The sequence below is a fragment of the Elephas maximus genome, chromosome 17 (assembly GCF_024166365.1).
Source record: "Elephas maximus indicus isolate mEleMax1 chromosome 17, mEleMax1 primary haplotype, whole genome shotgun sequence".
Classification (NCBI taxonomy): domain Eukaryota; kingdom Metazoa; phylum Chordata; class Mammalia; order Proboscidea; family Elephantidae; genus Elephas; species Elephas maximus.
In genome coordinates, this window is record NC_064835.1 from 15852457 (window position 1) to 15918423 (window position 65967).

At 39.4% G+C, this 65967-nt stretch overlaps 1 protein-coding gene and 1 pseudogene across 1 annotated transcript; both read left to right on the top strand.

The window, feature by feature from the left end:
* The first annotated feature begins 2576 nt into the window (after positions 1 to 2576).
* On the top strand, positions 2577 to 34698 carry CRTAM (cytotoxic and regulatory T cell molecule). The gene is made up of 10 exons (XM_049856929.1): positions 2577 to 2652; positions 13339 to 13548; positions 15791 to 15946; positions 17496 to 17636; positions 18862 to 19023; positions 23524 to 23604; positions 26375 to 26455; positions 28352 to 28498; positions 31489 to 31575; positions 34442 to 34698. Exons 1-10 carry the CDS (start codon positions 2604 to 2606, stop codon positions 34552 to 34554), a joined length of 1227 nt encoding a protein of 408 aa, XP_049712886.1. The 5' UTR covers positions 2577 to 2603; the 3' UTR covers positions 34555 to 34698.
* A 29425-nt stretch (positions 34699 to 64123) lies between these two features.
* The window catches only part of LOC126060963 (coilin-like), a 2204-nt pseudogene continuing 360 nt past the window's right edge, over positions 64124 to 65967 (top strand).

Consider the following 65967-nt stretch of genomic DNA (forward strand, 5'->3'; position numbering starts at 1 on the left):
TACGAATCATGGAGACATCATGTGGTACCAAATAGAACTGTTCCATAGAGTTTTCTTGTCTATATTGAAGCAGATTACTAGGCTTTTCTTTCGTGGCACCACTGGGTGCGTTTGAATCACCAACCTTTTGGTGAGTAGTCAAGTACAGGCTATTTGTGCCACCTAGGGATGTTCCATTTATATAAAACTCTAGAAAATGAAAACTAATCTATAGTGACAATAAGCAGACCAGTGGTTGCCTGAGGAGGGGAGTCCACGATGGGCAGGAGAGGGGATTATAAAGGGGCAGGAGGAAACAGTCGGGACTGATGAATATGTTCACTAATCTTGATTGTGATGATTTCACAGGTGTGTGCGGATGTCAAAATTTATCAAATTGTACACTTTAAATCCATGTAGTTCATTGTATGTCAGTTACATCTCAACGAGGCTGTTTTAAAAACAATTGTACCATGAAAGGTTCTGGGCCAGCCTTGGGAATACCCTGGAGAGCAAGAAACTCTTTTTTCAGGGAGCTCAGAGTATAGCAAGAAAGGCAGGTGCATATTCAACTGAAAGAGAATATAAACCGGAATAAAAACCACTGTGATAAAAAGAAACCATTACAGAAGCAAAGAAAAGTGGAGCGTTGACTTTTTTTCTGGGAGTATAAAGGATAAAAACAAACCCGTTGCCGCCAAGTCGATTCTAACTCATAGCAACCCTATCGGGCAGAGCAGAACTACCCCATAGGGTCTCCAAGTGGCTGGTAGATTTGAACTGCTGACCTTTTGGTTAACAGCCAAGCTCTTAAGCACTGCCCCACCAGGGCCCCAATAGAGGATAGTAACAGCTAACTCATACACAGTTGCATCCACTAAGTATGTTTACTCTTTTAATTCTCACAGCCACCGTATGAGTGGATGCTGTCATTATACCCATTTTATAGGTGAGGAAACTGAGGCTTTGAATCAAGATAGACTGGTTCCAGGACTCATGTTCTTAGTCTCTAGTTACTACTGCTTCCCTGAGAAGCGCCACTTTTGATCTGGGCCTTGGAAGGTCAATAGAATCTTTCCAGGAAGAGAAGGCCATTTTAGGCAGGAGAAGCTGTGTGAATCAAGCCACAGAGGCATGAAAATATACTGTGTATTTAAAAAAAATGACAAGCAGTTTTCTATGGGTATATTTTAGGGGGAATACCTGCATGGTACAAACAGTTAATGCGCTCAGCAGCTAACCGAAAGATTGGAGGTTCGAATCCACGCAGAGGTGTCTGGGAAGAAAGGTGGTGATCTACTTCCAAAATCAGCCATTGAAAACCCTATGGAGCACAGTTCTACTCTGACACACACAGGGTCTCCATGAGACTGTGAGGAGGCAGTCCTTTGGTCACGTCTTCCTCCCCCTGCTAGCATCTTAAGTCTTCAGAACAAACAACCTGCTACCCTCACCCCACCCCACCCCCTAGGCCTGATGTTTGTCAGCAAAGTTAAAGAGATACATTCCAGGCTGGTTCCAAGGTGTCTGACCATACCCACTCCTTGTATGGTCAGGTGGGAAAATCTACATTACACTCCATGTGGTAAGTCAGTAACTTAGGGAGAGACAATGGCTGAGGGAGGAACTTTGGAGGCCCTGCCTACAGCACCAGGTGGGAGCAAGCTTAGCAGTTTCCCAGTCGGCTTTAAGAAGGGCCTTGGAGACCCTCACCTAAGGCACAAAGTGGGACATGCACACAAGAGTTGTCATCTCCACCCAGACATCCTGTTGTGGCGTGCTGTGTGCTTCTTTTTGTAAGTAATGAAAGCTATGTTCCCTGTGCTAACGCTCTGGGAGCATCTCGTGTGTTCAGGCTCTGATATTCATGAAGGGATCATTATTAGCGATTGGCGTCCTCTTCCTAATGACAATTAAATATCATAACTGTTAATTTGCATAGTGTCTCTCCCACTAGGACCTACTGGTTGGATTATTTCCAGCCCAGAAAATCTCCTAGAAGGCAAAGAATTTACCATTCCTATTTTTTTTATCTAATCATATCATAGAACGGTTCATACCAGATCCCTGGATAGGTTGATGGATGGATGAATGGATAGATGGATAGGTGGAGAGATGGATTTTTTAAATGTGTAGATAAGTGAATGAATGAATTCTGCCCCTGGTAACCATGAAAAAATGTTGCCAGAATTATAAATATACTCACAAGAGTTAAGTCAAAATTATCTAGTAATTATAATTATCTAACAAACTAAAGACAAGTGAAAATAAGGTGAACATCACTCCATGGGGGCATTTTAAGGTATCTCCCATCCCTCCCTCCCAAAAAAAAGCCTTACAACTAGTTGACTTTACCAGTTCTACCCACATGTGTAGAATGGTTTTGCCACCAACACATCACTCACACCTCTCCACAATCGAGATGACACATGTGGTCTCCTGAATGTTCCAACTGGAGGTGTTGGAACAGCTAACTTAGAAGGGGGCTCTCAGAGAAGATGGGGGAGTTGATACCGATGATGTCACAGAGCTACTGCCTCTCACCCTTCAAAAGAAACCACTCTGCTCCATTTATGTCAGAATATAGAGGAAGTTGACGACCTGTCACAGCAGTACAGCCCAGTATGACTTGGTGGGCAGCGCTCAGCTTGCTGGCTTGGTTCCCCTTACAAGGTAAGCATTTAGAACTAATATTTTCTGTTTGTTTGCTTGCTTGCTTGTTTTGTTTTGCTTTTTCTAGCCCAACTAATGCTTTACCAAATCGACCTATCAGTCAGGCAACTTCACTGATGAAGAATGTCTTACAGAAGACAACCCAGATAAATGTGCTAAGACTTTGCAAGCCACACCAAAATCACACATCTGAGGGATGCTACTGCATTTAAGTTCATTTTCTTTTCAACCGCGAAAGAGCACAGAAAAGATCACTGTAGTATGTCTCTGTGTGATCTGTGTTAACACAAAACAGAACATGTTTATTAAGCTTCTTCATTTTGGGGGGATGTCAATTGAAGAAACATGGGTTTTGGATTGAAAAACACTTCCTAGCTCTGTCTTAGCCAAATAATTTCCCTGAAATTCAGTTTCCACATCTTGAAATGAAGAGAATAACAATGTTTGATTTACCAAACTCACTGGATTGTTATAAGGATCAAATTGAGTACAGTATATAAAATCCCTTTGAAAACGGTGAAGTGCTATACAACTATTAATTAGTTCAGAGGTAATTATGAGCCCAATGAAAACTTTCTGCTTACTTTTAAAGAGTCAGTTATACTTTATACTTTAATTATAATTTTCAAAATTTATTTGTTTTCATAATTCTAATGTAGCTTATGAAAATTTTAAAAATTCAGTAATCTTTTTAGCACAGGTCAAATTAATTAGTCTTACCCAAAAGTAATGGATGGGACTTGAGGGGTGGGAGAAGAGATGGGGAGTAGAGGGAATGGCTCCTCCTGTCCTCTTCTAACTCCCCATTGAGTCTCTTATTGCAAATTGTATCAGATTCATGCAAAAGAAACCATTCATAAATCCATTGCTTTCTTGGTGGGTGGGTGGGTGGGTAAGTGGCTGATTGGTTCTTTCTAAATACTGAATCTGTAGTTCTGTTTGACATAACGCACCTATCCTTCTAAATCTGAATTCACCATAGAACTACATCTGCAGGACACTATTTTTAAAAAAAGTGAATATCCTCTTTTACATAGTACTTCAATTTCCTATTTTATACACTTCAGTTAGTACCTTCTTTGGTCTCTGTACTGTGAGGCAATTAATGAGGATTCAATTTTTGTAATAAATAATATTAGTCTTCCTCAAGAATAGCTAATACATTCAGAAAGAGTACATTTAGACAGCTGAAATGAGAATGTTTTCAATTATCCCAAAGTTTAGAAGCCTTTAACTGACCCTAACTTTTTCAGAGTTTTAATTACTGAATCATAAAAATGAATACATTTTTAAATAAAAACGGATACATTTTTAAATAAAAACAGCAAAAGTTATAACATGTGATGACATACAGTAAACCTAAGACAAGTCTTTAGATACAGATTATTCACATACTGTTTATAGAGGAAACATATATTTATGGTGCCATGCATAGTGTTGAGTATTTTATGCTAATTACATTTAATCCTAGCAAAAATACTGTGGTAGGTATTAATAATACCCCACTTTACAGGCAAGAAAATTGAGGTTAAAAGCAGTTAGATAACCTGCCCAAGTTTTCACATCTAGTAAATGGCACCATAAATATCAGTCTGCAGAGCACATAGTAAATGTATTATCTCATGAAACTTTTAGTTAAATTGAGTCTGTGAGTTGGATTATGATAGAAAATGTGTTTCTTAATGTGGATCAGAGCTCTGGTGGCATAGTAGTTAAGGGCTTGACTGTTAACCAAAAGGTCAGCAGTTCAAATCCACCAGCCACTCCTTGGAAACCCTATAGGGCAGTTCTACTCTGTCCTATGGGGTCACTATGAGTCGGAATCGACTCGACAGCAACTGGTCAGGTTTAATGTGGATCAGAAGTTTGAAAGCCACTGATCTACACAATTTGGAAGATTCATTATTGAAAAATCCCAGCTTGAAAACTCATCCAAAGGGCCCCAGAGAAGGCATCTAGTTTCGCTCCACAGCTTTTGAGCACCGATTGCCCACCCCACCCTAGTCCTGTTAAGGCCCATCAGAGTCCCAGATAGGGTAGGAGCTGTCGATGTTGCTTTCTTGTCAGGAGAAAGGCAGCATTTAGCAAATCACCCGTGTTGGCAAAGCTATCAACTGTCACCTGCTTTTAGCAAATTGAGTAATGGGAAGATTGCTATACTTTCTTCTGAAGTACAGCTTCCATGGCTGCCAAGCATTTACAGATGTTTTTAAAAGTCCCACCATCTTGGAGCCTGCCCTCTTTTCAAGGCTACTACTGGAATTAATAGCCCTTAGACTAGGTAAAGAAATAAAATAAGAATGGCTAATTTTCCCAAATTCATTCTATTTACATACATCATGGATAATGAAAATGTCAAATCTACTAAATTTTTAACCCTTTAGTTTGGTTATTTAGCGGAGGGTAGGATCCAGAAACCACTAAAGAACAACTGAAAATTTAGTAGGGACCTGTTGGTCCTCCTTTTGACCAAGAAAGAGTCACTTGTTTTAAATGAGATACCTTTTTTAAAGCTATACTGGAAATAATTTGATTTCCACAAGTTTGAAATTTTCATACTTGTCATTTTCTCTACTGATTTGATCTTAAATTAATAACAACACCGTTTTGTAATGACCTGAATGGAAGCACATTTTGCTTAATACCTCATAATGGTTCTGTAAATAGGGCTCTAGCTTGAGAATTAATTCATTGTGTCTCTCTGGTTTCACCTTGGCTCTAGTCTTTATCATTCAGTATAACAAGTACATGACAGAGTTAGCATCTTATTAAAATATTTATTCCTGAATATACACATTTACTCATTTTTATCCATTAATTCAACCAATACTCAAAATCTTACTCTGTGCTAGCCCCTGGAAATATAAAATGGATGAATAGCAAACAACTTACCCATGAGGAGTTCATAATCTATCCAGAGACATGCTAATAACCAAATAATTATAAATTAATGTGCTAAGTGCCATAATGGAAATATATTGAAAGTCTTCGAGAATCTACAGGAAAGAGTAAGTCATTGTGAGGAAGAGGGAGACCAAAGGCTGGTTGGGAAGGCTTGACCAAAGTGATATAACTTGAGTCTTGAAGGATGATAACAAAGGCATTTTAGGCCAAGAGAACAGCATGGAAGAAGGCCACATGTCTTCTTAAGAGGGAATTTTTTTGAAAGAGCAAGTGGGCCACCTACATGGAATATCTGGAAGAGGGTACCAGCACAAGACACTGGAAGGTTACTTGGGAGTCAAGTCATCCAGAATTGTGGCCTGATTCCTACAGGAAATGGGAGCCACAGCAAACATTTTAATAAAGGGAGGGATGTGATCAAATTTATGTGTTTAAAATGTAATTCTAGAAGCAGTGACCATGATAAATTAGATGGAGGAGAAACTAGATGGTAGCTATTGCAATAGTCCAGAAAGAAAAGATGGAGCCCTCAACTAAGGCAGTGATAGCAGTAAAAAAAAGAGGAATAAATTGATTAAAGAGATGTTTTGGAGAGGAGGCTACAGTGCCTCTGGTTAGAAGGGGCTGGTGATGACATTAATTAACATGAGAAAATGCTGGGTTGGAGCAGGTGGCATCTCTGTGTTAGGTGTGCGTGGGGCATGGGGCACAGTAGAGATAATGAATGAGTTTCAACAGGACACGTCAAGTTTGGGGTCACTGCAGGACAGGTGTGCTCTGTTTTGGAGTTTTTGTTTGTTTTGATTTGGTTTTTCAGGGTTTTTTTTAATTGTGATAAATATATATATACCAAAACATTTGCCATTTCAACATGTACAATTCAGTGACATTAACTATGTTTATCACGTTGTTCAACCATCACTATTATTCATTTCCAAATTTTTCCAACATGCTCTGAAGTTTTTTAAATTTATTACATACTATAATTGGGCTATTCAGGCAAGAAAAAGAAAGACTATATTATTCTTTCTTCTGTCTGCCATGATGACCTCTAGTTAAAGTGTAGATCATACACTGTAACTCCCCAAATCTCGGAAACACCAAAGAACTGCACTGGTTTTTCATCTATTTGTGATTTGGTAGGTGGCTGTGGCTGCTGTTTGCCCTTCCGCTTGTGAGTCAGTCACATGTGCTTTGGCACGAACCCCTTCCACTGATGGGGCAATTAGTTCACGGGCCTGAGGTGGAGATGACGGTGAAGGTCACAGGTTCCATTTCCTTACACAGCCCTGGCTCAGCTGGCAGTCTTGTAACATACGGCCAAGTACAGATGAATGAATCCAGTCATGGAGCTAATGACCAAGCCCAGAAGTCAATAATCCAGGCAGTAAACATGACCTGTAGTCATAAGGGTTGTCCTCACCGGAGAAATACCACAGTCATTCGCTGTCAAGCTCTGTAGGACCAACTCTTACACAGCCATGGAGAGCTAATTTGCTAATTAGAACTCTGAAGCCTAGACAGGGAGAACTAGGAAAGAAGCACAGGGCCCTGGGGGTCTACCAGAAGGGCTAAGTGTGAATGCGATTATAGATGTATTTAGAGCCTAAAGGGAGGAAGTGGTGAGTCAAGAAGATATCCCCACCCCCTCCCTCTGACAAAAAAGGTGAAAGTTTGACTCCAAACTTATGAAAAAGAAAGGTAAAAGGATGAGTTCCAGCATAGCTCCCAATGGCAAGGAGAAGATCCTGGCAAACTTTGCCTGTGATGTTCCATGAAAGCTTAGGCACAGTTGTCCTCTTCCTCCACTCTTTAACAGTCAACATTTTTTTCCAACACTACAGCTTAGCAAAGCCTCAGCAAAATGGGTCTGTGGTTTCTCACTGAGGCTATTCTTCTTTTCTATGGTAATTTCCTGTCTCTAAATCAAACACGGGGCTACATGAAAATACTGCAAGGTAAATCGGGCTGTGAAGCCAAAAGCCATACATGGAGCAGAGTGAAGGAAACAAATAATATTCTACGACTCAAACTTGACCCTTTCCGCCTGAAACTATACCCATCTGTAGGTATAGTTTGTCTGGTCAGAAGCTTGATACTATATTCTCAAAAGGGAGAACAAAACACTAATCTTAAAAAACACAACTCTTTAGCCTATGCTAAGAAGCCATCCCATGTCTTCTCACAATTTTTAAGACATTGTAAGAATTAAGTGACACTATTCAATTCACAAACACGCATCCTGAAGAAAAGACAAACGATATATTAAAAAAAAAAATGATATACACATCTTTAAAATGGGAGACATTTATTCCTAAGCAGGCTGCAGATAAGTCTCACCATTCCCATCTTCCCAAATGTGGCTTCATGTCTAAATAATCATTTTACCAAAGGTATAAACACTGGAAGGAGCCCTTGGGGTGCAGTGGTTAAGCACCTGGTTGCTAAGAGAAAGATTGGCAGTTCAAACTCACCAGCAGCTCTGTGGGAGAAAGAGGTAGCAGTCTGCTTCTGTAAAGATGTACACTTGGAAACCCTATGGGGCAGTTCTACTCTGTCCTATAGGGTCACTATGAGTCTGAATCGACTCGGCAGCAATGGGTGTGAACACTGGAAAAACCCCTAAGTATTTCTGGCCCTGAAAGGTGAAATTAGGGCATGTTTCTTAATGCAGTCTAGGACTGAAAGATGCTAGTCTTTATTCTATCATTAATTCAACGTATAACTTTCTCCAAGTGACTTCTCTCTTGTATCTCAGCATTCTTATTAACAATAGGAGGGCAAGGCTATCTGTCCATTGCCTGCATAATATTCCATCCTGAGAACTGGCATTAAAACATTACTCTTCAGGCTCACACTGTGAAGTTTCTATAAGGAATGAATTTTAGAGAAACTTAAAACATAGTCGCTCCCCTCTAAAAACTTCAGTCTGTTTGTGAGAAGCAAGACAATGCACAAGAAACGAGAGTAAAGAAAGGATCATCACAATGCAATAGAAGTCAGACAGTTCAAGATTCAGATCATGGCTGGGAAGCTGCTTAACCTCTAAACCTTGGATTCCTCATCTGTAAACTGGGAGTAACAATAACTTCTTTACAGGGTTACTGGTTTTTGGCCTGAGTGGCTGGGTTTGCTGTTTGCTTCTGGTGAAGTTTAGGAAAACAATAGATTTGGGAGAGAAAATAAGGAGTTTGCTTTGTACTCAATAGGTTGGAAATACCTATTAGATATATCAATGGGGATATAGGATAGATGGTTAAACAAATGAGTCTGGAGTTCAGAGCCAGAGGTATCAGTCAGGATCACCAGCAAGATGAGATCATCTAGAAAGTGAGTGCAGACAGAGAAGAGAAGGGGCCGATGTCTGACCTCCATTGTATAGAGGACAGGTAGACGAGGAAAACCTAGGAGTCGAAGCTAAGAAGCAGCAGCAACCAGTGAGTTAGGAGGAGAATAAAAAGAGTGATATCTAGGAAACCAAGCAAAGACACTGTTTTAAGAAGCAGGAAGTGATCGAATGTGGCAAAAGTACCTAATAGGTTAGATAAGACAAGTGCTGAGAGTGGACCATTGGTTTTGGCAACTTGAAGGTCTTTGGTGACTTTGACAAAGAGCTGTTTCATGGAGTAAAACCTAACCCGTTGCCGTCGAGTTGATTCCAACTCACAGCGACCCTACAGGACAAAGCAGAGCTGCCCTATAGGGTTTCTAAGGCATGGCTGGTAGATTCAAACTGCTGAATTTTTAGTTAGCAGCCACAGATCTCAACCACCACACCACCAGGGATCCTTCAGTGGAGTAGTGAGGTTGAAAGCCTGATCAAGAGGAAGAGAGGAATAAACAAGTACAGATAAATCTTGAGAAGAATTTTGCAATAAAAGAAGGAAATAGGGCAGTAGCTGAAGGGGAATAGATCTTCCAGTTGTTTTTGTTTTTAATGTGGGAGAAATAATAGTATATTTGTATGCTGATGAGGATGATATAGTTAAAAGCAAAAAAGAAAAATTATGATACAGAGGCGAAATTGGGCAACACAGGAGGGAAATCCTTGAGTTTAAACAAAATGGGATTGAGTTCAGTGCCCCGGTGGGGAGACTGGCCTTAAATAATATGGCCAATCCATCCACAGTGATGGAAGTAAGGCAGATTATGCAGGGTCTAAAAGCAGGTAGATGAGATCTGGTGACAAGGGTAGGTTCCTTTTTTGAGCAGTACGTTTTGAAAGCAACATTGATATACACGTATGCAATTAAGTTAATGTTTCAATGGCAAACAACTTATTTGATAAAGAGAGGAGAGTAATTGAAGGGAATTTTATAATTCATCACATTATTTCTAACACACCTCTCCATTAAATAATGATACCCATTGCTGTCAAGTGGATTCCGGCTCATAGTGACGCTATAGGACAGAGTAGAACTGCCCCATCCAGTTTCCAAGGAGTAGCTGGTGGGTTTGAGCTGCCGACCTTCATGGTTAGCAGTCGTGGCCCTTAACCACTGTGCCACCAGGGCTCCTAAATAATGGTAGTGTGCCACAGACTGAGTGTGTGATGAACTCAACCCTTGGCACCTGAGGTCCAAAATAAAAAGCAGTCCTTATGCCTTAATTATCCCCTCCGTCTCTGATTCTCCTGGGCTGTCCCAATTACAAGTTCATTGTGACTGTCATTGCTTTGTCTATTAATGTTTAGTCACAATTTAGAATGTTAAATTACAAACACTCCTGTAACATTTGGGATGGAGATGTCTAAGAAAGAAGTGCTAGGCTTTGTCTTTTGACATTGACCCTTTCTATTTTTCTTAAAGCAGGAATCAGTTCAGCTCTTCAGGCAATTACTAGGCACTCTGTTGTTAGTTCGTTGCTCTATTACCAAGTAACAGTAGTTAATCGTGCTTACTATGCATTAAGTACTATTCTAGGTACTTCACGTGCTATTCAATCACCAGCCCAACCCTACGAAATGAGTATTATTATTTTTCATGTTTTTATGGTGAAAAAACTGAGACACACAAATTGCCCAAGTTCATGCTATTAGTAGTGGAGGAGCCAGGCATTTTGGCTGGAGGGGGTGCTTTAAACCCTGCATCACCCAGGGTCCAGGTTGACACAGGTGGAGGTTTCCTTATGCTCTGACCAGCTTGGATGACATCTGCGTCACCTGTTGCAGACGGGGAGTCATATTTTAAGAGGGACTTTAGTGACAGGTGTTGTAGTTGGGGAAGGATGAGGAAACAATAATAGAGCTAAAGATGTATCTTCTTTAATTATTTTACCATCATATGGAAAAGGCTTAGTCTATATCTTCAGAGGATGGAAAGATCAAAACGTAAAGTTATAGAAAGTTACAGGAAGGCAAATTTGACTCCTCCTTAACCCCATGCCCACCCCAAACACATGCCCTAACTTAAGGTATAGACTACTTCGAGATCCGGGTCTTGGCTCACTTTTTTGCTTGGTAGATTAGGAAGCCCCTGCTGAGGGGATACTCAGCCAAGCCAGGGACGCAAGCCATTGGATGCAGTTGGATGGTGGCAAGGCTTTCTCTGGAAGTCTTAGAAAATTAGATCGATGCTTACCCTCTCAATCCATGTGATTCTCACAGAAGCAGACTGATGTCCCTGAGAACCTACAGAATGCTAATTACTCATTGCACTGCAACTGGGTTTGGGGGAACAAAATGCTCTAAGCGTGGACCTGGGGGTCAGGAGAACTGTTGCTGGGGTCCTATCCCCAGGGAGTCTGATTTAATTAGTAATGGGTGCAGCCTGGGCATCTGAATTTTTTAAATCTCCCCCAGGTGATTCTAATGTACTGCCAAGGTTGAGAACAACTGCTTTCCCAACCTACCTAATGTAGACATCATGGGGTCACAGGAATAGGGACCAAATGGCTTCTTAAATCTTCATTATCAATAAAAAATCCCTTAGAAGAAACTCCCTTGCCATTTCGAAGCACCTCTATTAATATTAATCCTTATTAGTCAGGTATGGGTTGATGTTATAGATGAGAGTTTTCAGAAATGACCAGATTTAAGCAGAATTCCAGCCTTATGCCTCAGTGCTTTTTTGAAAACAAACTCTGCTTTTATTGACTCCCTGTGGTTCATTATACTATTGGCTGATGGTACGGGTATTTTTTCAAGGAAACTGCTTTTCCATGGAAGTCAATATGAATACAATACAATAATTCTGTGTTATTACTGCCAGAGGCTAGATTGAAATTGAACCTAGGAAGGGAACAAACAAAAATGTCTGCACCAATTAATTCCCAGAGCTCTCCAAAGCACTTCTCCTAACATTTGAAATTTATCGTGAGGAAATGTACTCTCTTCTTTTTTATTTTTTAAGGTTTAAGATGATGCAGTAAAATTCATTATGTTTGCTATTCATAATTTATAACCCCACAGTATTCTTGTGTTTCTGAAAGTGTTTTATATATTTGTTGATAAGAATTGTCCTCTGGGGGGAAAATTTTTTTTAATTTAAAGTTTGAAAAAGTACTAAACGACAGTAAAAAAAAAAAAAGAAAAAAAAAATTTTTTAAACGACAGTAGATACACCAAATCATTAGTAAAGCCAGTTTATTTTTCAATTGATTTTCTTTTGGAGGGGGATAGAATTGCAGGTGCTTAGAACCAATTATATATCATTCTCTGGGGGTTGTGATTCAGGGAAATTCGACTCTCGCATTTGCCTGGAGGAAGTGCTGCTATGGAATACTGGATTGGGAGAGATTTGAGAACATTCTCCCTCTGGTATAGAATCTCTTTTGCAGCCTCCTGACAGGTGGAGTTTAAATACTCCCCATGAAGGGCAGCTCTGTAATTCACAAAAGCACCGTGTGTTATAAAATTCTTTCTTAGATTCCAGAGTATTAACACTTGAAGGTACAAGTTACCCATTTTATAAGCCAAGGTCAGTAAGGCTGAGTTTTCTGGGGTTTGCTTGTTGTTGTTACGTGCCATCGAGTCAGTTCCAACTCACAGTGACCCTATAGGACAGAGGAGAGCTGCCCCATAGGGGTTTCCAAGGAGCAGCTGGTGGATTCAAATGGCCGGCCTCTTGGTTAGCAGCTGAGCTCTTAACCACTGCGCCACCAGGTGTTTGCTTAGGCAGGCCTATGTAGCTACATGAGCATGGACTTGAAGTCCATACACAGATCTGGGACAACTCCCAGCTCCATGACTTGTGTGACTGTAAAATGAGCAAAATAATTTTTCCTTTAGAAAATTAAATAAAATCTAGATAATATGGCCTGGCACAGTTCTGGCACATGTGATAGAGTAAGTGCCAAGGAAAATGTTAAAACAAACAAAAAAAAAATTGCCAGGGAGTCAATTCTGATTCATGGTGAACCCATGTGTGTCAGAGTATAACTGTGCTCCACTGGGTTTTCAATGGCTAATTCCAAGGCACCCTTAGGTGGACTTGGACAGCCAGTCTTTCAGTTAGCCCATCTTTCAGTTAGCAGCTGAATGGTTTACTCCACCAAAGGACCCAAATGCCCAACAGATGTTGTTAAACTTTTCCCTTTCTTTCTATCAAAACCTTCCCTCTTCATTCACACCAACTTCAAATGTCCGCTTTTTCAGGAACTGCCTTAACTGCTCCTACACACAGTGCTTGCTCCTTTCCTCACATATTTTGTATTGACTCATGTTTTGATTTATACAGAGAATGGGGATTAAATGACCAAATGAATGAATGAATGGTGTTGAGACTCAATCCCTGCCTCCTTACACTTGCCAGGCTGACCGTCTTCAATTCTCTTCCTATGCAGAGGTCTCTCTGAGTGACGTCACCAAAGCCTACACCAACCACAACAACAGCTTCATCATCAACCACACCAATGCCACGCTGATTGGCCAAACCGTTGTCCTGGAAGAAGGCCAGAGGCTTGTTCTAAGCTGTGTCGTTTCTCAGGCGAAGAACTACTCCCTCCAGTGGGTGGCCCCCTCAGGGTTTACCATTTTTTTTAATGACCATCCTGGTGAGTGAAAGGAAAATAAAATTGCACCACACCTCAACCTGAGGGATTTTCCAGACAGACAAGGTGGTGGGAGCCAGTGTGAGTCACCCAAAGGGTGGTCTCAGCCCACTTACTGTCACACACGCATCACATCCCGAAGGCTGCTGCTTTACACGTGGTTACTTTTTCTAACAGGAAGCCTGAAATGGAAACCCCACCAGAATGGTTTGTAAAAGGGGCTCATACGACAGAGAGCTCTTCCGTGCCTCTACCCTGTGTCCCACGTTCACTTTCTGACTGTGACCTTGAGACAACACAACGATTGGTGGCTGGGGTCGGGGGCAGGCTGACACCATCACCTCACATTTGGAGCCCGCTGCTTCATCTCTCATCTGAGCAACCCAAAGTCTCACCACAAAGCTCCGCTCCTTGACAGTCTTTCTCCTCCCGTAGGTCTTAACATGAAATCAAGATCACAGAGTAATAGGAATTGTCAGGATGCATTACTTTGGACAGAATCAGTCATTCCTCTCCTCACAAACACACATGAAATGAACCCTAGATGCCTGAGATGGGGGGAAAAAAAACCCTCACTGGTGTCAAGTAGATTCCGACCCATAGTGACCCTATAGGACACAGTAGAACTTCCCCACAGAGTTTCCAAGGAGCAACTGGTGGATTCAGACTGCTGACCTTTTGGTTAGCTGCCATAGCTCTTAACCACTGCACCACCAGGGTTTCCAAGGGACTCTTAAAAAGGCTATTGAGTTCATCTCTTTGTCTTCGGCAGCATTTTACTCCATTTATTATTCCAAACCCCCAAATACTTGGTAAAGTCGCCAGAACAGCAACTTTTGTCCTGTTTATAATGCAGACCTCTAAAGAATTTGACATTCTTTGAAAACATTATTAAATATTGATATTTTAAGTGTAAAATAACCAAATATATTATTTCGAGATAAATCTGCTATTATTTAATCCTAGGTTCCAGTAGAATAAGTAGAACTAATTGTTTAACAAAACTTCTGAGAAAAAAACATTAGTAGAGATGATCCTGTTTAATAAAGTTTTTGTTGTTTTGTTTTTGTTTTAGTAAACAGGAAAAAGCTGGCCATTCTCAGATTTCTGCAGCTGGGTGCCTTGATCTACTCAGTGGTCTCCACTGGGGGTGATTTTGCCCTCCAAGGGACATTTGGCAATGTCTGGAGATATTTTTGGTTGTTATAATGGGAATCTAGTGGGTAGAGGCCAGGGATGTCGCTACCAAAAAAACCAAACCCATTGCCGTCAAGTCAATTCCGACTCGTAGCGACCCTATAGGGCAGAGTAGAACTGCTCCATAGGGTTTCCAAGGAGCACCTGGTAGATTCGAACTGCCAACCTTCTGGTTAGCAGTTGAACTCTTAACCACTACGAAACATCCCTGAATGCGTAGTACAGCCCCCCACAACAAGGAACTGCCAGTTCAAAATGTCAACAGTGCCAAAGTTGAAACCCCTGAATTCTAGCTCACGTATATTACAGTGTCAAAGGCCTCAAAACCCTCGTTCCAGATAGGGAACAGCCTTCCTTAGTCAGCCACTCAAAGTAACTATTTCAGACTTGTTCATATTATGTACCTTAACAGTAAAAATAAAAACCACTCATTTCAGGAGCCTCTCATTTGCTAATTGATCTTCAACCTGAGAGAGAAATCTCATATATCATCAAGAGAAAGGTTTGTTGCTGGCTAGAACTTCCTGGGACTTTCCTCTTTGCCAAGCACCTAGAAGGATTAAGTCCTAATCTTTGGGAAATTTCAAATCATAACGAACTTTTTAAAATTAAAAAATAAAAGGCACCCAGCTGGAACAACGACTATCAGCCCGTTTGTCTCCCATTCATTGTGACAAGATGGCCTCAAATGAATCAGATTTTTCAGAAATAAATCTACTGGGGCATTTTTTAGAATATTAAAAAAAGTTATTCAAAATCCTCCTGCAACCTGAACCCCACACAAGTATAGTGTTCTTATTTACAAGCACAAATAACACAATCTGTTTATTTCACAGATCCCGGTATCAAAATTATTTCATTTCTTAAACTGACTTGGAACTCTTGAGAGTTCCAAGTCAGTTTAAGAAATGTCGCTCACACTCAAAATTTGAAGGCTGCTAAATCAAAGTGTGAAAATCAAGATATTCCTGTGAATACTAAATCCACTGAGAGTCTATATTCATCTGTATACCTTTCCTCATAACCTCTCTTTTTCCCTCTTGTACAGCTTTAAAAAACTCCAGATACCAACTTGTTCATCACTCAGCCAATGAGCTCTCCATCAGCTTGCCTAATATAACTGTGCAAGATGAAGGCACCTACAAGTGTTTGAGTTATAGCAACACTTCCGTGAAAACGATGGAAATAGAAGTGGCTGTGCTAGGTAAGTGTGGGGAAGCAAGTAAACCCAGTAAGGGAACGGTATAGTTATGGGCAGGATATATCATTTTTAAGCTTAACATTTTATGGAAAAAAAAAAAAATACTGCCAATAGCAAGGCATTTCCTAGCCCCCCTCTGCCATCTTTGGTTGAAAGGAAACAGCAGAGAACATTTGGAGTGTCATGCTTAGGACAAGTTCTGAAAAAAGCTTACAAAATTTTGTCTCTGGCATCAACTGACTTTCCTCAGGATAACTGAAAAAGAAGAGAGTTAGTATTTGATAAGCTTTGCCTCTGTGCTAGGCATCGTGCTATGCTCTAGGGAACCAAAGATGAATTAGGTACCATCTCTGACCATAAGGAAATCAAAACACGCCTGTAAATAAAATAAAACCCCATGACAGTAGGTATTAGGAGAGTATTCATTCAGATGTAAGGTGCCGGGTGATTTGCTCAGGCTCTCTGCCCAGCGGGAGTTCCTATCTTCTTTTGGGAGTGTATTGGTGTGGATAGGAAGTGACAGTCTCTTAATAGTCCGGGACTTACTCAGTCCTAGGAATGGTCAGTTGTGTCCGGTACAAGTTTCACTATCTTCACTTCCTTGTTTTTGTTTGTGTGTGTGTACAGATCAATTAAAATCCTTGTTTTTCATTAATCTGTAAATAACACAATCCCGCATATTACAAAAACGAATTTCTTAGACTTCTCTAGTTGAATTATGACAGCATGATACCTGCTGTAGTAAGGGCATGGTAGGAAAGTCACTGAGAAGGAGTGGCCTTCTGCGGGTTTTGAGAACCTATGGCGTTGCCTCCACCCACCCTTCCTGGCCATCCCAATGCTCAGCACACGGTCTTCTAATGAAGGGTTTAAGGGCTGAGTCCACCACTGGGCAATGAGCTCCTTGAAGGGCCATATTTTTTTCCTCTTTGTATTGCCGGCATCTAACACATCTAGTGCTTAGTTGGAGCTAGTGTCTATAGAATGGCTGGATGGCAGAATGGCTGAGTAAATAAACGTGGAAGAGTGTAGCTCGGGATCAAAGTGAGACGTTGAATGGGAAAGAAGGAAGCCTAACTAAAAAGATTTTCCAAGACAGGAGTAGGAAGAAGAAGGACCAACTGGCCCTTTGTAAGAGGGGACAAAAGTAATTCACATTGGGGTGAGTTACAGACTCATCAACATGTAAACCTGGAAGAGCCTTAGGGTTTATAAAGCACCTCTTTCTTGTCAGAAAAGGAAATTGATATACCCAGAAGTTAGGGGACTAACCCAAGTTCCTACAACTATTGGTGACAGAGGTGGGACTAGTTTTGGCCTTTTCAGGGACTAATCAAACCCTGAGTAACAAACATTTTGAATTCAGCCGAAAGAGCTTTGGGAGCACATAAAAGACCTTTAACACCACTGTATTCTAGAAAAAGCTCAAGTAAAAAACCTACCAGTGAATTAGACCATACCCGAGAAAAATCCTTAGAGATTATTAAGCTCCGTGCTTAGCTGAGATATGGAGACCAGGTAGTAAAACACTGAAAAATCCATTTTCTTCTAGCAACTCCTACCAAGGCGTTCATGGAAATCTCACTTTTCAAAGGTGAAAGTGAAAAACACGTTGTATTTAAATGCCACGCCAGGGGAAGTAAGCCCTCTTCGCAAATTACCTGGAGACTGAACAACGGCATGGAGTTCTCCAGTGAGTGCAGTAGTTCTTTGTTTTCCTTCCTACTTCCGTCTCCAAGGGATTTTCAAATGCTCTGGCGCCCTCTGGTGGCAGGATTGCCAGATGCCACCATTCAATGTTTCATCTGTTCTTTCCATCTATCTTTACAACCAATCCGTATTACGCCTTCATCTTGAAAGGCTGATAAAAAATCATTAGAAAAAAAAATTTCTTTTTGCTTAAAACAGGGTAGAAATTTAAAGTGGAATGTTGATTATGGCCTCTTAAAAATTGACAAAATTTCCTAAAACAAGAGGTACAATATAGCCTTCAGTCCTGAGCATAGTAACTTTTGAGCAGGCCTAAAGTTGAGAATACACTTAACATGATACGTGCAATTGGGACAGCCATGATCTTCCTTATATAGTGTACTGCTATATCATACTCCCAATTACAGATAAAAAATATTATGGTAACAAAGGATCTAGACGTGGAGCCATTTGATTGAAGCAGGATAACTATAATTAATTGTGATGTTTGGGAACTGTTTATAATTTGCTTACATTTCAATAGACATTCCATTTAATATTTATGTAATCATAGATACTTAGAGCTGGAAAGGACCCTTTACAGTTCAGAAAACTGAAGGCCAAGTGGAGTTTTACAGAAAAGACCTAAAACACAGAACCAATTTCCAGTCGAATGTCAATCTACTTCATTATAAAATCTCTCTGTTAATTTGCCTACATTCATGCAACCTAAATAATCTCTTGGGTCTTTGTGTCTCACAAAGCCATCAGGTTATCCTTCTTGCGTGACCACTATAAGCTCTGAATTTGTTTCCAGCAGCGAAGGGTTTGAAAGGAGCCCTGGTGGCACTGTGGTTAAGCTCTCAGCTACTAACCAAAAGGTCAGCAGTTCGAACCCACCAGCTGCTGTGCAGGAGAAAGATGTGGCAGTCTGTTTCCATAAAGATTACAGCCTTGGAAACCATATGGAGCAGTTCTACTCTGTCCTGTAGGGTCACTATGAGTCGGAATCAACTTTGGGTTTGGTAGTGAAGGGTTTGTAAACACCTGTTCACTCTCACTTGTCTGCTTCCCTATGTGGCCAGAGACAAACATACAAGGGAGGCTAGCTGATAGGAGAAGTGCAATGTTTGCCACCAAGTCAAAGCCACCGGTGTCTGAGAGAACCAGACTCTGCCAATAGCATTGCCTAATCACGACCTCATATACTTCTTTAAATTGATATATAGGTGGCAACTTATACAGTTTTGAACCTGATAGGAAGAAATCTGATACTACCAGCACCCTCGATGTATATACCTATGACGAAAACTCAACAGCGGACTGCCTTATCCGGCACCAAGGCCTACGAGGGAAGAAACTGATAATACCCTTCCGGTTTAAAGAGTTGGGTAAGAAGCAGTGACGTCATCAGGGGGCCAGGGTGGGGGGTTGCGTACCACACTGAGTGACACTGTCAGAGGGGGGTGACATAAAAATGACTGAGTATAAAATTTTTGTGCAGTGTTTCAGCAGAATTTTATGACTTTTTATAAAAATTTCCCCGTAGTTAGTTACAACAGCAAAAATATTTTTGTAAGCCGAGCTTACATGTGTCAATATACCTACGAGGCTAAAACTCGATTCCGATTTCCTTCTTGAAGCTTCTGACACCCTCTGTTCAAGGCTGTCATTATTATTCCCTTGCAAAAACACTTCCGATCACGTGGTTTCTTCTGCACCTGCTGCAACCATGTGCTGTTGTTTTTGTGGCTGCCAGTGTTTTTGTAGTAGCTGATTTTGTCCGTTTTTCTGGTGTTTTAGCTACAATATTGTGGCAATTAGTATTTGTGAAGGTATATCTATAACCTTTTTGAGAATGAAGTAGTCATTAATGAAAGAGAAGGAGTGAGACACAGGAATTACTGTTAATGAGTAACGTTGGGAAGAAAAACATTCTGTATGGTCCAGTAAGGGAGGAGGTCCATGGGGGGGTGACACCAACCCTAGTGACGTCAGTGGTAAGAAGAGGAAGGGATTCTTTAATCATTTATAATTTACCTGAATATTACACTATCAAACAAATTAAATTGAATGGGCAAAGTCCTTCAGAGTTAGATTACTATCAACCAAAATCTCCTTAATAGCAAATTGCTTTAATGATTGAAATTTTTCTCTCTGGGTCACAGGGTTGTAATTGTTCCAATGTTCCAAAGAAGCTCAGATACCCAGAAGGACCAGCCAAGCACCATATGTAAACCGTGTCGTGCTTGTTTTTTGATAATGGTATCTGGCATAACTTGACCTTAAATTGTTTTATTGTCGTCATATATTTGGAGAGACCAGATAAAGCATACTGCATCTTGGCACTTGACCCAAAAGGAGATAATGCTAAATTAAATCTAAACTTGTTCATATTATTTTATATTAATAGAAAATACTCATGCAGTCACTCAAGACATTACTCTTCATGGTTACTATTTAATTTTATAAGACTTATTTTTTTATGGCTGTTTTGAGGATTTTAATTTAACCATGTTAATAGTCTGAGCAGATCACCATTTAAAACATGAAATACTAAATGTGAAGAGAGCTCACCTCTATTTTCAGAATCTGTTCTATAACACCTTCTCCAAAAGTCCAAGAAAAAAGTTGTAAAACTGTATAAGACTCTTAGAGCCAAGGGTTTTCCTATAAAAAGTAGCAGAAATCATGAGTCATGTATTAGCACTTGGTAATTAGTAGGAGCTTTTCATGATTTTATAAGTTCTGCTCAGTGTTAAAAGAGATGCCTGAAGTACAAGGAATCACTCACATTAGGGAAGGAGAGAAATGTTGGATGATGACGCATTTACTGAGAAATCTCTTTTATTAAATGAAATAGCTGATAAGCCAGGGGTTCCAGTTGTTGACTGGCACGTCACGACTGGCACGTCACTGTCAGAAGGTTAATGCGCTCTGCCATGGGAGCTACTGCTGTGGTTATCCTGTCCTTCTCACTGCCACATGCTTTCCACAGGTCACTTTCTCATCAAACCAATAGTAAGTCTTGAGCAAGCTACATTAGAAGACTCAAGGACCCATAACCCACTGGACTGGGCTGTAATCTTACAAAAATATTCTTATCTCTTTATGATTCATTCCACCCCATCTGTGGAATGGGAGCGTAGGGCCTGTGGAGAGGATTACCAAAGGCAAAATAAGACTTTATCTATCAAATGTTTTCCAGAGACATTCAGATTCTTAAATAAGAGAACTAACAATGTGGAAAAAGTATATGTTTTGGCATTTCAGCCATTGTTCAAGTCATCTAAAAAATTACGACTGAGGGGAAAAATTGCAATTTCTCCTCATTTACAGCAATAGTTATACATGATTCACAATCACAGCTACAAAATGTTTCTAATAATACTAAGTTAAGACTTGACTTTCGTTTATGAGCTAGCCATAGATTATCTAGCATCCACAGTCAGATCACCAACAAGTATTCAAAGCAGAACTCCACTATCTGCTGTTGTTGGCTTCCATTTGTTTCTTCTTCTTATCCTTTGGTGAGCTACTACACTAACATACAGATCTTACAAAATACAGATGGAAAATATATTACAAAACTAATTTCCAATTAGTTTAAAAATCCCTGAGGATGCAAAAATTTAAAATGCTTTATAAATCCCTTAGAAGTAAACATTTCAAACACTTAAAAATACTTCTAAAACACCTTTACAAGTAAGGACTCTGACCCCTTCCATCTCCACACTCTCTGTGAGGCAGGACCTGGAGGAGATGAGGAGCGTATGAGCACCATGTCTGAGTACAGAGAAGAACCTTCTTTTAAAAACTGACAGTCTGTTGCTTGAAGGAGAATTGAACAACAGGAAGAGATTAGACGATCTTTAAAATGATTTATTTCATCTTTTTAGTATTACAAATGAGCAACCTAGTTTTCCTATTAATGATCTAGGAATGGAATAGAAAAAGGTTCGAGCAATAATAGTTCTCAAATGTTTTGGTTTCAGGAACTTTTACACTCAAGATAATTGAGGTCCTCAAATAACTTAGATTTATGTGTTTATATCTGTCAATACTTATCCACTAGAAATTAAAACTGAAAAAAAATTTAGATGTGTATTTATTAGTTAATTTAAAAATAATAAACCCATTGCACATTAATAAAAATCACATATTTTTGTGGGGGAAAAAAAGCATATTTTGCAACACCAAAAAAAATTAGTAAGAAAAATGGTATCGTTTTTACATTTTTGGAAATCCCTTTAATGTTTGGCTTAATAGAAAGCAGATGGGTTCTCATAACTTCTGCATTGTTTCTTGCAATGTGTTGCTTTGCTTGAAGTATATTTTAAAAATTCAACCTCACACAAATATACAGTTAGAAGGGATGAGTATTTCAATAGACTTTTCAGATAATTATGGATATCCTTCTTGGATACTACAGTACACCAAACTTGACAAGAAGTGGTTTCTTAAAGGTTGGTTGCACCATGGACTCTGAAGTTCTATCAAAATATTTTTCATGCATTAAAATCTATTGAGTTGCCTTGCCCTTCAAATGAATCTTTTACCCACGCGTGACTTTATAACATCACGCATTAGTCATTTGGAAAGTATTGGTTCACTGAGTTATGCAGATCTTTCAAATGTTGACACATCTTTATATCAAAAGCACATTCATGTTAACATCATCACCAATCTCATCAGACAAGTCTTAAATATTGGGAAGCTGTCAAGCGCAGGCTGGTGGTGGATACAAATTAGAAAATTCTAATTTTCCTATTGAGCACTTGAAATGTGGCTAGTGCAACTAAAGGGAAATATTTTTAATATTATTCATTTTTAATTAATTTAAATATTTAATACATGGCCTGTGGCTACTGTGTTGAACAGCACAGGTCTATGACATTCTGATAGAATAGGGAAGAAAATCATAACTCACCAGTATCCACCTAATCGAAACAACATTCATTCAAATTGCATCTATTTATCAGCTTGATTGAGAGGATAAATCAAAATAAGAACAAACTTTAGTTAAAAAAAAAAGTATATATATGTGTGTACATACACACACACTAGTTTTGTACATAAATATTAACTAGCTACATCAGCATAGTATACATTGTACTGAAAGATCTTAATTATTATTGATAAATTTGACTCTCTTTGTCTCCAGTACTTCCCTCATTACACTCTTCTTGTAATTTGCTCCCAGTACTTCTATTTAGCTAGCGTTTGAGCTTTTCCCTCTTTTCATTGTCGCTGCTTTCTTCTTTCCTCAATATTCCCTGGCATTTTTGTGGTCACAGAGCTCACTTTACCTTTATAGTCTGTATTACCGTTCCTCTAATGTTTCTGACTCATGTCAACCCCCTGTGTGTCCGAGTAGAACTGTGCTCCACAGGGTTTTCAATGGCTGATTTTTCAGAAGTAGATGGCCAGGACTTTCTTTCGAGGCACCTCTGGATGGGCTCCAACCTTTCAGTTAGCAGCTGAGCATGTTAAACATTGGCACCACCCAGGAATTCTTACTAATAAATAGGAAGGTAGATATGTGAAAGGGTAGACAGACAGACAGACAAATAGATGGATGGAGGAATGGACAAATGGATATAGATGGATACAGACAGACGTAGTGAATACCCTTTGCCTCCTGCCAAATGCCGCACACGTGAGGGTCCAGCATGCTGTACTCCTAAGCTAGGCAGGTTAGCAGATGGGCAATCAGCAGGCCACAGATTTCAAAACCAGAGCAAGAGCTGCAGAACGCACAGCTCTTAGGCTTCTGCAAAACCTCCACAAGCAGGTGACAGCCAGAGACATCCTTGAATCTGTTTTACGGAGCACAATGTGGGTAAAATTGCTGTCCGTAGTTGCAGAATTTTGCTTTTCTCCTTTCCTAGCTACCGATCAAGGGAACAGTGCAGATACTTGGGAGGCAAGTGCTCCACCCTCTCAATGCCCTCAGCGTTCCACTGGTACTGGTAAGTGTCTAAATCATCAATTTCTTTTGCTGTTAAAGCATGCCTCCTGGGGCAGGTCACTTTTCCAAATCTAATTTTTAAGAGTCTTTTATTTTATTTTATTTTAATTTTTATTAAAGACCACACAGGACCCCCTCCAACTGGCTCAAGCTTTATGGTGCTTGGAGGAGTGGTACATCAGGAATGGGGTAGGCTTCAGGATGACAGGATGCCTTTGCTCCTTAAAGGGGGAGAAAATATATATATATATATAAAATATACGTATTTAAAACATAATCTATATAAATATCTATAGATGCATATATATGTATATAGCTGTATGTTTACATAATAAATTTATATAAATATATATTCAATAAAAATACATATAAAGTCAAAGCCACGATAAGAAAAATACGTATTTTTTTTGCTGATTGTGACATTTGACCTTCCTTTGTAGTTTTAGTGTGGTAAAAATATATAGAACAAAACATTTCCAAGTCAACATTTTTTACACATACAATCCAGTGACAGTGATCACATTCTGACCATTTCCAGGGATGGGACTGAACTGTGAATGCAGGAAAACTTAGAAACCCACTAGATGATTAATTTGGGGCGATGATCATCTATTTATCTTTGTATTTTACTTAGCATGGTATCTGGCAATAGCAGGTGCTTAGAAATATGCAGAACAAATGAATGAACGAATGAAAAATGAATGAATTTGTTATGCTACTTTGAGCAAGACAGTTAGCCTCATGCAGAAAGGCATAAATTCCTGCACGCTCAGTTTCATAAGGTGTCTTTATAATAATTTCATTTGGCGGGATAAATCCTTTTCTGTCATCATCACGTTCATAGTTTTGAACCATATCCTATTTTTCATTTGATTTTGTATTCTGAACACTGGTGGTTTAGTGGTTCAGCACTTGGCTGCTAACTGGAAGGTCAGTGGTTTCAACCCACCAGCCCATGAAGATTACAACCTTGGAAATCCTATGGCACAGTTCTACTCTGCCCTATAGGATTGCAATGAGTCAAAATCAACTCGATGGCAATGGGTTTCGGTTTTTTTTTTTTTTTTTTGTAATATTTAAAAGTAAATGTTTGGGGTTTTTAAAACACTAATAAATACAATAAGTGCCATACAGTTGTTTGAATGGCAATGGAAATTGAAAATACTATGAAGTGGAACTGAATATCACTTGCTTGTAAAATCCAATTTTTTGAAAGGTGTTTAGAATCTAGTTGTCTTTAAATTGGTTTGGACTACTACTAAACAACTTAATTTTCTGCTCTGATTTTTCATATGTAGCATAAGATTTGAAAATACATGGTTTCTAAAATTCTTTCAGCTTTCCATTTCTATAGTTTTATTAATTACTGTTAATAATACCCATTTTCAGTAAAGAATGGGTGTTTTCATTCCCCTCGGGGGCCACATAGTGGCGCTGTGCAGCGGGCTATAAAGCCAGAGACGGCAGAGAAGGAAAAAAAAAGAGAAAATAGGGAAGATTAGCAACAAAAGAGCTATCTTATTTTTATTATTTTTCTTGTCTAGCAAAAATTTTATAGTATGTTCCACTTCTAAGGGAAGGCAACCATAGGCTTGAACAGCAACTGAGCCTATTTTTCAACACACAAATCATTGCTTTGTGCATTTCAGACCCAGGTTCTCTTGTCACAAATCCGGGAGGCCATTCCTCAATATTCAGTTGTTATCTTGAAGCATCCTTCCCCCTAGTAGGCCTGATTCAGGAAGGAAGTATAGGATACTTAGCATGATACAGTGGTTTAAAATTTGGGCTCTGGAGTCAAAAAAAAAAAAAACAAAAAAACTGAGTTTCAATATTGGCTGTGCCGCTGACTTGATGTTGGACTTCATGCAAATTACTAACTGTCCTAAGCCTCTGCTTTCTCAGAGCTGAGGTACAAGGCCTAGCCCAGAGTCAAAAAACAAACCAAACCCGTTGCCGTCGAGTGGATCCCGACGCATAGCAACCCTAGAGGACAGAGTAGAACTGCCCCATAGAGTTTCCAAGGAGCACCTGGTGGATTTGAACGTCCAACCTTTCGGTTAGCAGCCATAGCTCTCAACCACTAAGCCACCAGGGTTACTTAGCACAGAGTAAGTGTTCAATAAATGTTTACCTTAAAAAAAAAAAAAAGAGCAAAGCGAGTCTGGCCATTTGCAATTTTTTTGCTAAGAAATTATTTCAAAAATGACCTTGTCATTGTTTAAGGTGGGTCACTTTTTTTTATTTCTCAAGCTGCTTTGGGAAGACTGTAGAGATAGAGATGGAGAGAGAGAACCCCTGTGTAGTGGAAAGGATTAATCCCCAGGTTAGAGGCTGGAGGCCACCTAGAGTCATCTTGGAAGAAAGGTCTGGTGATCTACGTGCAAAAAATCAGCCGTTGAAAACCCTGTGGAGCACAGTTCTACTCTGACACACATGGCGCCACCATGAGTCAGAGTCGACCTGAGAGCAGCTGGGTTTTGGTGCATATGTATCCAAGCCGAAAAAACAAACCCATGGCAGCTGGTTTTTGGTATATATACATACACACACACACACATTGCCATCGAGTCGAATCTGACTCGTAGCAACCCTACAGGATAGGACAGAACTTCCCCATCGGGTTTCCAAGGCTGTAATCTCTACAGGAGCAGATTGCCACGTCTTTGTCCCACAATACAGCTCTACACCTATCTATGTGGGTACATATAATTACACTATATATATGTATGTATCCTGTATACATCATGTCTTGCTTTCTTTCACTTTAGTCACAATAACGCAAATTTTCGGTGTATCAGAGAATGACAAGAAAAAGGATGGAACCATTGAAGATCCTGACTTGATCACTAGTAAGTTCCACCCACTGCGTTTAGAATAAACACTTGACGTTCTAACCTCTTAATCAATAAACCCAATGGCCTTTTTCAGTCCTCATTTTTCTTGACCTTTCTGCCCGATAGACATGATTGGATAGGTAATCACTCCCTTGTCCCTTCTCGACTTAATCGCCTTCCTGGCTTCCTTGACATACTCTGCCTCGTCCAGTTCCTTTACTGCTAACCACTCCTTCTCTGTCTTTCAGCTGACTCCACGTCCTCCTCCTACTTCTTAAATGGAGATACACTTCTGAGTCTACTTCTCCATCATCTGTGCATTCCTCTCCTGAAGAGTTTATCTGTTCTTAAGATTGTCCCTGATGCCACTAAGCAGAATATTTTGTACTTGTATTTCTAGAACATTCTCCCGAGCATTGGTCCCTATTTCATTCCATTTTCTACATATCTCTAGCTGAATATTCTGCCATCTCCTCAAACTCAACATCACTAAAAATCAAATAACATCTTTTTCTTTTCTTCAAAAAATCAGCTTGTCCAAGGCATCCCACGGCCCAAAACCTTGGGGTCATCCTTCACTCTTTCCTCTCCAGGCAGTTTCCAAGGACTTTTGAGTCTTTTCTTTCAGGCATTTTGTTCATTATCTCTGCCACTACCCTAATCCGGACGCTCATCATAATTGGCATGAAGTAATGCATTTTCGGTTTCTTCTCATCTGGTCTGTTTTTGACACCCTGCTGTCAAACACCCCTTCACGTCTGTGTACAGAAAACTTCTATGGCTTCCCACAGTCCACAACACAGAGTCTGAACCCCAAAACTCTACCACCTACCCCTGCAGTCCCTCCACCACCTACCCCTGCAGTCCCTCCACCACCGACCCCTGAGACCCTCCGCTGCCTACCCCTACAGTCTTTGCACCACCTGCCCCTGCAGTCCCCGCACCACCTACTCCTGCAGTCCCTCCATGGCCACCTCCGCAGTCCCACCTCTAAGCAGTCCCTACACAGATTCACATTTTTCTCTGAAAACATCATCCTATTTCTATTGCATGGTTCTCATTTATCCTAACTGCCCTTGATGGAAGGAAAGACCGCATCACTCCTCTGCTTCTTCCTGCTCCCCTCTTCAAAGCCAACGTCTTCACTGAAAACCTTCTCCACCAGCTCAGCCCTCAGGGACCGTTTCTACCTCCAAGTACTTGAATGCATTATTATATAAACTACACAGATGGATCTAGCCTTTAGCCTATCTTACTTTTGTTTGCTTTCATTAGTTCATTTGTTTACATGTACAGAGAACTTCCCCCTAAAACAAGAATTATGTCTCATGTAGAATTCTACAACACAGCTGGCACTACTAAATTGCTTGTGGATGAAAAGAAGGAGCCAAGATTTTCAGCAAAACAACAATCCATAGAATCTAAGTTCAGAAAGACCCTTGAAAGTCCATCTAGTTTATCCCCAGATACCTTCATGGAGGACCACAGTTAACTTAGCCATAATAAATGAATTCTCATTTGACTTGGATAATATTCCAAGCTTCTTAACAATTTGTACTGTGACATAATTGCACTTGGCTAAGAAATCATTCCTTATGACTAATTTGAATCCCCCAACTGTAATTTAAGTCAACCTTCTTGCAAGCTTTCTCTAGAAATGAAAAATAACTCGCTCAATATCTATGTAACTTAAAGACCATTTTCAAAACATCCTACAGGATTGCTTTGTCTGTCTGTCTGTTTGCTTCTTTTTAGAGACTGAAAAATATGAGCCTCACTACCTTCACAGTCAAGCTCTCCCCTATCTCTTCATCTGAACTGCCCATCAGCCTAGACTGCATTTTCAAAGTAATGTATATATTTCTCAGTGACAAAAATAAACTGTCTAAAATCCTTTTGTTTCTCTTATAGAAGAGAATTCCAAGTCTCTAAGCTTGGCGAGTAAGAAAAGTGGCATAATCCTACTCAGCCTTGTGTCCTTCCTCCTTTTGGCCCTCTTCATCATCATTCAGCTCTTCATAATGAAGGTGTGGAAGTCACGTGCCGTATGGAAAAGAGGTGAGTGGGCAGAGAGCCTGATGGAGGCCACAGGATGCCAAAGCAGCTGTCAACTAAAGCTTGCCCATTAGAGCTTGCGCAGTCCATTTGCTAAGTGTTGTCACCCGAGGAACCAGTTATTTTCCAGGAAACTTGGAATCTGAATTTCCCAGGGCTCTAAAGAGGACCCCTGGTGGCACAGTGGTTAAGAGCTACAGCTACCAACCAAAAGGTCAGCAGTTCAAATCTACCAGCCGCTCCTTGGAAACCCTAGAGGGCAGTTCTACCCTGTCCTGTGCGGTTGCTATGAGTCAGAATCAACTCGATGGCTACGAGTTTCATTTTGTTGTTTTTGTTTTATAGTCAAAGAACGGAGCCCTGGTGGCACAGCGGTTAAAGTGCTCAGCTGCTAACCGAAAGGTCAGCAGTTCAAAACCAGCAGCGGCTCCCTGGGAGAAAGATGTGGCAGTCTGCTTCTGTAAAGAAAGCCTTGGAAACTCCATATAGCAGTTCTACTCTGTCCTATAGGTTGGCTATCAGTTGGAATTGACTCGATGGCAGTGAGTTTGATTTTTGGTTTATACTCAAAGAGTTTATGACCAAGAAAAACTAGAGTAGCTCTGGGAATCAGCATTAAGTCAGAAGCTTCTGTTCACAGATGGATATGAAGTAGAGAGCTCATTCGTTCATTTATTCAGTAAACATTTGTTGAGCACCTACTGTCTGCCAGCTACCATTACAAGCACTGTCAAGAGGACACGCCAGGTCTATGCTCTCAAGGGGTTCACATCCTAGGAATGACTGACAAAGGTTGACTATAACAGACCGTTTCCATTTCATTCCTACTTTCCAAGAATGCACTCAATCTTACTCTATCATAATAGTAAATTTTTTTCTAAACTTTATTTATTTTTTTGTTGTTGTTGAGAATACACGCAGCAAAACATACACCGGTTCGGCAGTCTCTACATGTACCATTTAGTAATATTGATTACATTCTTCGAGTCATGCAACCATGCTCACCCTCATTATCTGAGTTGTCCTCCCCCATTAACATAAACTCACTGCCCCCTGAGGTTCCTATCTAATCTTCCCAGGCGCTGTTGTCAGTTGGATCCCGTATCAATAGATCTTAAAAGAGTACAGTGCTCAAGGCAGACATTCTTTACTAGTTAAGCTAAACAATTATGTGGCTTTAAGAAGACTTCAGGGGATATTTTGGGCTTAAGGTTTAAAGATAATGTCAAGGCAGTAGCTTCAGGGGTTCATCCATCCGCCATGGCTCCAGAAAGTCTGGAGTCCATGAGAATTTGAAATTCTATTCTGCATTTTTCTCCATTTGATTGCAGTTAATAAGTTGTACACCTGTTAAAAGTTAAATTGGCAAAAGTTATATGACAGATATATTTATAACAATGACCCCCCCCCCCCAAAAAAAAGAGTGGCTGCTGAGGCTGCTTGTGTACAACCAAACACCTCAGGGGATTTGGTTCCTTGGTTTGGAGGTTTAGGGTCATGGTTTCATGTGGCATCCCAGTTAATTGACCTAATAATGTGTTTAGTGCTTCTGTTCTATCTCCTAGTTGATTGAGCAGTGCCTGGGGTCTTAAAAGCTTGAAAGCAGCCATCCAAGGCACAACAGTTGATTGGTCTGTATTCATCTGGAGCAACAGAAAAAAAAAGGAGAGTCAGGAATAGGAAGAGAATATGGAATGTGGGGCTAATTGCCTCCATGAATAACTGCCTCTTTGCCATGAGACCAGAAGAAATAGATGGTGCCCAGCTACTATAATAGTAATTTTTATCTGTGTTTTGATTAAAAAGTTATCATTGGAGACAAACAAAAAAATATATTATTTAGCTAGCATGGGGGATACCTATTAAAATGCATACACTCAACACATGTCCAAGCTGGAAGGGACCTTAGAAGTTATCCAGAATAACCATCTACTCAATTTATTCCATAAACATATGCCAGGATTAAATTCCTTTGTTAATTCTGAGTCATTATCCAGCCCTGTGCTATCCAATAAGTAACTACATTATGGCTATTGAGCGCTTGCAGTGTGGTTAGGCCCTACTGAGTTGCTCTGTAAGTGTAAAATACATACTGAATTTCAAACACTCCATATATACACACACAAACACACAAAGAGTGTTATCTATCTAATAATAAATCTTTTGGATCTACTGAGTTAAGTAAAACCTATTATAAATTTCACCTGCTTTTTTCCATTTTTACCACGGCTACTAAAAAAGTTTAAATTACACATGAGGCTCAGATCGTAGTGCTATTAGACAGTGCTGATCCTGCCACATGTGGCTTAGACACCTCCAGGAACAGAGAACTGATTGTGCCCCAAGGCAAAGCATCATGTCTTTTAGTAGCTCTGACCCTCTTGAACGTACCACTTCTCCTAGTTTACTATCAGTCACTCTAGATAGTCAGCATACACATCGTAAACAGACCCAGGGACAGGGTCTGACTTTTTAGCTGTACCTGCACAATAAGCAAATATAGTATTCTTTCAAAACCTCCCATTAATGCTTCACACCAGGAGTTCTTTAATGACTCCTTAAATTGCTCCTTCCTGGAGAACAATACTTGATTCTAATCTCCTATCATATTGACCTCCCACAACTCTTATACTGCCTAGCACAGTGCCTGAAGGAATCATAGTAAAGATTCCACAGCTATATTGTTAATGAAGCCGCAGAGTATGGAAGGAGGAGTGGTAAGCCTATTATTGTATAACAGAGGTGTCATCTGATCCAAACATACATTTCTACATATAGAAGATGTCTATACTCACTGCTGTCGAGTGGATTCCAACTCATAGTGACCCTATAGGATAGAGTAAAACTGCCCCAAAGGGTTTCCAAGGAGTGGCTGGTGGATTCAAACTGCCGACCCTTTGGTTAGCAGCCAAGTTCTTAGCCACTGGGCCACCAGGGCTGCAGATGATGTCTATGGGGTCAGAAATTAATAACTTGATTTTCTTTTCTTGTAGAAACTGAAATTCCAGGTCACATGATAGAAAGTAACAAATCTAGGTCAAATACTGAAGAAACCTCATCCCAAGACAAAAACAGCCAAAGTAAGTAAACTGTATGACCTGACATTTAAAACTAAGTTTCGCTCATTTGTTGCCTGTAAGAGGGAGGGTAAAACAGTTGCCTTCGAGCCAACTCGGACACATGGTAACCCCATGTGTGTGTGTCAGGGTAGAACTGTGCTCCACAGGTTTTCAATAGCTGATTTTTTTAGAAGTCAAATGCCAGGCTTTTTCTTCCAAGGCACTTCTGCATGTCCTCGAACCTCCAACTTTTCTTTTAGTAGCTGAATGTATTACAGCACCCAGGAACTCCAAAGGAATGCAAGGTTTAAATAATTCAAGCAAAAACATTGCAGGTCTTTTGGATGACTTCATTGTAATATCTCAAGGGAAATGAGGAAAGTTTAAATGGGGAGAAGATTGTGTGTGTGTGTTCTTGACAAAGGTCTAATAGGCAGAAATTAGAACTATAGTAAAACAGCCATCTTAAACCTTCCAACTATTTATTCCCTCGGTGCAAAATAACTTACTCCATCTGCTGAGAGTGGCAAGAAATGCTGGAGCTGTGTCCCTCCCTTCTATTCATTTTATTGAGGTTTGTGTAGGACGCCTGTCTTTTACAACTGCCTTTTTTTTTTTTTCCACCTGGTGGAGTGTGAGGGAAACCCTGGTGGCATAGTGGTTAAGTGCTACGGCAGCTAACCAAAAGGTTGGCAGTTTGAATCCACCAGGCGCTCCATGTAAACTCTGTGGGGCAGTTCTCCTTTGTCCAATAGGGTTACCACAAGTCGGGATTGACTTGACGGCAATGGGTTTTGGAGTAGAGTGTGAAATGGAAAGAACAGGTGTACCAGCAGGGAGAGGGACATGAGGGAGCTGACTGTAAAAACTGGAAGTGGGAGGGAAAGTGTAGGTAATTGATACACAATCTGTTCTGTTTTTATAACGTCATGTGTTTCTGTAACATCACTTGCCTCATAGTCGATCAACAAATAGGAGAACGATGTTAGCGTAATGGAATTTTTCCTAGGCAAGGGGAACCAAAACAGTAGAGGAAGAGTTACAGCCTTCAGTAAGAAAGGACAAAGCCCTGAGTTCAGCTGTTGAACAAGTTGAACGCCTTGTATTTCAATTTTTTTTTTTATTAAAATGAGTACCTGCACTCAGGCCTCCCACCCCCAGAAAGATACCCTGGGTGTGCAAACGGTTAACATGCTTGGCTGCTAACTAAAAAAATGGAAGCTCAAGTCCACCTATAGGTGTCTCAGAAGAAAGGGCTGGTGATCTGCTCCCGAAAAATCGGTCATCGAAAACCGTGCGGAACACAGTTCTACTCTGACACACGTTGGACTACCAAGAGTCCGGGCTGGCTTTACGGCAACTGGTAAGGGCTCGCCACGGCTCAGGAGAGGTTGCAATTCCTGCACTTCCATCCGCCTAGCCTCGGCGCTCTCAATCCAGCACTTCAACTCTGTTGTTTTTGCACATTTAGAAAATATCTTCTGGGGCTGCCTCCAGCTTCAGTTAGTGCTCTGTTTATAAAGTTGCATAGGTTTTGAGGGGTCTGCCCCTTTCCCCATTAATAAAAACACAAACAGTTGCCATACAGTCAATTCCTCTTAGCGACCCCGTCGGTATCAGAGTAGAACTGTCCTCCGTAGGATTTTCAGGGGCTGATTTTTCAGAAGTAGATCTCCAGGCCTTTCTTCCAGGCCTTTCTTCCACCTCTGAATGGCCTCAAACCTCCAACCTTTCAGTTAGCAACCAAGCATCCTAACCTTTGCACCACCCAGGGACTCCCTTTTTCCTGTAAGCCCTTTAAGGTGCAGTTTTGCTGAAGGTAATGTTGTTGTTTCTATCAGCAACACATGTTAGTTACTTTATAGCAGAACTGCCTGTATATTTTATTTCAGATTTGCTAGTATATTGTCTATGTAGCAAGACTTTAAGGAGCCCTGGTGGTGCAAAGATTAAGTGCTTGGCTGCTAACCGAAAGGTCAGTGGTTCGAACCCACCAGCCACTCCACAGGAGAAAAGACCTGATGATCTGCTCCTGTAAAGATTACAGCCTAGGAAACTGTATAGGGTAGTTCCACTCTTTTTTAGAGGGTCACTATGAGTCAGAATCAACTCGATAGCAAGACCTCTAAAAAATTAGAATACAGCAATGCATTCAGGCTATTTGTATGCATTGGCGAATTTTAGATTTGATTTTATAAGCCATTAATATAATGACCTGAAACTATATTGTCCAATAAAAATGTTTTGAGTAAATGGGTTCAACTTTGTTCAAAATAAATATTTACCTTCCAGAAAATAAATACTTTCTTTCAACTTCCCACCCTAAGAGCTACATGACCTACATCACAGAGTTATACACAGATGGAAAAACAAAGTGGAAGGGAAACGCACAAAGTTCACAATGAAAAGGCACACATACTCAGGTACTAGAGGATGTTGTGTAGTGCTTCCTGCCACTAAAAACTCAAAAAACTCAGCTCCCTGACACAGGAAATGTTATTGCAAGGCAGCCGCGTTGTCCCCTTAGTGGATCAGCCCATAGGAAGGAGCACAACTGCTGTGACACGATTAACATACGCTGAGTGCAATGCAAGGTGGTGTCCTCCAAAGAGAATCTGCTCCAGAGCCGGGGCAGCAAAATGAGAACTATACCACAGACAGCACGCCTCAGAGTTTAAAAAAACATAACCTATTATGCTTGCCGCTACTTCAGAGACTCTACTAGGCTGTGTGGATCAGGGTCAGAGTGACCAGCTAACATCTTGCTGTGAAGGGAACAGCACTTTTTAAATGATAGGTTCTAGTGAAATTACTTAAAAAAAAAAAAAAAAGCTTTTTTTTTAATCTGTTCTTCTTATCTCCAAATAAAAACTGATGGGATGAAAAGGACATAAAGAAGACTTTGACTCCAAGGAGGTTACTTTAAAGACTGACTTAATGAAGAGCAACAAGCACCTGCAACGTCAGGGAGAAACTGTGCATAATAATGAAGAGGTCTAAACAGTCGTTGAGCTTCATTGGTAAGGAGTGTCTGCTTAAGCACTGTGCTGTTTTAAAGAACTGTCTACAAGGGATCAAGCTGACAACAGCAACTCGAAAGATTAGATGAGAAGCTTAAGAGAGTAGTGAGTTTATGTTAATGGTGGAGGGATAATTTGGAAAAGGGTAGTGCGAATGCTTGCACAACTTGAAGAATGTAATCAGTGTGACTGAACTGTACATGAAGAAATTGTTGAGTTGGTGTATGTTTTGCTGTGTGTGTGTGTATATATATATATGTACATAATAATGAATGGGTCTGATGAACATGAACGTCCCAAGCTCCAAGGAGTTAGTTCAAGGTAAACTGAAAGATTATATTTTCTTAGATTTTCTTGCCAAATCACATGAGCTAACCTGATAAACCAGTGTTTACCTGGACACGTCATAAGAAAACATGAATTTAATTTATTGTCTATTAACCTAATGAATGCTTTTAAAAAAAGATAACTTTATTTAGTAAAGAGCAAAATCCATATTTGTCTTTCTAGTGGCTGTATTCCAAGTTGTACTTCCTGCTATCACTTTCACTGCTTTATAGCATGTCTCTTTTTTTTTTAATCATTTTATTTAAGGTACAGCAAACTCTGGTGTTTATGTGATTTCTTAAGAATCACAAAGTTACAGAAAGTTGTCAAGGTAGTACAAAGCATTTTTCCCCCTGAACCATTTGAAAGTAAGCTAGCATGGTGCTTCCTCATCTCCCAAATACTTTAGCATGTATTGCCTACCAACAGGGTCAGTCTCCTCTACAACCAAAATGTAGTCATCAAAATCAGGAAATCAGCATTGATATATTTCTACTAACAGTCTTCAGGTTCATTCAAGTTTCTCCAATTGTCCCAAAGGATCGAGTTCAGGATTATTTGTTTCATTTTAGCCTCCTTCAGTTTGGAACTTTCCTTACCTTTCATAACTAACATTTTTTTTAAAGATTACAGGCCAATTATTTTGTATGCTCTCCCTCATTTTGGGTTTGTCAGGTGTTTCCTTGCGATTAAATTCAAGTTATGCAATTTTGACAGTACTATCACAGAAGAGATGTTTATCTCATTGCAGCCTATAAGGTGGTACCTGATTTCAATTTATCCCATTTTATTGGTGATGTTCACTTTGATCACCTTATTAAAGTTGTATATACTAGACTTCTTCACTGTAAAATTACTCTATTTTTCTTTGTAAATTAATAACATTGGGGGGGAGATACTTTTTAAATATGCAAATGTGCTATTCCTTATCAAATTTTTAAGTTATTCATTTATTTATGTATATCCGTATAGACTCAAGGTTTCCTTTGTTATTTAATGTCTATATGTTTGCAATCTGTTACTGTCAAATAAACATATCACTAATTTGATCCACGAATTGTGGAAGGTGTCGTCTGCATCCTTTTGATATGTACCCATCAATCTTTGAGAACTTTCTCACTTTCTGGTGCAAGGTGTTCCAGGTTCTTCTTATATTTTCCTGCCCTGGTCTTGGAATCAGCCATTACTCCAAGAAGCTCTGGTTCCTTTTAGTGGAAAATGGTATTTAGAAGTCAAGATCCAGCTGCTACTGAAAAGAGAAATCGACAGTCCCACAATAATAGTAGACTTCAACACACCACTCTTAGTAAAGGACAGAACATCTAGAAAGAAACTCAACAAAGATACAGAAGACCTAAAGGCCACAATCAACCAACTTGGCCCCACAGACATGCATAGAACGCTCCACCCAAAGCAACAAAGTATATATTCTTTTCCAACACACATGGAACATTCTCCAGAAGAGATCACATCTTAGGCCACAAAGCAACCCTCACAAAATCCAAAACACTGAGATAATACAAAGTATCTTCTCTGATTACAGCACCATAAATGTAGAAATTAATAACAGGAAGAGCAAGGAAAAAATCAAATACATGTAAACTGAATAACACGTTGCTTAAAAACTACTAAGTAATAGAAGAAATCAAAAATAAAATGAAAAAAATTCCTAGAATCAAGCAAGAAATGAAAACACATCATACCAAAACCTTTGGGACACAGCAAAGGCAGTGCTAAGAGGTCAGTTTACAGCAACAGATGCACACATCAAAAAAGAAGAAAGGAACAAAATCAAAATGTTAGTTATACAACTCAAATGAACAGAAAGAGAACAGCAAAAGAAGTGCACAGCCATGAGAAGAAAGGAAACAATAAAGATAAGAGCAGAAATACATGAAATAGAAAAACTATAGAAAGAATCAACACCAAAAGTTGGTTCTTTGAAAGGATCAATAAAATCAATAAGTCGTGGGCCAAACTGACAAACAAAAAACAGGAGAGAATGCAAATAAGGAATGAAATGAGGGACATTACAATAGACTCAACTGAAATAAAAAGGATAATAACAGGGTACTATGAAAAACTACACTCCAACAAATTTGAAAACCTAGAGGAAACGGACAAATTTCAAGAAACACACTACCTACCTAAACTAGTACAAACTGAGGTTGAAAATCTGAACAGACCCATAACAAGAGAAAAGATTGAAAAGGTAAAAAAAAAAAACAAAAACTCCCCCCGCCAAAAAAAGTCCAGGCCCAGATGGCTTCACTGGAGAATTCTAGTAAACATTCAGAGAAGAGCTCACACTGGTACTACTCAAACTATTTCCGAACATAAAAAAGGAAAAGATACTTTCAAATTCATTCTATGAAGACAGCATAACCCTGATACCAAAACCAGGCAAAGACACCATAAAAAAGATAATTACAAACCAATATCTTTCATGAATATAGTTGCAAAAATTCTCAACAAAATTCTAGTCAATAGAATTCAGCATCGTATAAAAAAAATAATACACCCCACCAAGTGTGATTCATACCAGGTATGCAAGGATGATTCAATATTAGGAAATCAATCAAGGTAATCCACCACGTAAATAAAACAAAAGAATCACATGATCATCTCAATCAGAAAAGGCATTTGATAAAGTCCAACAATCCTGATAAAAACTCTCAATAAAATAGGAATAGAAGGGAAATTTCTCAACATAATAAAGGGGATCTATACAAAACCAACAACCAACATGAGTCTCAGTGGAGAGAGACTGAAAATATTCCTCCTGAGAATGGGAACAAGACAAGGATGCCCTTTATCACCACTCCTATTTAGCATTGTGCTGAAAGTCCTAGCTAGAGCAATAAGGCAAGAAAAAGAAATAAAAGGCATCCAAATTGGTAAGGAAGAAGTAAAACTATTCCTATTTGCAGATCATATCATCTGCAAGTAAAACTATTCCTATTTGCAGATCATATCATCTGCAAGTAAAACTATTCCTATTTGCAGATCATATCATCTGCAAGTAAAACTATTCCTATTTGCAGATCATATCATCTGCAAGTAAAACTATTCCTATTTGCAGATCATATCATCTGCAAGTAAAACTATTCCTATTTGCAGATCATATCATCTGCAAGTAAAACTATTCCTATTTGCAGATCATATCATCTGCAAATAGGAATAGTTTTACTTCTTCCTTACCAATTTGGATGCCTTTTATTTCTTTTTCTTGCCTTATTGCTCTAGCTCGGACTTTCAGCACAATGCTAAATAGGAGTGGTGATAAAGGGCATCCTTGTCTTGTTCCCATTCTTAGAACCCAAAGAACTCTGCAAGAAAACTCCTAGAAAAACAGAGATTCAGCAAAATAGCAGCAGGATACAAGATAAACATACAAAAATCATTTGGATTCCTATACACCAAAAAAGATGATGCCCTCCTCTTTCTGCTCAGACTCTGACTTCTCATTCCGCACTCCTCCCTACCCTGTGGCTGCTCTCCTCACCAAACCTGGGCTCTGACACTCATACTAGGTTGAGACACACACACACACACACACACACACACACACACTACTGCAGGGAAATCCCCCTCACCCATTCAGGGTCAGACACTGCATGCTGAGCACGCTCTGAGAGGTATTGCCTTCTTCGCAGGCTGGGGCGAGGCGCCTGTCAAAGGACACCCAGAGCTTCCCTCCAGCCCCGCTGCAGAGGCTTACATTGCTGTACCCCACCTAATGACTTTAGGACTGAACTGTTTAGGAAGAAATGAGAGGGAAGGAATAGGTGAAAGGAAAGGAGACAGGGGTCCTGATTTCTAAGAGAGTTTTAAAGTGTGAAAACATCAAGATTAGGCATGTCAATTATAGTTTTGTTAGTTTTGTAGCAGCCCTCAGACAGAAATCATTCACCAAGCCATTAACAGTCTGAAAACAATTCAGAGAGAACATTTTCACTTCAGAGATGTTGCTTGTCATGGATGATTAAACCTTGTTACTTTGAGTCTATATTTGCAAGTTAATCCTTCCAAAGGATGTTCAATGGGACTCAAGGAGTCAAAATAATGTGTCAGCATTAGAGTACCGTGCAAAGCAGAGGGAAGCAAACAGCCAATCGTCACAATCGCCTGACAGAATTTCATAAGACAGGTATCCCAGGTTTGTCCTCTGATAGTGCTTTCAGGAGACCTGAGGTGGAGCTTTGGAATTTACATTTTTTAAAAGCTCCCTGGGCAATTCCAACCCTTTGGGGAATCTTGATATAGCACAAACCAAAAGTTTCCAAAGCAGAACCGAATTAGAAGTATTTTCTTTCAGGGAGACTAATTTGTTCTGTAAATTTTACCTAAAACAGAATAAGAAAAGAAAAAAAGGAAGAGCTCAGTGTACTGCCTAAAACACAGAACATACGCTGTTCTTTTTTCATACGACTAAAAAACTATAAACCACCCCCTTACTCTGTGGTTCTTTAATGCGTTGCTTGAGCAACAACCGTCCACTTCACCCTAGACTAGCAGGTTGTACACTCACCTGTCCAGCTTCATATTCAGACTGCCCTGTTTTTATTTATATATTTTTTATTAACTTTTTTTTTTTACATACGTAATTGTACAGGTCAGCGGATTTTCACAAACTAAACACATTCCTTTAACCAGCTCCCAGATCAAGCAGCTCTCCAGAAGCCCTACCCTGACGTCTCCTTCCGCTCTCCTGAGTTCTAAGAGCATAGATTAGCTTTGCTTGTTTTTGAACTTGAGATGATTGGAATCATACAGTATGTACTCCCTTGTGTCTGGCTTCTTTTGTTCAATATTATGTTTTTAAGGTTAAAAATAATAATAGTAATCCAGGGATATATCTTCAGTGCTGTGAAATAGCATTTAAATCATCTTACATAGATAAATCCACTACCCGTCTGTCAGTTTGTCATACTGTGGTAACTCGTGTGTTGCTGTGATGCTGGAAGCTAGGCCACTGGTATTTCGAAAACCAGCAGGGTCCCCATGGCAGACTGGCTTCAGCGGAGCTTCCAGACCAAGATAGATTAGAAGGAAGGTCTGGTGACCTACTTTAAAAATTAGCCAATGGAAACACTGTGGATAACAACGGAATATTGTCTGATAGAGTGCTGGAAGATGAGCCCCCTAGGTTGGAAGGCACTCAAAATACACAGTGGCCTCAACAATGGACTCAGGCATAAGAATGATCTAGGAGTTGGTGCAGGACTGGGCAACGTTTTGTCCTGTTGTACATGGGGTCCCTATGAGTTGGAGCTAACTTGACAGCAACTAACTAACAACAGCATTTGTATTTGAATATTTGTCCTTATATTTAATCCCTAAGGAGGATTTCCTATCCTCCGAAACTTGTTTAGGACCTAGAAATCTTCCATCAGGAGATCTCTTTACATCCTTTAGTTTGTTTTTACTTTTAGTCCAATAATACTAAATGAGGTCACAGTCTCCTAGAAGCAGAAAGACCTCATGTGTTGTCTAGTCCTATCCAGTATACAGCTATACGCAGTCCAAAAACAATCTGTGGACAAAGGACATACAGTTTGCACAGTGTGCCGTGCCTGATCCATAATAGTTTCTCAATATTTATTTGGAAAATAGCAGAGGGAAGACAAGAAAAATAAAAAATAACATTTGTAGAACACCTACTATGAGTCAGACTCTGTTCAGGCATAATCTAACTTAATTACCATAACATTCTTGCAAGGTAGGTGTTATAATGCACATTTGACACATAGGCGATGTTTTAAACACTACAAAATGGCTTAAAGGAGACTACAAAACCAGTTAAAGGTACAGCCCATATTCGGGCCTGGCTCTGGCTTCAATGTTGTGTTCCTGGTGCTGTATTAACATGTCTCCAGGAGACATTTGAGATGAACTGAGATGTTGGGTGGAGCCCTGATAGCGCAGTGGTTAAGAGGTCAGCTGCTAACCAAAAGGTCAGCAGTTCAAATCCACCAACCACTCCTTGGAAACCCTATGAGGCAGTTCTACTCTGTCCTCTGGGGTCACTATGAGTTGGAATCCATAGCAATGGGTTTTGGTTTTTAAGTATCAACTGTACCATCTATCATTAGGTGAAAATAACAGAAAAGTTATAGCACCCCACAGACTGAACAGCCATCACAAAGTGAGGCTCATTGCATCATGTGGACCACATGAAGAAGATGGTTTGAACTGCAGACCGTTAACGAGTCCATTAATTTAACCGAACAACAGAATCTCCTATTACCTCCCCTGGTTGAAGTCATGGCAGTTTGCTTTATTTATAATGGGGTTTTGATCAAGATGAAATGTAGTTCTATTTTTACAATGTGTACCTTCTCAGAGAGAAGCCCTCTTCCTTCCTGTACTGCATTCATGTGCAAGTTTGTCTTCATTGCTCATTGCTCTAGACCTGTGGACATACGCTCATTTTTTCTATCTTTTCTGCTCTATCTCCTGCTTCCAGGTAGAAGCAAACCAAAACTGAAGCAGCAGAAGCATCTTATATTCCCACCAAGTGCCTCACTATTTATTAAAAAAGGATGACTTGTCTCATTCTCGGAAGCCTAACTTTGTGGGTGCACCCTTGTGATAGTTAAGGTTGTGCATCAGCTTGTCTGGGCCCTGATTCTCAGTGGTTTGGTAGTTGTATGATGCTGTGATCACTTCCATGATGAGATTTTAATATAATGTGATTGCCTCCATGACAGAATCTGCTGTGAGTAGCCAATCAGTTGAAAGGGAGTTTCCTTGACAGTGTGTCCTGCATCAAATACAAGTGGACATTCTGGCAAGGCTCATGGGCTTTTGCTCACTCTAGATTTTGCAGCTGGCTCCTGTTCTTCCGACCTCCAGCTTTTGGGACTTCAGCTAGCAGCTTACCTGCAGTCTTGCCTGCTGATCTTGGGATTCATTGATCTTCACAGCCTGTGAGCAAGAGCCCTGCTCTCTGACCTGCTGATCTTGGGCTTGCCAGCCTCTGTGGTTATGTGAATCTGGAGAAGCCTCTATCCTGATCCACGGACTTAAGTCGTTCCAGCCTCTACAACTGCATGAGCCATTTTCTTGATATAAATCCATCTATATGGACATTTATACACTTTACTGGTTTTGCTTCTCTAGAGCACCCACCTTAAGACAACTTTATATTGACATTTGAGAGGAGATAATAATTTTGCCAGGGCTATGCAACTCCATGAAACACTGTGACACAATTTTTAAACAAGACATGACACCTCTTGGAATTAGGTCCTGATTGCAAAACAAAAAGCGGGTCACTTTAGAAAAATATTACAGTCTTTTTGAGGGAGCTGGTAAGCTTCACTTATCCAGACCAAATTCTCAGATTGAGCTATCCCTTTTTGCAGGATAACTCAAACATAAAACAAATCAATAAATTAATAAATGTACTCTTTAAAATGAGGGTACGCTCTGTCTTGCTTCCCCCTAATGGCTTATTTCTGAATCCTGGCCAGCTGGTTTTATTCGTAGAGTAACCTCTTCTATCCTCAGTTTCCTTGTCTGTGAACTGGGGATAAGAATACTTACCATGCAGAGTAAGTGTGAAAATTAATTAAGGTAAGAAAATGTATGTAATATGTTTATAACAAATTTTAGTGCTTTTCTCCTCCACATTAGGTTGACTATTTTCTTCCTATGCTATTTTTAGACAGTGGCATGGTGACCACTGTGCCTCGATTTATTTCCTGAGAACACCCTGATACCTGAATATGCAGAATTTTAACTCTGAAGCTAACAGGGTATGGAAGTGACTGCTGTTGAAGATGTCACTCTAACATTCTGTGGGATTGAAACTTTGATGAACTTCATTACCTTTTTTAAATAATAATCTTAGTTACAATTCTAGGAATGTGTTTTAATATAACACTCTGAAATAACAATTTTGTATATTATAAAGATGACATCTAAAATCAGTGGGAAAAGATCAACTTTTTACCACAAAGTTTTTGAATAACTGGATAAAACCAAAAACCAAACCCATTGCTGTCAAGCCAATTCCGACTCTTAGCAACCCTATAGAACAGAGTAGAACTGCCCCATAGGGTTTCCAAGGAGCTCCTGGTGGATTCAAACTGCCAATCTTTTGGTTAGCAGCCATAGATCTTAACCACTATGCCACTACAGGTCCTTTGCAGCAGATTTGCCCAACGCAATGCGTCTTTCGATTTCTTCACTGCTGCTTCTGTGGATGTTAATTGTGCATACAAGTAAAATGAAATCCTTGAAAACTTCAATCTTTTCTCTGTTTATCATGGTGTGGCTTATTGGTCCAGTTGTGAGGATTTTTGTTTTCTTTATGTTGAGGTGTAATCCATACTGAAGCCTGTGGTCTTTAATCTTCATCAGTAAGTGCTTCAAGTCCTCTTCAGTTTCAGCAAGCAAGGTTGTGTCATCTGCATGAAGCAGGTTGGTAATGGGTCTTCTACCAATCCTGATGCCCATTCTTCTTCATATAGTCCAGCTTCTTGGATTATTTCCTCAGCATACAGATTGAATAAGTATGGTGAAATGATAAAACCTTGACACACAACTTTCCTGACTTTAAACCACTCAATATCCTCTTGTTCTGTCTGAACAACTGCCTCTTGGTCTATGTACAGGTTCCTAATGAACACAATTAAGTGTTCTGGAATTCCCATTATTCACAATGTCAAACATAATTTGTTATGATCTACACAGTTGAATACCTTTTCATAGTCAATAAAACACAGGTAAACATCCTTCTAGTATTCTCTGCTTTCAGCCAGGATCCATCTGACATCAGCAATGATATCCCTGGTTCCATGTCCTCTTCTGAATTGGGCCTGAATTTCTGGCAGTTCCCTGTCGATATACTGCTGCAGCCACTTTTGAATGATCTTCAGGAAAATTTTGCTTGCGTGTGATACTAATGATATTGTTCTATAATTTCCACATTCGGTTGGATCACTTTTCTTGGGAATAGGCATAAATATGGATCTCTTCCAGTCAGTTGGCCAGGAAGCTGTCTTCCATATTTCTTGGCATAGACAGGTGAGCACCTCCATGCTGCATCTGTTTGTTGAAACATCTCAATTGATATTCCCTCAATTTCTGGAGCCTTGTTTTCCATCAATGACTTCAGTGAAGCTTGGACTTCTGCCTTCAGTACCATCAGTTACTGATCACATGCTACCTCTTGAAACGGTTGAACATCGACTAATTCTTTTTGGTGTAATGACTCTGTGTATTCCTTCCATCTTCTTTTGATGCTTCCTACATTGTTCAATATTTTCCCCATAGAATCCTTCACTATTGCAACTCAAGGCTTCAATTTTTCCTTCAGTTCTTTCAGCTTGAGAAATGCCGAGAGTATTCTTCCCTTTTGGTTTTCTATCTCCAGCTCTTTGCACATGTCATTATAACACCATACTGAGTCTTCTCAAACCACCCTTTGAAATCTTCTGTTCAGTTCTTTTACTTCATCAATTCTTCCTTTTGCTTTAGCTGATCGATGTTCGAGACCAAGTTTCAGAGTCTTCTCTGACATCCATCTCTGTCTTTTCTTTCTTCCCTGTCTTTTCAATGACTCTTGCTTTCTTCACGTATGATGTTCTTGGTATCATTCCACAACTCATCTGGTCTTTGATCATTAGTGTTCAACGCCTCAAATCTATTCTTGAGATGGTCTCTAAATTCAGGTGGGATATACTCAAGGTCGTATTTTGGCTTTCGTGGACTTGCTTTGATTTTCTACAGTTTCAGCTTGAACTTGCATACGAGCAATTGATGGTCTGTTCCACAGTCAGCCCCTGGCCCTGTTCTGACTGATGATATTGAGCTTTTCCATTGTCTCATTCCACAGATGTAGTTGATTCGATTCCTGTGTGTTCCATCTGGTGAGGTCCATGCGTAGAGTCGCTGTTATGTTGTTGAAAAAAAGTATTTGCAATGAAGCAGTCATTGGCCTTGCAAAATTCTATCATTCAGTCTCTGGCATACATTCCAACTACTGATCTGTCTTCTTTGTTTCCAACTTTTGCATTCCAATAACCAGTAATTATCAATGCATCGTGATTGCATGTTCAATCAATTTCAGACTGCAGAAGGTGATAAAAAATCTTCAGTTTCTTCATCTTTAGCCTTAGTGGTTGGTGCATAAAGTTAAATAATAGTCGTGTTAACTCATCTTCCTCAGTATTATATATATTGGTATTTAGAAGCTTCTAAAAATGTGTCAATGATTCTAAACTGACTTCTGTACAAGGCACAGTACCCAAATTAACCAAGATTAATAAGTCTCTTAAGAAGGAAGCACAGATGGGTCTGTTCCTTTTGACCCCTCTGCTCCTTTCTATCTTTGTACCCTTTTCTCCCTTCATATCCTGGAAAGGATCCTAGCCTGTCTGAAATGCAAATGATGATCTGTCTCTTGCTCCTAAACATCCTCTGGTGTCTCATATGCCCTTTAAGATCAAACTAGTTGAAAAGTGAGAGAACAAACCATCTGAATTACTTTCTCTCCCTGATCTTTCAAGCAATAGCTAAGGAGTTTCCAAAATGTATAGAGGGCCCTCAAAAATTTAAAAAGGAATTTCATATTTTAATTCAAGCTTACCAACCTAGTCTGGCTGATCTGTAACACTTAATCCATACACTAGTTGGATCAGGAAAGGCACAAAATTGGATTAGTCTCACCAATTGGAAAGAAGTCAATAAATCAATTGATTTAAAAAATCACATCAATTCACTAGCACAACTAGATGGTCCCTGGCTACCACCACAACTGCTCTGACAGGGATCACAATAGAGGGTCCCAGAGACAGCTGGAGAAAAACGTAGAACAAAATTCTAAATCACAAAAAAAAGACTAGACTTACTGGTCTGACAGAGACTGGAGAAACCCTGAAAGTATGGCCCCTGGATACCCTTTTAACTCAGTACTTAAGTCACTCCCAAGGTTAACCCTTCAGCCAAAGATTAGGCAGGCCTATAAAACAAAACGAGACTGAATGGGCGCACCAACCCAGGGGCAAGGACAAGAAGGCTGGAGGGGACAGGAAAGCTGGTAAGGGGGAACCTAAGGTTGAGATGGGGTGACTGTTGATATGTCGTGGGGTTGGCAACCAGTGTCACAAAACAATATGTATTAATTGTTTAATAAGAAATTAATTTGCTCTATAAACCTTCATCTAAAGTACAAAAAAAAAAAAGTAAAAGAAAAAAATTGTATCAGTTCAGCAACCTACTATAATGAATCAAGGGATATTGCTAAAAAAAAAAAAAAAAAAAAACTACTAGATGCAATTCTGAAGGCTTTCCCCTATAAAATTGATTGGGGAAGAATTAAGGAATGCAAGCAAGAACCTGATGAATCTGTGTATAGCTTTAAAGAAAGACTTACCAAGGCTTTCTCTGGGCACTCCAGTCTAGAGCTTGCAAACGCCAGAATAGCTTTCAATTCTCTATCAATGGTCTCAAACCAGAACTGGCAACCTTCATAATGTGCCATTGACTGGACTGGGATACTGTTCCCATAACTGAACTTACTAACATAGCCGAAAAGATGGCCCACACACTTCAAACAGATAAATCTAAGAAATCAAACTGTACTATGACTGCAGCTCCAACAGCTGCAAACTTTTTTTAGAGGTGATAATCCTAGGCCAACCACTTCTGGAGTGTGTCATTCTTGTAAGATACCTGGACACTGGAAAATCACTGTCATGCATTCAACATATACCCTGATCTATTTTTTTTTTTTTTTATGTCAGTGTCAGGGTCCTTAGGACCCTTACTGGAAAGCCACTCCTTCCTTTTATGTGATACTATACCTGTCAATCTTTTCAGTTATGACTTAATTGAGTGGGACTGCTCTATAATCTTTGCTACAAAGGGGGAATAACCCCACAATTTCCAGAGAAACCCCAAATAGAATTCTTATGTGACTTAGAGGCTTTGAGAATGGATAAGGATAACTGCAGAGAAAGAGCACCTATTGTTATCCTCCGTGTCCCCAATCTTATGGGCTTCCTCCTCCACAGATGTGGGAAGAATACATAGTGCACAGCCAATTAAAGTTCAAATTGACCAATGAAACCACTTCCCAGGGCTAATAATACCTTGCAGTAACCCATGTAATACACCAATTCTTCCAGTTAAGAAACCTAACGGAAAGGGCTGGAGATTTGTTCAAGACTTTAGAGCCATCAATTGTCTGACAATTCCTTGATTTTCAGTAGTTCCAAATCCTCATCTTTTGTTGTCTCAAATACCTCCTGAGGCTAAAGTCTTTACTGTAGTGGACCTATGGTACCGCAGGCCACCCTGATAGTAAATGTTGATTTGTCTTCACTTGTAAAAAAAAATTGTAGCTGATGCCAATATGCCTGGACCATCATGTCTCAGAGCTTTACTGAATCTCACAGCTATTTCTCCCAAGTCTTAAAAGATGGCTTAGAGAACCTAATGTTTCCAAATAACTCTCTCCTCATTAAATATGTTGATTAGTTGCTACTTTGTTTTAAGAATTCCTCAGACTGTAAAGAAGATTCTATGTATCTGCTTAATTGCTTGGCTGCCAGAAGTCCCAAAGCCTGTAAAGATAAACTTTATTTTGTTAAAACCCAAGTTAAATATTAGGCCATATTTTAACTTCACATGGGATCCAATTATATGCACTAAGACTTCAAACCATTTGTAGCCATCCCTTGGTAATTTAAAAAACAACAACAACAAATACCTTAGACATTTTGGGGCCTTTGTGGCTACTGTTGCAACTGGATTCCAACCTCTTCTTTGATTGCTCAACCACTCTATGCTTTGCTTAAAACAGTGCCCAGAGCCTTTGCAATGGACTTCTGAACAAATAGAATGTTTCCATGAACTTAAGAGGACTCTAACCAATCCCCTGGCTTTAGGCTTACCTAGCTATGACAAATCTTTTTCATTACTTGTTCATGAAAAAAAATGGAAATGCCTTAGGAGTCATCACTCAATCACATGCAAATCAGCAGAGGCCTATTGGATATTATAGTCTCAAATTAGATCCTGTAGTCAGAACCTATCCACCTAGCTTGTGAGCAGTTGCAGCTACTGCCAAACTGGTTGAAGCCACTGCCAACTTTGTTATGGGAAATGATTTAGATGTGCTCACTTGACATTTGAGAGAATCCTTATTAAAATCAGCTTTTTCTCAGTATGTCTATGTTAGCTGACTCACTGCTTATGAAATTCTTCTTTTATCCCCTCCAGGTATTCATCCACATCACAGCAGACTGCTTAATCCTGCTACTCACTTACCTTTGCCTGATGACAAAACTGTTGACCACGGTTGCCTAGATTTGACTGAGCAACTGTTAGTCCCTAGGACTGATCTTAAAGATGTTCTTTTACATAATCCAGATCTTGTTTTATTTATTTATGGGTCTTATTTAAAGACTTCTAAGAGCTCAGCTGCTAACCAAAAGGTTGGCAGTTCGAACCCACCAGCTGGCCCTTGGAAGCCCTATGGGGCAGTTCTACTCTGTCCTATAGGGTTGCTATGAGTCAGGATCGACTCGGCGGCAATGAGTTTTTGTATGGTTTTTTGTTTTTAATTGTTCTTACTGAGATGGATATGTGTAACTACTTATACTAATACATTAGAAAGCTCCCCACTTTCCAAAGTACACTCCACTGAACAGGTGGAGAACTAAATAAAAGCCTTAACTTAATAGTAGTCATAACTCAAGTTTGTCATCTAGCTAAACATGAAACAGTCAATATTTTCATGGCTAGCATGACTTTGGAATGTTAAGGAAGCAGGCAGTGTTTTAAAATCTAATGACAATAACATAAAAAACGGACCCTAAATATGCCAGTTGTTAAATGCTGTACTCTTACCAAAGAAATTTCTGTATCAAGATGGAAGCACATATTAAAGGTAGTTCTCCTGAGGTTAAAGAAAACGCTTTTGCAAATCATGCTGCTAGAGCTGCTGCAAATGTAACTGCTCAGGCTGTACCTACGTATGAGTTGAATTAAGTCGCTGCCCCTAACATGTGAGTTCCACCCTATGCATTGGTCACTAAACAACCACAAGCACATAATGAGGAATGAAATGAATGGAAATCACAATGATGCAAATATGACAAAAATCTGAAGTTATGGATGGGGCCAAATCAAAAACCTACATTACCAGTAAAAGACTAAAGGTGCCTATGCTGCACACAACTCATTCTCTAGACCACTATGTAGTTGATAAAACGGACTAAATTACGAAAAAACATTGGTGTGGGAATTTTCACTATATAGCCAAAAAAGTATATGTGCAATGTCAAACATGTCAAAGGCACAAGCCAGGGAAGCCCTTGAAGGCATAACCAAGAGAATTAATTCTTTCTACCTCTGAGTCCAATGTTGGAATATCAGATAGATTTCATTCAACATTCTCCCTCTGTGGGACATAAATTAGTCTTAGTAATGATTTGTATGTCCTCTCATTGGGTAAGGAACCCCGGTGACACAGTGGTTAAAGCACTCAGCTGTTAACCAAAAGGTCAGCAGTTTGAACCCACCAGCCTCCCCACAGGAGAAATATGTGGCAGTCTGCTTCTGCAAAGATCACAGCCTTGAAAACCCTACGGGGAAGTTCTCCTCAGTCCTATAGGGCCGCTATGAGTCACAATCAACTTCACGGCAGTGGGTTTGGTTTTTGCTTTTTCTTATTGGGTTGATGCTTGTTCTACTTACCAAGTGACTGCCACCTTTGTTGCTAAGAAGGTCCTAGAAAATATCATACCGTCATGGGATGCCCTCATCACACTCCACAGTGAAAGAGGAATGCCATTTTGAACTTTCATTTTGGTGCTTCCCAATTTGCAAATCTTTGAATCTGAATAAAACTCTTGTTTTACAGAAACTCTGTTTCATTTTTAACAGTACAACTCAAATATTTTTAATAGAGGACTGGTTGGCCACATGGTAGAACATCATACAGCTATGAAAAGGAATGATGAGGAATTTCATATGTGTGTAGACGGACCTCCAGGGTATATTGTTGAGGGGAAAAAAAACAAGGTGCAGAAGAGATTGTATAGTACCAAAGAGAAAAATTAGTAAGAGACATCTTACTTTGATTTTAGGGTTTTTCTTACTCACAAAACCAAATATTTAACTGTAAAAATTCCTGACCAAATCCTGCCAGCAACTGTTTTCCCCCAAAGTTGCTAATTTTTTCTTTCCTGTTCACACCGAGGCTTGCTTAATTTAAATTTCAGAAGATATCTTGGCTGAACATGGTGGCGGGCCAGAGACCACTGTGTGACTTGATATCAGTTGATTTCAGTAAAAGAAGGAGGGTAAGGCTTAATCAACCATGTTAAGATTAGTCAATGGTTCATCTTCTATTCTTCTCCCTCCTCTTTTCTTTAATAGGCCTCGTTATAACTAGCCTACTTCAAGTCATTTTTTTTTTTTTTTGGAATCAGAATGATCTGTCTGTATGCATATGGAAAAACTGCTCAGAATAAACTTTGTTTCAATTGCTTCGAGTTTTGATTATTTTTAACAATAATATATATTCTTTAATCTGAGGAAAGGGGGATTTAAATATATACATATTGAATTATTAATTTAATTGAAGACAAAACCAAAACTAATAAAAAATTATTGCCTGTGTGAGCTGAGAGGGAACTTAGTAGAGGGGATAGTGATAGAAGACATTAAACTTCTCTGAATGTACAAAAATTGAATTAAAAAAAATCAGTTCTCCCCCAAAATAAGCAACACTGAGAAGATTACTTTAAGCTACTTTAAAACACAGATGTTTGACTGTATAGCCAGTAGAATATATCCTAAAGACAAAAAGTCTTAAACTGTTTTCACTATTCATTTTGTCACTCATGATATGGGTATAGATATTTTGAAAGTATGATATGTATCGTGAAGGATAAAGTATGTAAGTAATTATGTTAATACCAGCGAAACCAAGATTTTCAGCCTCGAAGGACGGAGATACAAATATAAAATCAAAGTAATTAAGTAAAAACTCGTATTTTCAAATTTGAATTGGAAATAAAATATGCACTCCTGATGTACTTTCTCTGGAGAAGAGAAACAAAAAAAGCATTTCTGAACTTTTTCCTCTGAAAAGACCAGGAGACAATAATCAACCCAGTAGCAATCAGCATGCTTAGTGCCCAGATTGCTATCTCTAAATATTATTACCACTAAAAGGACCCCAATGCTCCTTGGAGAAATGGCTAATTTCAGGTTGGTGCATAAAATGTGCAAAATAAGCCTGGAACATCATGCATAATAGCCCAAAATTTGAGGAAAACACTCAAATGTATGTAAGAGTCCATTATGTTATTCTCTCTTCTATAGTATGCATTTAATTTCTATTATAAACTGTTTTTATTATTTTTATGGAAGAAAACCAAGGAAACAAAAAAGAAAAAAATGCTACCATTGTTAATTTGTATCCTTAAGATACCAGCTTCAGGATCATCTCTTTCCAAAAGCCTTTCTCATCCCAGCCAAGCATAATGTCCCTCTCTTCTTCTGGGCTTTTTCAGCTCCTTCTTGGCTTGTTCTGGAATGGTGTTAGGGTTACTTGTGCTCAAAAAAAAAAAAATCAAATTGACATATAAGGTTTATCCTGAACAGTTATTATCTAAATATATAGGGAGACAATTCTGATTCTAAAAAGAAAAAGAAATGGCTAAAGGTGGGCTAGTTACAATGGAACTTATAAATAGGACAATTATAAAGTGAACTTTAAGGGAAAACCATTGGCTAATATTAACATGATTGATTGAACTCTGCCATCCCCTTTTTACTGAGACCTTTTGAAATTTAAATTAAGTAAGTAAGCCTTCTTCATTAAATCACAAGATAATCAAGTTGATTAGCAAACTTTGGTAAAAAAAAAAAAAATATAAGCAGGCCAGCTAAGGTGCAAGCAGGGTTACTTTTGAGTCAACAAATTTCAGATTCATGAATGAAAAAAGCCTCTTGAAATAAAAGTAAAATATTTTTTTTAATAAAAATTATTTTTCTGCTGAAGTGAGCTGTCTATATAAACACATGCAGACACATAAAAACAACCCCATTGCTGTCCAGTTGATTCCAACTTATAGCAACCCTATAGGACAAAGTAGAACTGCCCCATAAGGTTTCCAAGGAGCAGATGGTGGATTAAAACTGCCAAACTTTTAGTTAGTACCGTAGCTCTTAGCCACTATGCCACGAGGAATCACTGTAAATCCCAAAACAGAGACTATCTTAGATAATCTTGTCCCTACTACAAAAAACAATTAAAAGGATTTTTAGAACTCTGTGGTTACCATGGAAGTTTTCTTTTACTGGCTCAACTTCTTTACCATTATCTTAAGAATTCAAAGGCTGACACCTTTCAACTATTCGAGGATGGCCAAAAGCCATCACTCAACTCAAAGAAGCATCAGTTAACACTCCTACTTCTTTTTTGAGTGAGTTTTTACTCTAGGGTTTCTAAATTATAATTGAGATTTTTCACTTTTTGTCCACAGGACTTCTAAAATACTCTAGGAGTCCTCATTCAAAAACACAGAAGACAACAGAAACATATTTGTTATTACGGTACCCTGGTGAACCCTGTAGCAGGGGGCTACCCTTCTTGCCCTAGAGCAGTCACTACAACTGCTAGACTAATTAAAACCACAGCAGATACAGTTTTGAGTAATTTTATTAACATTTATGTTCCTCGGATGGTGTCAGCCATTCTAAATTCAATGTTAACTCTACATCTTTCGGGCCAGGAGGCTGACTTCATATGAAGTTCTCCTTTTGGCAGCTCCTAATATTTGGTTACATACTGTAACCTCTATGAATAAAGCTACATGGTTACCCTTACTTAATGATAATAACTGTCCACCCCATGATTGCTTCAATCTTACTAAACAACTTTTGTCACCTAGGCAAGATTTACAAGTAACCCTGTTATCAAATCCTGATTTAATCTTATTCGATGATGGGTGATACTTAAAGGATAAAGCTGCAAGCTCTCATTACCAGGGAAGATATATTGTGGCCACAACCACCAAGGTTCTTGAAACTGGCACCCTTTCTGATATCACTTCAGCTCAGGAAGCTGAACTGATCGCATTGACGAGAGCTTGCAAACTGGCTTCTCAATGGTCAGTAAATATTTACACAGATTGAGGTACGTTTTCTTTTTACGAAAATTACTCATGAATCTGGCATGGAGTGGAAACAAAGGGGGTTCCTAACTTCTTCTACGTCCCAAACTAAAAATAACCCTTTAGTAGCAGACTTCCTGGAAGCACTTCTGCTATAATTAAAATCCAGGCCCACCAACACAAAGGGGTTCCATAAAAACCAAAACCAAATCTGTTGCCATCCAGTCGATGCTGACTCATACTGACCCTATAGGACAGAGTAGAATACCCCATATGGTTTCCATGGAGTGGCTGGTGGATTAGAGCTACCAACCTTTTGTTTAGCAGCCTGAGCTCTTAACCACTGCACCACTAGGGCTTCAGAAGAAATTAAAGGAAACGACTTAGTTAAAGCACCTAAACAAGACACTTCCCAATCATTCTTTAAAGATGCTGCCCTCATTCATGACTATGAAAATTCCACTTTGTGGTCATGATGAAAAGGAGGGAATGGGTAATGAAAATATAGCAGTTAGAATGCCTGTAAATATGGCACCTGTAAAATGTTGCCTACTAAAATTTGACCTGAAGGAAATTTCAGAACCACTTTTTAAACATCAACAATTAACCCCTACAGATAAAATTATAGAATAAAAACAGACCTATTCATTGCACACGAATACCCATTTCATTTGGGAAGAAATAAGATCACAGAAAATTTTTTAAAATATTGATGAGGACATTTTTATGAAGCCACTGAACAAGTGGCTTCCCAATGTTCAATTTGCTGTCAATTTAATTTACGTAAACGCCACTGGGACCAATGCCTGAATGGCAGATTGATTTTATCCAACTCCCCCTCTTGAGTGGTTACAAGTTTTATTAGTAATGACTTGTAGATTTTCTCAAGTCTTCAAGTCACTGCCACTTTTGTGGCTAAGAAAATTCTTCAGAACATTATCCCCACTTGGGGAGTCCCAAGTGCCCTTTGTAGTGACGGAGACACTCATTTTACTGGGCAAATAATTACAAGAATATGCCAAATCTTCCTCATTTTTCAAAGACCTCATTTTCCCTACCCTCAATTGTCTGTTCTAGATGAAAGAACTAATGGTATAATGAAAACTCAACTAGCCAAACTTTCCAAGTCTTTACAATTGCCTTGGAATAAGGTGGTGCCTCTGGGCATTTTAAATATAAAAACTACTCCATTTGCACTTCACAAAATATCTTCTCATGAGATTATTATTGGACAGCCCATGGCCCTCCCCTGTTGGGCAACTTGCCCTGATTCATATTTGATTCAAACTGATTTGTTTCAAAATTACAAATCTTTAATTCAATATTCTAAGCTTTGAATAATCAAAGCAAGAAATGTCTAAATTACATAATATTCAACCTAGAGATTATGTTTACTAGAAAAGATACTAAATAAAGATTCTCTCAAACCTCATTAGAAGGAACCTTACCTGGTCCTTCCCACTAATCCTTATATCAATAAACCAGAGGCAGTTAAGGCTTGGATTCATTTATCCCAACTGAATAAAGCCCCAACTCCTGAATGAACCGTTGAGTCTCATGAAAGACTGAAATTAAAATTCAAACATCACGAAAAAAAAAAAAAAAGAAGCAGATGACAGCTAGGCACGCTGATATCCTAACCAGACGTGAAACTACCTATGCAGCCTGCAGTAAAATTTGGACTGTTTGCCTTTTTCTTTATCATTTTTGGTATCTTAGTATTTTCAGCTGTTATGCATGATTGCAGAATTATATCCTGGTAGTTTTTGTGGTTATATTATGTCAATTGTTACCTTTTGAAATACGTTCTTTGAAAGGGCTTTAACTCTTTTCGGATTTTTCTAAGTCATCAGGATCATAATTTTTAGTTGTAGGTATGTTGATGATTTAATGATCTAACTCATCTCTGGTGTGGCCTTCTAACAAGGATAGTCATTTTTTTCTTAAGTCAAATTTATAACTTGCCATTGCTTTGAAATAGCGTTTTCTTTCATAAACTCAAGCTTTTAGTATGTTAAAAAAAAAAAAAGAAAGAAAGAAAAGGTAGCTGTAGAGGTTCAGGAATTTGTTTTCTCATAATCCTAATCCTTTTTATTATCATTGAACTCTAACTGTGGAGTATTATTCCTTATTTTAATATATTGTTCTTCCCCTGAGAACTCAGACTCCTTTTTATAAACTGCACTTTTAAAGAATAGTTACATTTCTTACGACCTGCCTGGGACTGGAACACATATTATTTCTTTTGTTTTAAATTCTAGTTGCATTTTTTATAATTGTTACCAAGATTTATATTTTATTAACCTCTCACTCTTAATGCCAGACGCAGAGTGATTTAGTAAAACACAAGAATATTGAAATAACATTGTATCTTTTTATCATTAGCATTCTAATTATATTTGTCCTTTATTGTTAGTAGCCTTTTTATTCCCCTTTACATCTTTCACTGCAAAGTTTATTTTGTCATCACTCTGATTCGTATGCTAACAGCCCTTGTTTATTTCTTTTGAGCTGTTTTTCTCCATTGTGAAGCCCTTCTTAAACTTTCTGCCCATCCTACTTCTCATCGCAGCTCCCGTTCACTCTTGGCATGAGAATGCCTTTGTTGGGGTTGCACCTGGATTAACACCTCAGGACAGCAGGAACAAGATATTAAACTAATTCACCAGAAGGCTACCTAGCTCCACATATCTTTACCCTACAACTCCTCTTCAATAGATATTTTCAGCTAACTACCCTCAGGAGTTGGATCATGGATTGTCTATATTGTCAACAGAATAAATAATACTCATCATAATTGTAATAACTGTAGGGATTACTAAATGTTGTCTGAAACTTTTGACAGATGCCATTACCCAAAAAACTCATATAATCCCCATGAAAAGAATAATGTACATTGATAGTACTTACATTTCAGATGGACTCAAGCCCACTCCTAGGGTAAGCCATCAGATGTCAGGTTATTCCTCTAACGTGGCCTGCCCTGCACTTACTGTCAAATAATAAAACCACAGAAGCAAGAGGCATGGTGAAGACATCAGATAGTGCCTGGCTACCTTTTCTCAATATTCTATTGCTATTCCCAGTTTGATTTCATTTTTCTTCCATCCACAGTCTGTGCCCCTGGGAGCAGCAGTCAGGAAATCAAATGACATTGCTTTTGGAGGTGTCTGCTGCAAAGGACCTTCTTAAGATGTTGAAATGCAGAGATGTCACACTGAGGACTAAGGTGCACTTGACTCAAGTTATGGTATTTTCAACCACCCCATATACATGCTAAAGTTGGACAATGAATAAGGGAGATGGAGGAAGAATTCATGCCTTTGTATTAGGGTGTTGGAGGAGATTATTCAGTATACCATGGACTGCCAGGAGAATGAACAAGTTTGTCTTGGAAGAAGTACAACCAGAATGCTCCTTAGAAGGGAAGATGGTGCAGTATCAGGTAGACTTTTTTTCTGTTACGCAAGAAGTTGCTATGAGTAGGAGCTGACTTGACTGCACCTAACAACAATAACAACCTTTTCACTTGCATAGTTTCTGAGGTCTTAAAGACTTATTAAATGAACAGCCATCCGAAATGAAACATATTGTCATGGATTGAACTGTGCCCCCCAAAAATGTGTGTTCCCCAGAATTCTGTAGCTGTCCTCCATTTTGTGATTGTAATTTTATGTTAAAGGGGATTAGGGTAGGATTGAAACACCACCCTTACCCAGGTCTCATCTCTCAAGAGATAAAGGGAAAGGGAAGCAAGCAGAGAGTTGGAGACCTCATACCACCAAAAGCGAAGCACCAGGAGTGGAGCGTGTCCTTTGGACCTGAGGTCCCTGCGCCTGAGAAGCTCTTCGACCAAGGAGAGATGGAGGACAAGAAACTTCCCCCAGAGCCAACAGAGAGAATGCTTCCCCCTGGAGCTGGTGCCTTGAATTTAGACTTTAGCCTACTTTACTGTGAGGAAATAAATTTCTTTGGTAAAGCCATCCACTTGTGGTATTTCTGATATGGCAGCACTGGGTGACTAAGACACATATGCTCCAAATTCATGCAGAAAAAAAGCCTTCTTTCAGAATAGTGGTCAGTGAACTGATCAAATAATTTCTTTTGAAATTCTTGATCAAAAGGAAGAACTGTGTAAGGGAATTTTAAAATTTAAGGTACCCGAGAAGATATGAAGTGGCCCACTTGAGGTCTGAGTACAACTCCTCTGTGGCTAATTCCATTTCCACCCAAGTAATAGTCATTTTTCCATGCAGACATAATCATGCAACTTAGAACTGTTCAGCAATGATGATGTAACTATCTTGCACACACACCCCCGTCACATACCTTATGATCACCACTTCGTAACCAATCTAAGAAAGACATGTATATCCTTTTAAGCTCATTGCCTTATGAGCTTCTACTACAAGAAGTCCTGCCTTAAAATGATCTACTACCAGTCAAGTCTTAGGTGATCTAAACATGTAATTACCAACCAAGTAGTGCCTTTCAATGATCTAAGTTTGCGGATAACCAATCAAGCACTATACTCCATGTCCTTTGTTTTCACCTTATAAAACATCACTGCTAAGTTGCCATATTGGAGTACTGGGTTCCCTTTACTTTCAATGAATCTCTCAGTTTTACCTTAATCAGAGTGTGGATGGTTACTCTATGACAATATAATTTTTGGACTTGAAGGTGTATCCTTTATAATACAATTTCCTAATGTTTTAAATATTTTAGATGAAAATCTTTGTAAAATATATCATGTTTTTTACCTTTCTAGTTAGTATTAAACTGATCTCTATACTTGATGGCTCTGGTTTTAAAAAAATCTCTGTATTGGCTGTAATACTATGACTGTCAAGGAGGTACTCAACTACAAGGTTGGTTGTCCCCGACACCAAATGACTGTTCTCTTTTGTGATATTTCTTTCCCTTCATTTGATGGTGCTGTCCCACCCCTCTGCCCTCAGAGTGCCTTCCCCTGTCCATTTCTAGTTTTCTGCTTCTAACTTAAGAAAGGAAAAATACAACTAAACTTCTTAGAGTTATATATAGGATGAAGACACTTTCTGGCTACCCAGGATAATTTCAGTTTATACCCATTTTTCTGGTGTAATTATTAACAGTGTGATGGTTAAGATTGTGTGTCAACTTGGCTGGGCCATGATTTTCAGTGTTTTGGCAGTTGTATAATGTTATGATCACTTCCCTGTTGAAATTTGATATGTGATCACCCCTGATGGAATCTGCCGAGTGGTATTGGCAGGAGCGGGGCCTGTGGTGGCTCATTGCCCCCTAAGCCTTCATTTCCTTACTCTCCCCTGCCTCCTTCCTTCCTGCTCTCCTTGCCGGGGCTTTTGCTTGTTTCAGATCCTGCAGCTGGCTCCCATTCATTAGGCTGACCTCTGGTTCTTGGGACTTGGGCTAGCAGCTTGCCAGCAGTCTTGCCTGCCAATCATGAATCTTCACAGCCTGTGGAAGCAATGCTCTCCACCCTACCGATTTTGGCTTCACTAGCCCCTGTGGCTACGTGAATCAGGAGAATTCTCTTTCCTACCTTACGGACTTGGGACTTAACATCCTCTAAAAACCTGTGAGCCATTTCCTTGATATGAATCTCTCTTCATATATATAGGCTTTACTGGTTTCGCTTTTCTGGAGAACCCAGCCTAGCACAAATACCATCTTTTTTAATATTATTCAGTGTTTCCTGGACTTCATTAATAAATTATCTGATCATCCTAGTCACGTGCCTAATAAGATTACATTTCTATTGAAGGGTCTGAGGGGCTACTCTTATCAGCAAAGTGCTAAACTATAATAAGAGTATTGTAACTTTATTGAGCATCTATTAAGTGCCATACACAATGCTAGTCCTTGCTGTCTAAAAAACAGAAATATAAGCATGTAATTACAATGCAATCTTGCATATGCATACATAAAAAGATACAAGTATGCACTTGGGTACATTGGGACCACAGAGCAAGGGCCATGAGCTTAGCACAGGTTTCTCAGCCTCAGTACTATTGATATTTTGGACCAGACACATTTTTGTTGTTGTAGTAGGGGGCTGTCTTGCGCACTTCAGGCTGTTTAGCAGCATCCCTGCCCACTGCTTATGAGATACCAGTAGTACTCCTCCATGTTGTGACAACAAAACATGTTTCATGTCTCCATACATCGCCAAGTGTCTTCTGCGGGACAAAATTGCCCCAGTTTGAGAACCACCCTAGTCCCAAAGCCAGGACAGCCTTTGGGGATGATCCCAAAATTCTTTTTGGAAGAGATGCTGCTGAGCTAGGTCTTAGAGACTAAGTAGGAGTTAGTCACACCATGAGGGTAAATGGGGTAGAGAAAAGGGCTTTGCAAGCAGAACATGAATAACAGCACAGGAGAGTGAAAGAAGGAGGAGGAAGTTGATGGGATGGCTGAACTGGGGCTGGGGAAGGAGTAAAATCAGCTCGGCATTACTAACACATGCATTTTGATTGCTGTTCTCATTCTTCTTTGTGTTTTGGTTTGTTGAAGGTCAAGTTGACAGCTGAATTCTGAATAGATAACATATGCAAAAGGAAACTCTGTGAAGTGTTATTCACATGTAAATTATCGTTATTATTACCATAACAGGAGATAGAAGCAATGCACTTTACGGCTTTTTGTTTGTACAGACTCCATAATACTTAAGAATACTGAAGAACAGCATATTACTGTGCTGTTTAATAAACCCTTCTCTCAGCCTCAAACACACCATATATGCTGCTTTGTGATGTTGGGACAACCTTGTAAACCTCATTTCTCCTTTGCCAGCTGTCTTTTTGTTAGGATCTGCCAATGGGGGCACTAGAGGGAGGTGGCAAAGCTGGAAGTGGGAAAAGGAACTGCCCTTTGTTGTTTGCTTCCTATTCCTCTCAGCATCTCTCCGAGAGTGCTTCTCCACCCCAACAGAATCCGTTTTTTTAGTAGCAGCAATTGATGCAGTGTTTTCCTATTACTCCCAGAATCAGCTTCATCACACCTTTTCAAAGACACCAGCAGTGGCCAGCAGGGATTTCCTTCTCAGAGGCCTGAATAAAAGCTTTGTGGGCCCCTCCTCCAAACCCCTACGTATTAATAATTTCAAGTTATTCTCTGTGTTCTCCCTGTCTTAGGAGTGGTAGTTGCTTCCTGCAGTTACTACTGCCATGATATATCTGTATCCCCTTTTCAACTCTTCAGTTAATAAGTCTTCATGCTAAGCTATTTCTGTTAAAATAACTTACCTGATTTCTATTTCCCGACAGGACCCTGACTACCACCCATGTTAGTCATTATTCCAGTCTTTAGTCCCCTCAAATAAAAATAATCAGGAAGGAGAAAGGAGGAAAATCAAACTTGGGCATTCCATGCTCTGTGTGTGACTAGTCTCTGCAAGTAACTCCTGGATTGATAGACTCCTGAATAATATGTGGACCACTAATTTTCAGAAAAGGAGGATAAAATCTTTTGTGGACAATGCAGAAAGCACAAAAAGTACAATTTCCACAAGCTAGTAGATGGAAACCCTGGTAGAATAGTGGTTAAGTGCTAAGGCTGCTACCAAAGGGTCGGCAGTTCAAATCCGCCAGATGCTCCTTGGAAACTTTATGGGGCAGTTCTACTCTGTCCTATAGGATTGCTATGAGTCGGAATCGACTCGACGGCATTGGGTTTGGTTTTTTTTTTTTTTTTTTTAGTAGATGAGAAGGTGGACACGTATGGATAACTAAGGACTGATTCCATAACATACTCTGGAAGCTGCTAGCGGTAAATCCTTGTACTTGGGGTTTGTTGGCATGTTCATAGTTGTTCTAATGTTAAATTTATGTAATAGGCTGGACAGAATACCAGTGCTTTTGGTACCAAACAAGCATTGAGTCCTATTATGCCCTCATAAGACAAGGTCCCTGCTCTTAAAAAGGAAAAAATATATAATGGGAGACAGGGATATGTAAATAATATAAAGCAGAATAAAAAATGGTAACACTGAGTGTTGTTAGTTGCTGTCAAATTGGCTCTGACTCATGGTAAGCTAACATATAACAGAACGAAACTTTGCCCTGTCCGGAACCATCTCCATGATTATCGATATGTTTGAAAGCATTTTTGTGGCTATTGTGTCAATCCATTTCATTGAGAATTTCCCTTGTTTTCACTGAACCTCTACTTTACCAAACATGATGCTCCTTTCTAGTGATTGATTGTTCCTGATGACGTGTCCTAAGTAAGTCTTGCCATCCTCATAAGGGTGTCACAGATTAACTATTCATACTCTGATTAATGTAAAATAGAGAGATTTATTAAAATTAAAGTGATAGCTTGAGCTGGAGATAGACTGAACTCCATGTGCTATAATCCTGAAATCCAATAAGGCAAGTCAGCCGTGACATTTTATAAGGGGGAAACAAAGGACATGAAGTACAGTACTTGATTGACATTTACAAACTTAGATTATTGAAAGACATTACTTGATTGGTAATTACAGGCTTAGATCATCAAAAGATATTACTCAATTGGTAGTAGGTCATTTTAAGGTGCGACTTCCTGTGGCAGAAACTCATAAGGCATGACTTCCTATAGCAGAAACTTGTAAGGCAATTGGCTTAAAAGGATATATTTTTCTTTCGTAGATTGGCTACAATGTGGTAATCATAAGGGTATGTGACAGGCAGGGGATTGCAGAGTAGTTATATCATCATTACTGAGCATTTCTCTCTCTGGGGAGTCACACTGTAGTTACCTCACCATTGCTGGACACTTCTTCGCTGCATTATTATGTCTGCATGGAAAATGGTTGCTGCTAGGGTGGAAACAGAACTACCAGAGGAGTCATACTCAAACCTCAAGTGGGCCACTTCAGATCTTCTCAGGTACCTCAAATTTAAAATTCTCTTACACAGTTCTTCCTTTTGATCAAGGATTTCAAAAGAAATTATTTGATCAGTTCACTGACCACTATTCTGAAAGAAGTCTTCCTTCTGCATGAATTTTGAACATACGTCTTGTTCGGGATAGTTGTTCATTTAATAAGCGTTTAAGACCTCTATGCCATGCATGTGAAAGGGTTGTTATTGTCATTAGGCGCCATCGAATTGGCTCTGACTCATATCAACTCCACTCACATCAGGGCAAAACTCTGCCTGATCCTGCACTGTCCTCCCTTCTAAGAAGCATTCTGGCTGCACTTCTTCCAAGACAAATTGGTTTGTTCTCCTAGCAGTCCATGGTATACTCAAAATTCTTCTCCAACACCCTAATACAAAGGCATCAATTCTTTCTTGATCTCCCGTATTCATTGTCCAACTTTAGCATACATGTGGGGTGGTTGAAAATACCATGGCCTGGGCCAGCACACATTAGTCTTCAGTGTGACATCTCTGCATTTCAACATCTTAAGAAGGTCCTTTGCAGCAAACCCAACCAAATACAGTAGGTCATTCAATCTCCTGACTTCTGCTTCCAGGGGCACAGACTGTGAATGGAAGAAAAATGAAATCAAACTATGAATAGCAGCAGAACATTGTGAAAAGGTAGCTGGGCACTTTTTGATGTCATCATCATGCCATACCTATAGCCTCTTGTTCCTGTGATTTTATTATTTGATGGCTAGTGCAAGGCAGTCCATGTTAGAAGAATAACCTGACATCTGATGGCTTACTCAAAGAGTGGGCTTCAGTCCACCTGAAACGTAAGTACTATCAATGTACAGTATTCTTTTCATGGGCATTATAAGTCTTTTGGGTAATGGCATTTGTCAAAAGTTTCAGACAACATTTAGTATTCCCTACAATTATTACAATGACAATGAGTATTATTAATCTGGTTGACAATGTAAACTTAATGTTTGATTGAATGCCTGAGGTTAGCCAGCAGAAAATATCTAGAAAAGTCGAGTTTGAGGGTGAAGGTATATGGAGCTAAGCAGCCTTCTGGAGAATCTTGTTCTACCTCTCCTGAGGTGTTTATCTAGCTGCAGCAAGTGGGTTAACTACAGCACAGACGCCTCCTTGCTGGGCTAACAGGAAATTTAGGATAATTCAATTATCCAAAACTACTTTGGTGAGTGAGTTCAGTGATTTTTCTTGAGCAGTCATAGCACTGGCAACATCATCTGCTATTCTTTCCATGGTTCTGGAGATGTTACGGGCACATGTCCTAAACCTCCTACTCCATACCAAGAAAAAAATACCTTCAAAAAAACTACAACTTTATCCAGGAAACTACTTTAAGGAAAAAAAAAAAAAAAAAGGAGTTCCTTCTATTTCTCCCTTGCTCATCTCTTGACCATTTCTTCTGCTCCTTTCTAATAGTTTCAGGGGGTCAGCCCAATGTAAACTTCCACTTTAAGAATGGTTGTGTAATGGGATTCCCATATGGCCTAAGGTATATTGGCCTATTATATTCCAACCACCTAAACAGTATAAAGCCCAGGTGTAGGGCTCATTATTTGTATTTGAGTTAGCAAATGTGGGGTATCTTGATCTTCCACATAAAAATACATATCCATATGGGGCACATAGTATACTGATTCTTATGTCTTTACCTGGGAGAAGGATGGCTTGATTCATCTGTTCAAGCCAATTCTCTGTCAAGGAGTTGTTGGAAAGAGACAGTCGTCCTACCTTAGCCAATTACACATTTAGACACAAGAAGATCCTTTTCCTTCTAGATATGCTGTTAAATTTCCTGAAAAAGCCAAGTTCCAATATCTAGGAGGGGCGTTATATGAAAATAAGGGCCCATTTTTATAATCTGAAGAGGAGATCAAGGGTATTTTGGAACACTCTCTGATTTGAGTCAGATTGAAACATGGGACCTGGAGTTGAGCCAGTATCTCAGGAGGATGCCACAGCCTCAAATGTATGGCTCGCCTAGAGATGATGTTAAAATTGACAGTAGCAGGAAGAACTAAGCTATAATTTAGTATGGAAGCAGCTGATGGACCTGAATTCTCATGTACAATTTTGGGAAAGGATGACAGATCCAGCATTCAGTCAGATTTGTGAATCATAAAACTGCCTGAGTGAACTTAACAAAGGCATCCTCACGCCAAGATGAACAGGAGCTGCGATGAGAAGCAGTATGGACAGGAAGTTTAAGAAGGGCTTCATAATGGAGACACACAACCCAAAAGGAATAAACAAGGGCTACTAGCATACAAATAAGAGTGATGACAAAATAAACTTCAGCAGTGAAAGGCATAAAGGAGCATAAAAAGGCTACCAACAACAAAGGACAAATATAATTAGAATGCTAATGATAAAAAGATACAATGTTATTTCAATATTCATGTGTCTTACTAAATTAATCTGTGACCAGCATTTAATAGCAAGGGGTTAATAACATATAAATGGTGGTAACAATTATAAAAAATGAGATTGGGATTTAAAACAAAAGAACTAATATGGGTTCCAGTCTCAGAGAAGTCACAAGAAATGTTAACTATTGGTGGTGTTTATAAAAAGAGGTCTGGGTTCTTGGGGGAAGAAAAACATATTAAACAAGGAATAATACCCCACAGTTGGAGTCCAATGATAATAAAAAGGATTAGGGTAATCAGAAAAATTCCTAGAACCTCTATAGTTCTTTTTTTTTTTTTTTTTACCCTACTAGAAGTTTGAGTTTACAAAATAAAAAGCTATTTCAAAAGTAATGGCAAGTTACAAATTCAAATTATGCAAAAATGACAATAATGGTCAGAAAGCAGCACCATTAAAATATAGCCACCCAGGACTGCACTGTCTTCTGGCTTCTTGTAAACTTGAGCAGATGCTGAGTTGTCACAGCTCTCATTAGTCTTGTCCGTCAGCACTTTGGCTTCAGTTCTGAGGTCTTTTAGGCCTCTGCCTGGAAGAGGGGCTCCTACCCCTCAGCAACAGCACATGCCTGGTATGAGACAATGATTGTCTTGGAGTTAAATTAGAAGAGAATGGAGTTACTGAGAGTTCTGCAGTAGTCAGCAACAGTGACAGTACTACTTTATTACAAAGAAAAGCAAAGAAGCAGGCATATAAGTTGGAGAAGGATGAAGAAGATGAAGTAGGTTACAAATATTTACAATACAATAAGCATTGGAAAAAGCAAGAGAACAACGACAATAATGAAAAGACCCTGGATCTGGAACCAAAAGCTGTCATAGATCAGAGCATGAGGGAAAAATCAAGAGGGAATCACCGAAGAAAAAGGAGAAAGGTGAATGTAAAAGACAGATAAAGAATCCCAAGCCTCCTAAGGCACAGACAGTGAAAGAATAGAACCATCCAGAACTGTAGCCTTCCAAAAGGTTCACCTGGTAGAAACAGCCTTGTTAAAACCAAAGAGAAAGGTGGGGTAGGCATTTGTGGAAAGGATAGTCCCAGTTCCTCCTCAGAGTCTGAGTCTTCTCAGGAATCAACCAGCGATGGCCTTAGCAATGTTGTTTTGGAGGTCAGAAAGTCCTCAGAGAAAATATCAACTGGGTTATCAAAGGAAGGACCCTCTGTGAAATACACAACTACAAACAAGCTGGTTACAAAAATGAGCTACAATTTTATCCCCATCAAGAGCAAGGCTCCAGCTCAGAGTCAGATGACCAGAGCACTATGTCACAGAGACCCCTGGAGTGTCCTGCAGGTTTCTTAAAGACACTAGGCGTCTTAGCAGGAGGAGGTTTTCCAGGGCCAGGTTCATCATCATAGACTCCAAGTGCTACTGGATGGAAGCATTCTGATGCAAATGGCTGCAGACAGGCTCCTGGTCCTACTCCCAACTTGCTTCTCCCCACCAATTTGGGAAGAGGAGGAGGTAGAGTAGAGGACCTTCTTTCTTGGAAAGGGGCTGGGGTCAGAGCATGCAGAGAAGTTGAGGATGAGGGCAAACCATTCTCTGTGTTTGAAATAGAAACAATGAAGATAAGAAGAAGCAGCAATTAAATG

Coding starts and splice junctions, on each gene's coding strand:
- CRTAM (XM_049856929.1), top strand. CDS start 2,604: ATGACTTGGTGGGCAGCGCTCAGCTTGCTGGCTTGGTTCCCCTTACAA. Junction 26,456..28,351: donor AGATCCTGACTTGATCACTA/GTAAGTTCCACC, acceptor TTTCTCTTATAG/AAGAGAATTCCAAGTCTCTA. Junction 31,576..34,441: donor CCAAGACAAAAACAGCCAAA/GTAAGTAAACTG, acceptor TGGGATGAAAAG/GACATAAAGAAGACTTTGAC.